General features: G+C 33.8%; 9 protein-coding genes and 1 pseudogene across 9 annotated transcripts in view; 3 read left to right on the top strand and 7 right to left on the bottom strand.

The window, feature by feature from the left end:
* The window catches only part of LOC114745445 (protein AATF), an 11,080-nt gene extending 10,577 nt beyond the window's left edge, over positions 1-503 (bottom strand). Inside the window, exon 1 of the mRNA XM_028933601.1 lies at positions 495-503. Coding sequence (XP_028789434.1) covers positions 495-503 — 9 coding nt within the window. The remainder of the gene's footprint in view (positions 1-494) is intronic.
* Positions 504-9,047: 8,544 nt separating this feature from the next.
* On the top strand, positions 9,048-11,641 carry LOC114745444 (homeobox-leucine zipper protein HAT3). Its single transcript, XM_028933600.1, has 4 exons — positions 9,048-9,426; positions 9,767-10,119; positions 10,245-10,324; positions 10,960-11,641. The coding sequence occupies exons 1-4, from the start codon at positions 9,282-9,284 to the stop codon at positions 11,303-11,305; spliced, it is 924 nt and encodes a 307-aa protein (XP_028789433.1). The 5' UTR covers positions 9,048-9,281; the 3' UTR covers positions 11,306-11,641.
* Positions 11,642-15,220: 3,579 nt separating this feature from the next.
* On the bottom strand, positions 15,221-20,685 carry LOC114745443 (cationic amino acid transporter 9, chloroplastic-like). Its single transcript, XM_028933599.1, has 8 exons — positions 20,373-20,685; positions 18,072-18,478; positions 17,801-17,977; positions 17,436-17,660; positions 17,180-17,356; positions 16,659-16,880; positions 15,930-16,019; positions 15,221-15,821 (listed from the first exon to the last, which is right to left on the bottom strand). The coding sequence occupies exons 1-8, from the start codon at positions 20,623-20,625 to the stop codon at positions 15,678-15,680; spliced, it is 1,695 nt and encodes a 564-aa protein (XP_028789432.1). The 5' UTR covers positions 20,626-20,685; the 3' UTR covers positions 15,221-15,677.
* Positions 20,686-24,126: 3,441 nt separating this feature from the next.
* On the bottom strand, positions 24,127-31,782 carry LOC114745442 (cucumisin-like). Its single transcript, XM_028933598.1, has 11 exons — positions 31,699-31,782; positions 30,011-30,099; positions 29,544-29,639; positions 29,075-29,329; positions 27,901-28,414; positions 26,542-26,645; positions 26,394-26,455; positions 26,248-26,288; positions 25,911-26,030; positions 25,575-25,788; positions 24,127-24,656 (listed from the first exon to the last, which is right to left on the bottom strand). Exons 1-11 carry the CDS (start codon positions 31,780-31,782, stop codon positions 24,127-24,129), a joined length of 2,109 nt encoding a protein of 702 aa, XP_028789431.1.
* A 1,942-nt stretch (positions 31,783-33,724) lies between these two features.
* LOC114745441 (cucumisin-like) lies at positions 33,725-38,106 on the bottom strand. The gene is made up of 9 exons (XM_028933596.1): positions 38,012-38,106; positions 37,785-37,879; positions 37,321-37,555; positions 36,681-37,194; positions 36,113-36,216; positions 35,812-36,022; positions 35,487-35,609; positions 35,151-35,364; positions 33,725-34,254 (listed from the first exon to the last, which is right to left on the bottom strand). Exons 1-9 carry the CDS (start codon positions 38,104-38,106, stop codon positions 33,725-33,727), a joined length of 2,121 nt encoding a protein of 706 aa, XP_028789429.1.
* Positions 38,107-49,828: 11,722 nt separating this feature from the next.
* LOC114745440 (probable disease resistance protein At1g61300) lies at positions 49,829-52,231 on the top strand. Its single transcript, XM_028933595.1, has one exon. It carries the CDS (start codon positions 49,829-49,831, stop codon positions 52,229-52,231), a length of 2,403 nt encoding a protein of 800 aa, XP_028789428.1.
* A 4,928-nt stretch (positions 52,232-57,159) lies between these two features.
* LOC114745437 (U4/U6.U5 small nuclear ribonucleoprotein 27 kDa protein) lies at positions 57,160-59,434 on the top strand. The gene is made up of 2 exons (XM_028933593.1): positions 57,160-57,904; positions 59,207-59,434. Exon 1 carries the CDS (start codon positions 57,233-57,235, stop codon positions 57,884-57,886), a length of 654 nt encoding a protein of 217 aa, XP_028789426.1. The 5' UTR covers positions 57,160-57,232; the 3' UTR covers positions 57,887-57,904; positions 59,207-59,434.
* Positions 59,435-60,936: 1,502 nt separating this feature from the next.
* On the bottom strand, positions 60,937-62,575 carry LOC114745439 (ribulose bisphosphate carboxylase small chain clone 512). The gene is made up of 3 exons (XM_028933594.1): positions 62,312-62,575; positions 62,077-62,208; positions 60,937-61,674 (listed from the first exon to the last, which is right to left on the bottom strand). Exons 1-3 carry the CDS (start codon positions 62,456-62,458, stop codon positions 61,444-61,446), a joined length of 510 nt encoding a protein of 169 aa, XP_028789427.1. The 5' UTR covers positions 62,459-62,575; the 3' UTR covers positions 60,937-61,443.
* Positions 62,576-63,039: 464 nt separating this feature from the next.
* LOC114745436 (pentatricopeptide repeat-containing protein At5g66520-like) lies at positions 63,040-64,881 on the bottom strand. The gene has a single exon (XM_028933592.1). It carries the CDS (start codon positions 64,850-64,852, stop codon positions 63,332-63,334), a length of 1,521 nt encoding a protein of 506 aa, XP_028789425.1. The 5' UTR covers positions 64,853-64,881; the 3' UTR covers positions 63,040-63,331.
* A 1,608-nt stretch (positions 64,882-66,489) lies between these two features.
* On the bottom strand, positions 66,490-70,184 carry LOC114745435 (VIN3-like protein 2; annotated as a pseudogene).
* Positions 70,185-71,191: the final 1,007 nt, after the last annotated feature.

Here is a 71,191-nt window from a genome sequence, read left to right as displayed (position 1 = left end):
ATTTCAGTGTAAAAATGATAACAAGTCTATTATTCATTGATTGTAAGAATTTTTAGTGATTACTTTCTCCAACCTTGCTTATCGGACTAAATTTTTGAATTGGTCATGCCCCTTCAAATTTTTATAAGACATAATTAAAGTAATCTGAATATTAAATTTTAACCCTAATTAATTATATTTTTTCTATATTTTCTCTCATTTTTTCCTCACTATTTCTCCCCCTTACTTTTTTTTTGGCCAACCTCTCATTGATTTACTTCCTTATAAATATAGGCATATTCAGGGGAAAAAAGACAAATATTTCTTATTTTTAACCAGTATTAATAGATTTTTTGATTAATGTGGATCATAATCCTAAAGTATTTTCTTTGATATGTCTAGCAATTTAAAGTATTTTATGATATGTTCAACACTTTAAAATATTTTTTCAGGCGTGTCTAATACTCTAAATTATATTTTAGTGCATTCAACACCATAAATTTTTTTTCAGATACCTTTAGCATTTTAATTACTTTTTGATACATTCAATACTTTAAATTGGTAAGTGCAAAGTTGCATTTAAAAATACTTCAAGGTATTACATAGCAAAACAAAAAAAATATTCAGAGTGCTAACTATACTAAAGAATATTTTAAGATATTAAATGTACCATTAGCTTCACAAAAATCCCAAAAAAAAAAACTGTTATTTTTTTAAAAAAAACAACTCTTTATATATTACGGATACCCTAATTTTTTAAAGAGGAATCCACGAAAGTACCAAATGATTGTGGAGAGATGAGTGTCTGGGGAGAGAGAGACAAAGTGACACGCACGAGCGCAATCATGGGCCCACGTGTTGCCAAGTGGCGAATCATGACACGATGCTGCACGTGAACTCTTGCATGTTCCCCACGTGACCCCCTCTCTCCCTTGTCCCCGCAATTCTCTCCCCCCCTCCTTTTCTTCCTTATTATTCCTCACTCACTTTCTCATTTTAATTTTTCATCTCCGAATTACTAATATCAATTTTTTTGGTTCCAAAAATAAAAATAAATATAGAAAAAAGAAAAAAAACTGAAGTCACGCCTTGTTTTGGGTATAAAACTATAAATTATCCCAACCATTTATTCTAGCGTTTACGGACAGTTCACTGAAATTCTATAGTTTAGACAAGAATCCCCTCATCAGGTTAAAAAAAAAAAGACAAGAATCCTCTCAAATAACATGAGAATATTTGAGGAACGTGATCGGTAATGGTGGCCCACTTGAAGTACAAGTATTAAAAAAAAGACGTGGGCCCACAATAATTCCAGGAAAGAATGAAGCGCATACACTCTTAAATACTTTGATAAAATATCAACGGGTAGGGCCTAACCCTACTTCTTTTACTTCTTCGTGAGGGAGTGAATTAATATTCAAATTTTTACTAAAATAAGTATTTATATTTAGTGTTTGAGAATTATTTTTAATAAAAAAATACCTATACTTACTAAAAAAAATATATTGATAAAATTATAAAAAGAATTAATATAATATTTGGCCTTTATACTTGTTTGTCATTTTAGTTTTGGTCCATGTTGATGTAGTTTTCAGCCAAAAATTTTGGCTTCTCAAGTTTTTTTATTTAAAATATCAGTTCTTATATTTTAATATAAACCTGTATTATTTTAGAAAAATCGTAAAAAAAAATTTTGGCAATAGAAAAATTGTCAATAAGAAACTGTTACAATATTAATATTAGTTTTGACAAATAATATATGAGCAAATAAAAATAATTTTTGTGAACGGGTATCTATATGCAACTTTTTAGTTTTCAAAGCTTTTTTTGAGACTTATTTTTATTATTTTACCCACTAAGAGACTGGAACTAATAATTTAAAATCATAGAGAATAAAAAAAATGAAAGTAAACTATAAAAACTAAATATTATACTAACTCTTATAAAAAAAAAATCAACATATGGAGGTCTCAGTTAATCATCAACTTCCAGCTTGTGCAAGCATAGCTAACGCTAAAGAAGTATAATGTACTCCTCCGATCCTTATTATAAGATCCCATTTGATTTTTTATTTGGTCCTAATTATAAGACCCCAATCCATTTTGTTTCTTATATTTATGCATTTTTTTTCAAGATAATCCTTCTAATAATGATAGTTTTAGCCAATATACTTAATTAGCAAGGATATTTTAGGAATGACAACACTTATTTATTATAAATAACCAACTTAACTTACTTCCTTAATCTCTTTAAATAAGTCAATTGGGTCTTATAATTAGGACCGGAGGAGTAACTTATAACTCCGTTATTATAAAATTTTGACAATAAAAAAACTATTATCTTTGATCTTATATAGAAGAAAAAAATTTTTTAGAGATGATAACTTGGCTAAAATTTTTAATATAATTTTTTTACTTTAATTAGTTATTTTAATATATTTATTATCTTTAATTGATTTTTTTAATCTACGTAATTCAATTTAAGTCTATAAGCATCTAAATTAATAGGTAATTTTTATTTATATGTTCTTTCGTTTTCCATAAATTTCTTTGGATTCTTCACTAAGTAAGGTTACTATTGGCTGGTCAAAAAAAAAAAAGGTTACTATTGAACTTAAATCCTGTATGATTCATTCCAATTCCAAAGAGACTTTGTCATGAGATGTATTAATTTCTTTGACTTACTTATAGAAAAAGGCAAGAGGAGTAGTGCAAGAAAAGTAAAAGAGAAAGCTGATCCAAGGGCAAGGTCACCATAAACATTAAATTTCAGTTCCCTAATTTTGGTAAAGTGACATGTAAAGCGAAGATAAGAGAAAGCTTGGGGGAAAGATTTTTTTTTTTTTTTTAAATAAACTCAAAAAGCTTGGGTCTGCCCTGCAGCACAAAGTACAAAGTATGACAAAATATATTTATATTCATGATAAACGCGACTGATTCTAAATTTTATGATATATAAAAATAGGAAACTAAATATGATACCTGTGACCCATAAAAAAGTTAATTATTTAGTATTCACTTAGTTAAAAGTTAATTCTAGAACTTCAATTCAATTCAGTTCAATCTTTATAGTTTTCATTTGTTAAAATTTTGTTCTTAAATTTTGACTCAGTGTAACGCATTCGTTATAATCTAACAATTTAAAATATTAGTCATTACATTTTAGAAAATAAGATTATATATTTCTTAAAATTTAAAGATAAAATTTTAAATAGTTTAAACTATAGAAATTGAATAACAATAAATTGAAATTTAAAAACTGAGTTACATTGAATCAAAAATTAATTAGTAAACTATAACTGAGTTAAAATGGTAAACATCAAATAATTAATTTTTTTAAAAAAATCTACCCAAAATTTTATTCCAAGACAAAGCAAGGTGGTCACGAGTTGGACTGAGTTTCCCTAGCCTTATAAACACCATAAGCTATTTTGTTAGGAAAAAAACACCATAAGGTATAAAAATTAAAAAAACAATTTAGTTTATAATAAAAATAAAATTATTTTAATCCAAAATATATTTCTTTGAGGAATGATATTGGGATCAAAGGTGACATTTTTAACATTTTTAAAAAGTACGCCAGAGGTACTCATGAAAAAACACCCAATATTTGAATTTTTTTTTTGCTATTATATATTGTAAAAGTTTTATTTTGTAACATTTATGCCCTGAACCTTTATCCGCCGTCAAGTTTGATCATTAAAAATACTGATTAAACTACATAATTTAACTGTCAAACTTAATGACAAATAATAATCAGGATATTTTTGTTATGAAAATAAATTTTTAGGGCATATAAGGAAAATAAAATTTTGAGTATTAGCTGTTCCTTCGTGAATGCTTTAGAGACATTTAAATACTCTATCCCTAAATAAGTATAATAGATTGGACTTAAAGAACGTGAAAATAATGACTACAGAATCATTTCGTTAGAAGAACAATAAGATCAATGAAAAATAAAAATAAAAAACATTTAAACAATAAGCACATGTATGTATAACATGTTGGGTCATGATTATTAGAAATACGGGCTAACTTGCCACAACCCATAGATACACCCTGATGGTTGGCTAGATACAAACTCGAGATCACCATGATAATTTGGCGGGCCAACTTATTAACCTACCTATTTATTAAATTTTTTTGGTAATAAATGTTAGCTTGCCTATTGTTTTATGCTAAGAGAATCACATAAAGTATATTCACATGAGATTTTTTTTTTGACCAGAGATATTCACATGAGATTTGAGACTACTTAAGCACGACAAACTTATATTAGTGTCACCAACGTAACAAGCGCGTGTTCAAACTAATAGGGAGTTTGTCTAAACCAACGGTATCATGTTTGATCTCTAGAGATGCAATTGTATGTCCCAGAGGTGCTAAAACTTGTTGGGAGAGTTTGTTGTGCACTTAGAGTCCTACATAACTCAATTCGAATCAATCAATTGTTTTGGCAATTGAAAAAAGAAGTGCACTAGAAGCAAATGGTTGTCACTAAAAACAGCTTGGTAAAGTTGAAACTTGAAAAGGAGTATTGTGGTAAATTTATTTCTGTAACTTGTCTAATAATTATCCAAGGACACGATTCAAAAAAAAAAAATCTTTGTAAAAATTGACTTTTTTTTTTGGGAAAAAATATTCTTAAAATGTTTAGCTTGAACAATGTGATTTATCTCATGACTTTTATTTGAGACATATTTGTTAAGAAGGAAGAGAGATATAAGATAAAAAGAAAATTATATTAAGAAATGGTAATAAAAGCGGGCTATTCTATCACAACTTGCATATTAGGTAGTGCGGGCTAGCAAAATGTCAACCCTCGCTCACCACCACCAACCCGTGAATCCAATTCCTATTATCCATATAATGTTGGGTTAGATTAAGCTATGCAATGTTTTGGTTCGATATTCCTATATGCTGACTAGTCAAGTGTAGAAGTTTTTTCTTCCAATTTTGGCCTTGCCTGCCTAGCTCAACCCGAAATGATTAGGCAACCTCAAACCAAGTGTAGGCTATTTCTCTAGATGAGCTGGTGGCATGAAGGAATAAGCAAAGCAAAATTTTTACTATATTGAAAAGCCTAAAAAATAAAAATGCTTTTAATATTCTGCTGATGACCACATAGTTTAATTTCTCCTGATATGTCGTGGGAAATACTGAATAGTGAACCTTTTCCAAATAGGTTGTTATATACAAAAGGCATGGGATTTGAACATCCAACAACTACTTGCTTAATTAAACAATGAGAGCTATTGGCTCTCACACCGGCCTGAATTGATTCTATTGACTTTATTTATATGCTATCTCATTTGGGAGAATTCCAATCAAATGTCCAAAACAAAAAATTACTAAAAGGTTCTAATAACAACTTAAACAACCTGTAATGACAAATTTTAAAGTGAAAGACAACTTTTAAGACTTATTTTGTAATTTTCTTCCTTTCTTAGAATCGTAATGTAATTCTTCCATCTCATTTTTTTTCTTAGGAGCTGTTTGGTACATTGAATGTCAAAAAAAAGGAAAGGGAAGGAAATTAATCCATTTGGTTGCATTATTTTTCTCTCATCTAAAACGAGCTTCTTGCATATCCAAGAGAGAAAGGAAATTAAAGGATGAAGGTTGAAATGCCCCTATCCATCTAGTAATGTGAAACTTCTTTGCTATGGTTTCAATCTCTTCTATTCTCCAACAATTATCTTGCTAATACAGCCACCTGGCTTTAGAGCTCATTCATGTATCCAACTGGCAATGAAAATGTTTGCTTCTGTTCTATTTTTATCGTTGTTTTCTTAACTGGGAAAGCAACAAAATCAAATAACACACGCACCCAAACACATGCATATCTCGTGTACTCATTTGTTTATATGTATAAGTTTTAGTAAAATGAATTTTAACCATTTAAATTAAAAAAATTATTCAAAAGAAGTTATTTCAATTAAATTTAATAATACTTGATTTTGAGCTATTAAAAAAGATAAGGAGGCATGGGTATTTTGGTCATAAAAAATCAATCTCATGATTGATTTTACAGTATAACATCATGGGGACCAGGAATATGTACACAACATTGCACAATCCTGAGCATTAATTAATGTGTCGTACTGAGCATGTTAAAATGATACGCGTTGCTAACCTCCCATGCGTCATATCAAATAACAAGGCCATAGGTTTTATACTTTTATTCTTGTCTCACTTCTTCTCTTTGGAGCTGTTGGGCATGTTGAATCTCAAAAGAGGAGAGAGCAAATAACAGAAAAATTAGTTAAGTTGCATTACCTTCCTTCCTTATGGAAAACGTGCTGCTTGCATCCAAGGGGGGAAAAATTGGAAAGGATAAGGGTTGAGAAGCCCATATCCATTTAATATATGAAACTTCTTGAACTAATATAATATTTAGTACTTACCGTTTGTTTTCATTTTAATTTTAATTTATATAGTTTTAAATTATAAATTTTGATTCCTTAAGTCTTGTTATTAGTATCTATATATTTTAATGAGGATTTGAATCATTTTGCCATTTAAAAAAATCAAAATCCGTGATTTAAAATTATAGAGACAAACAAAACAAAATAAATGCAAACTATGTAAAAATCAAATATTATATTAAACCAAACTTCTTTATTGTGATTTCAATCTTCTACTATGTCTTGTCGTCTCCACTGATTATCTTGCTGTTAAGGCCATCTAACTTTACAGCTCAACTCGTATTTCCAGCTGGCAATGTCTGGCAATGTCGATAGTGTTTACTTCTATTCTATTTTTAGCGCTACCGCTTCAACTTGGAAAGCGGCAAAAACAAACATGCATGCATGCAAACATATCTTGTATCCTCATTATTTATTGATAAGAAAACTATTTTTGACTAATATGTGGTTTTAGTAGACAAGGTGATAATGCCCTAAAGATGGTAAAAGGTCTAAAATTTGAATTTACTTGGATATAGAAAATGTTTTGAAAAAATTGTTTTTATTAAACTTGATAGTACTTGAACTTGAGCTGCAAAAAAGAAAAGAAAGACAATTTACCGACTTGAATGTAAGAAGCAAGAAGCATCCTCGTATTGAACAAATAAGGGCAGACACACACATATTGAGTACTCATATTCTTAATAATCTATATATTTAGTCAAGAAACAAAAATGGAACTCACTATATTTTGTTATATTTTACTAATAGTTATAGTTAAAAAAATATTATTTTCACATTTAGTAATCGTGATAATTATAATAGTTAACAAATCATTTCATTAGTTTTCTTAATATCAAAGTTATTACAGTCATTGACTAGTTATTCTTTTTTATCAAACCAGCCATCTCATCTTACCAAATATAAATTCAACTATCCAATTATTTTCTATTTATTGGGGACTAAATAATTATTATTTCCTCCCTTTTCTTTACGTTCATTTTTATTAAAATACATTAGTCCCCCCAGAGGCACATTCATGCTAAAGCTTTTTTTACTACCTTATCAGATACACTAGTATAACCTGGCTTTATAAAATAGGTTGATGAATGATAATAACTTCCTTACAAAAAAAAAGGTTGATTTTTCAAGCGAACTTGAGAGTGATTTTAGTGATGCTAAGGGTGTGTTTGTACAAGGGAAATGGAGGAGAACGAAGGAAAGAAAAAATTTGAATGAGATTGTTTTAAAAAATTAGAAAAATATGATTATAAACTTTTAATAAAAAATATAATATAAAAGAGTAAGAAAAATTAAATAAAAAAAATTTTAATCCAACTTTTTCAAAATTTTAAAATCAGCTCATTAAAATTTTTCTTCTTCTCCCCTCACCTCTATTTTCTCATACCAAATGAAACTTAAAAGATATTTTGGATGCTCTTCAAATCAATTAAAACAATATTTTCACGTAACTCAAAATTTTTTATATATATTTATTTCATATCCTATAAAATTACCTATAAAAAAAGATTAATCTAAAAGATAAAGGAGAATGGAGTAATGTGATTATTATAGAAATAAAAGTTTAATCTCACGATTCACGAGACATCTCCCCAGGTCTCTCAAACTAGAATCAAAAGTAATGGGGTCCCACTTTGAATGATGGCACGTGAGTCTCTCTCATCATCATGAGGCGATGATCAGGCGCGTCGCAACTAGGCGCGTGAACTCATTAGTCAACAGTCAACGATTGAAAAAGCCGATTTCTCTCAACCGAACATCATAAAAAACAATCAGCCTTCCCTTTAACCGTGCTTCCTCCTTTCGTTCCTGTTTTAAATTGACCGTGTCAGGAAATAAATAAATAAATAAATAAATAAAAGTTGGCCTTCAAAAATATAGTAAACACTACAAATTATAAATTGTTCACGAGAAATTATTCTAAATTAGAGCTCTCTGTATCTAATATAAGACTTTTTTAATTTCCTATAATTTCACATCTTTAATGTTATTTCTCCTAAAAAAGTACTAATTTAAAAGTCTAAGAAAAGTGATTTTTAATTTATACCACAAAATATAAAAGCTAGTGAAATAATTTAAATAGATTAAAAAATTTGTTAAATTAGTTATTTATAATAAATTTATATCGCCTTTTATAGAATATTCTTGTTGATTATATGTATTCCTTAGAATTAATATTTTATAAAATTTTTAATATACGCAACTATTATAAAGACTACTTACTCCGATATTGAGAATTGTGATGATACTTTTCACATTTCAAATCAGAAAAGTGTTCTTAATTTTTCTAAAAATGCTTTATGTACTAAATATGACGGAGAGTGTAGACCTTGTAAAATTCTTTATTGCAAAATATCTACATAATTTATCAAAAAATTTAAAATATTAAGTTAAATCAGAAATATATTTTATATGCTCGCATCTTTTATTTTTACAGTAAAATATTATTTTGTTGTACTCACTAGCCCACAAGCCAACAGGCAATGACAGTGGCCAGTGGGTAAATAATGAACTAAACCATGGTTAAAAACAAAGCCGGAAGCACAGTGAGGTAGGCTTTAAGCCTAGGAATAGCCATTTATGTCATCATTGAGCCAATTTCCCAACTCTGACACAAGTCATCATTATCACTCTCTCTTTCTCTTTCATTCTCTCTCTGCCTCTGCCTTCTGTATATATATCTACATATTGTGCCTGTCCTCCATACTTTTACTGTTCTGCAAAAAGCAAAAGAAAGGCTGTGACACCTCCCCACTGCCCCTCTCTCTCCCTTTACTCCGTTTTGCTTTCACCCCAGAAAATTTTTCGGACTCTTCACTCTGTTTGGTTTCCCGGAAAGTGCCTCTGGTTTTTTTCTCTCGCTTTCTCAGAGAAAATGGCGGAGAAAGACGATGGGTTGGGCTTGGGTTTGAGTCTGAGCTTGGGACTGGGAATGAATCCGTCTCAGAGTCTCATGCAGAAGCCTTCTCGGACTCTTCCGAATCAAAGAGCTTCCTGGAACGATATTTTCCAGCTTCCTGGTAAGATTCTTCTCCTTCTTTCTTGATTTTTCTTTTTGTTCATTCACTTTCTTTGAAACTTCTGGATTGATACATGCAAATCATGCAATAAAAAACCCAGGATTTTCTGCAGTTTTCGATTTCAGATCCATCTTCTGTTGTAGTTTTGTGAATCTTTGGCCCAGAAAAAAATGTTGAAAAGTTCTTTACAATCACAAAGGCAAAACCTTTTTTTTGTTTGTTTGTTTGTTTTCATTTTGATTTCCGAATCGTGAGGGTCCTTTTTAATTACTTGAATGCCATTGGTTTGGAGGACGTGTCTTGGGTCGAGTCCTTATCTCAGATGTGTGACACGTGGCAGATCGGAGCTGCGAGGCGAGAACGTTGCTCCGGGGAGTGGATGTAAATTTGGCGCCGCCGTCAACGGTTGTGGACTGTGACGATGAAAATGGCGTCTCCTCACCGAACAGTACTGTGTCGAGCATCAGCGGAAAGCGGAGCGAGAGAGAGTCTATTGGCGGAGAGCATGAAGCCGAGCGTGCCTCATGTTCTCGAGGAAGCGACGATGATGAAGGCGGCGGCGACGGAGGCGGCAGAGACGGAGACGGAGACGGCGACGGCGACGGAGATACTTCCAGAAAAAAGCTCCGGCTGTCGAAGGAACAATCGATTGTGCTGGAGGAAACGTTCAAGGAGCACAATACCCTCAATCCGGTAAGCGCCAGTGGCACTTCTGTAGATTCATTGACGAGTAAGGGTATAGTTGGGATTTCAGGACGGTGGTAAATTAGTAATTTTAACATCTGTCTTTGCCCCCGTTTGGTTATTATTATCTTCAGAAGCAAAAACAGGAATTGGCAAAACGGCTGAATCTGAGGCCAAGACAAGTGGAAGTGTGGTTTCAGAACAGGAGGGCAAGGTGAGGTCATAACAATTACTTCTCAGGCCCAATACTGACAATTTGCATCTATGAACTTGAATTAATATTTTTTTTTTGAATGAATTAAATTATCGGATTGTTAACTTATCAAGTTTAAATATAAATAACTCTGGGGTTTGACTTGTCCTGTTTTATGTAACATATCCTCTGTAATAAATACTTTAAATGTCATTCATGAATATTGGTAATGCTATTGCCATTCTTCAAACTGTTGAAAAGCAATGAAGAAAACCAAAGCATAACCCCAAAATTAATTATTCTTTTGTAGAATGAATTATGGTTTTGAAACTTCAAAATAGGAGTCAATGACCCAATGATCAAACATGAAAATGGAGTTTATGATAATTAATTTCATGAGAAAACAGAACACAATGAGTACTACCTAGAGAAACCAATTGGCCAATAATAATAATGTGACAATTATTGCTGATGATCTTAATCATTCCTTGGCCTTGATTATCTTATAATATTTGAAGTATGAGTTTGAAAAAAGTGCATCTTTTTCAATGTTAAATCTAAGTCTATTGTTTTGCTATGTTGTTGTTTGGTTGATTGTGATATGTAAGAAAGAGGAATGAATGCTTTGTTTTGTGGTTTTCTTGAATAAATTGAAGGACCAAGTTGAAGCAAACTGAAGTGGATTGTGAGTACTTGAGGAGATGTTGTGAGACTTTGACTGAAGAGAATAGGAGGTTGCAAAAGGAAGTGCAAGAACTGAGGGCATTAAAGCTATCCCCACAGTTCTACATGCACATGAACCCTCCAACCACTCTTACAATGTGCCCTTCTTGTGAGCGCGTCGCGGTCTCATCCACATCCTCCTCCTCATCAGCAGCGGCAGCCGTGTCGTCCAACTCAGCCCCATTGAGCTCTACCATTCAAAGGCCGGTGCCCCTCCTCCCCTGGGCGGCTAACTCGAATCGAAACCGCCCGGGTGACAGCTTAAATCCCCGGCCATGAACCCTTCTCTTGTGTTCAAGCTCATGGCAGCTCCCTAATGTAGAAGACAAGGTCATTTTTAGTTACTAGAGAGGCATGGATCAATGTGTTGAAAGAAAAGGTATGGAAAAAGGATACTAAGGCAGTTAGAATGATTTTGAGTCCTCTATGGTCTTAAGTAATGTAGTTAAGAGAGGAACATGGGAAAATATGTATGGAGCTTATTATTTCTTTCTATGTATACCTTTTCTTTCCCCACCTTCATTTCTTGCTTTTATAATAGTATATGTAGTTGGTTATTGAATGAGACGGTTTGTTAACAATATATCCGAATATTTAATTGTTGATGTAACATAATGATGCCGTGCAATTCATTTAGTTGTATTTGCTAGAATAAGGTTTGTTTTTTTTTTTTGGGTGTTAAAACGTATCTTTTTATTGAAGGTAATCTTGTCTGATGTATTTTTGGGTACTAGATGTGGATACTTTTTTTTTAATGAGATTCAGGTTTTGGTTCATCACGTTATGAGGAATTTGCTATTTATTATCTACCAGAGAATGAATCAAGTTGTGAGGGGTTTGTATTTGTTTTTTGTGTTTTTGTTAAAGTATATGTATCCTTCTATTGGAGATAATTCTATTTGAGATATTATTGGGTACTAAATATAGGCACTTGTCTTTACGGGGGTTTGAATTTTGATTCGTTATGTTGTAAAAGACTAGTTTTTTTTGTTAGATCCAATTTCTGTTGGTGTTTGTATTTATAATTTACTAATGAGAATTTTTTTTTGTTGCCCACTCAGTTTATCGGAGTTTTGCTTTGATTATATCTAGATCCGACCTGTGTTGCGCACTTGGTTATAGTGTGTGAGTCTTCCAATAGGGATTTTTGCATACATTGAGGCTCGAACTCGAGACTTCGTTTAAGCAGTACCAAGCCGCTTACTACTTGAACCAACCCCGTTAGTTACCAATGAGAATTGAGTATAGGAGGAGGTTGCATAGCGATTGGGTATGTGACTTTTTGTTGAGCTCTCTTTCAAGTGAGGGCTTACTTCATGATGGGCCAGGAACAAGTTCTAGTCAACTTTAGTGAGAGTGAAAGGAGTAGAAAAGAAAATGATGTTAGATATGTTTACTAGTGGTTTTGACTTTGATGAAGATGACAAGAGAGAATCCAAATCTGATCAAATTCTCTCACATCAGATTGTGATTCCATTTACTAAAGTGAATAGCATAAAAAGTGGACTTCTTGAAACATCGCTTTAATAAATTATTTCCATTATTGCGCCATTGATGGATTTGGATTTTTCTTTTCTTTTTTCTTTTAGAAAATGATTGTGATGTCATGTAATATAGTTTCTCTGTTTCTTTCTTTCTTTACTCTTCTCTTGTAATTCAGTTTTTGAGTCGTTTGAATTAAATATCGATGATAGACTATCTCCTGTCCTTAATATAAGACTTTGTTTGATTTTATTTTGGTTTTGAATATAAGACTTCAATCCACCTAGTCTCTCATATTTATACATTTTTTTAAAGGCGGTCATTCTAATAATTGTAGTTCTAACCAATATATTTGATTAGTAAGAATATTTAAGGAAAAACAACACTATTTATTACAAATAATTAAGTCAACTTATTTTTTTAATCTTCTCAAATTAGTCAACTGGCTCTTATAATTAGGATTGGAGGTAGTATTTTGATAATTCAATCATTAATTTTTTCAAAACAGATTGTGTTGTGGACTTTTCATCCATGTATTTTATTGCATGCTTAACAAAAATTATGGTGGTATAGATTTAATTTAAATCGACCCGAACTAATGGAGAAGAAAAAAATGAATATAATATTTTTTTTGTATTTATATATTTTAAAAAAATAGAGATTATATTTTTGTGAAAAAATTACATTTATTTTATTTGGTAGATGTCATATCTTAGTTTCACTAAGCTCTCAGAATCCAACTCATTTAAATTTTTATGTATAAGAACATAAAAACATCAAGGAATATTCATATGTGAAATGGCATAGATAACTATTCTCAATTGATTTTGACAATGCTCAAATTTAACTTAGTCAAATAGTTATAAAAAAATAAAGTGCTAAATATTTATGATTTTAAAAGCAAGAAAAGTTATTAATTTGCTTAAATTCATGAATAGAACTGTGTCTACTTTTTGTGATGATTCTCTTTAAACTGTATAGATTACGAATTAAGCAGCACGTGAGCGTGATAATTGGAAAAGAACGATTAGTGGAGAGCCCACTAATCTCATCTCACCCATCAAATTTGGATGCTTGCTTGTGCCTTTTAAAGCTAAAAAGTTCTACGTTTTTTTTTTTGTTTTGTTTTGACCGAAAGCAAGAAAAGTTTCAGTGAATTTAAAAAGTGCCCACAGACTGATGAATTTGATGTTCATGATTGAATTTTAGATTTTTGTTGTTCAAGCTTGATTTTCTAGGAAGAGGGGGGAAATTATCTGCAGACATACTTAGAAATTATTTTTGAGAGCAAAAACATACTTAGAAATTACTTGCTAGCGAAATTTTCACATTGATAATAAGACTCAAAAGGAGACTCAATTTAGCCAATACATAAAGACGCACATATTAAAAGTTTTAAGAATATTGATGAATTTTATAGTTACTTTTAATTAATTCTTAATATTATATGAATATAATAAATAATTATTAAGCATTCATAATTTTTTTAAAGGAAATACTTTTTTAACATCATATTCCTTCCAGTCCTAAAAATAAGACCCTTTTTGTAGTGTAATTTACACTACAAAAAGGGTCTTATATTTAGGACCGGAGGGAGTATTATTGATAAAAAACATCATTTTACATAAAAGTAATGACATTTTTTTTAATAAATAAAATTAATTTTTTTATTTTCTAAATATAAGCTCTTAATTCTCTTTGTCTTTCAAATTTATAGTTGTTTTTCCAAAATATTTCTATTGATTATATATGTTAAGGGATTTCCACCCAAAGCAATTCCAATATATATGATTAAAAAGAATATTTTAAAAAAGATAATATATATTTATTGTAAATAACTTAACTAATTTTTTTAATACCTACAAATTAGTTATCTAGTGCTTATGTAATGTTTACATTAGATCAAGAATTGGCCAAGCTTGGGCATTGTGCAGCACACACATAAGGGGTGTGCATGACCCTCGTCTAATCTGCCTAGCAAGCTCAGAAGAATGAATCCCTCAAGGGTCCAGCCGATAACAACCTTTTCTTCGGCTGGTCCTAAACAAACAACCAATGACATGTACAAGCTGTACAGCCATAAAGTGGAAGACCATGCCCATGGCACATGCACGTTGGTCCATGATTTCTCCACCAGAAGATAGGCTTATATGTTCTCAGGAGCAGCCCTTCTTTAGAGAGAACCACTTTCAGGGATAGTATTCATATGGTAAATTTGGTTTCATGCTGAAGACCATCAAAATCATATGTAACCACCTGCTTCTATTAAAACTACGGTCTTGATAAATTCTAGCGTGAGACCAGATACACACTACGCCCCCGTTTCAAAGACACAGAGGATGGCTAAGAACATTAGACTTGATGGAGACAGCCTTGATTAGAGACATGCTTTTTAGGAATAAAAGACTGTCTGTTGGGGACGTTCCTTTCCCCTCAGATGTTGTCTGTAATGTCCGCCGTTGAATGGAGTCTGGCCATGTAATTTGAGTCACCTGCCTCTTTGGTGCTCATTTTTCTGGTCCTTACCGGCACTCCACCGCTGTATCGCATTTCTCATTGAATAAAGTCCCCTTTTCATCAAAACCATTCTTGTTCATCTTCAACTTCGTATTCGTCTTCTATAAATTTCAACATATTTCTAATTTGAAACGTAAAGTGCATGATAGGGATAGTGTTTCAACTATCAAATTATTAAAATAAAAACAGAGATACTTTAGATTAAGGAAATATTTATTCGTCTTAAATCCAGATATACAGAGTTCATCATTCATCGAATTGATTTTCATCTTATAACAAAAAGGGTGTAAGAATCTTGAACGCCAACCAATCAGGGAAATGAAACCCCCCACATTACAAAGATGAGCCACCCACAAGCTTTTTAAAAGCCACATTCATTCAGAGGGAAGATAATTGTGGCCACTGCCATGTACAATCTAAGCAGTAACTGTACCAAGAAATATTTTTACAGTTCACGTTCCTACCAGAATCAATCATTATTGATTTACAGCACTTATTTTTGACAGAAAACGATATGCTTTTTCTATACAAGAACTGACCACAAGCAACTGTGATGGTATATAAGAGATCAGTGACTCACCAAGTAAACGGTCTTACTGGCCTTGGAATCATATTCAACTGAACTTATCTTTTTTGACCCGATGAAGTGAACTCACCAAGCTTCTTCCTCTGGTATGCGATCATAAATGATAGTCTCTTTACCATTTGGATCAGCATGATATTGGCCATATATTGCATAAACACCAACCATAACAACACTAAGAACGACAAATCTCACCCATGCTTCATGATGTAACTGTAGAAAGGATGTATTTGTCATCGCTTTTGACATATAAATCCATCAACATCAAATTTTTCATAGATATTACTTCATCACAGTTCCAAAGAGAGGTTGCAAACATACCTGTGCAAATAAGAACATGTTGAAGAAGATGCAAATAGCCGGCAGGAAGGGAACCCAAGGGCAAGAAAACCCTGGTGCTTCGTCATAAACCTGTTGTGGCCAAGCAGAATTTATACGATATCAAAACTGCCACAATCATGAAATCATCAAGCAAGAGATTAACAGTGTTCCTGGACTCATGAGACAGCATCAACCCTTTGAAAAGCTGACATATTTAGATCAGATTGCCTTTGTTGAACAAGGCAGGGAAGGAAAACAATAGAACAATTCGAGATGGTTTCCTTCTAAAGGACAAGATCCAATTATAATATCAAAGAATTTAGCTACATCTTTCTATCACCAATTATTCAGAACTAATTATTAGGCGCATGAAAGCGAGGGTCCAGCTAATAAAGTTATTTATCTATATAAAGTAGTTCTAGTGGATGTTGGTCTTTAGCTCTAATTTATGCAAAATTATATCAACAAATTCAGTAGTTTTTAGAATGACATAATACACTGCATGAGAATCTGGCTAAACCTAGACAGAAATAAGTTTTAAGCCAGTTTATTTGCATAAATCAACACCATTCCCAGAAACTGATTATCAGATATATTCTCATCCATATTTCAACTGTAGATTCATCTTATACTCAACCTTATCCTTGATGCAATAGCTTTGATGTATCCCAAGCAAGAGGCAATAATATATTGCAGTGTTCCTTAAGGGGGGAAAAAAATGATAGTTACCTGCCGGAACCAGAGAGCAGCAGAAGCAGCGATTGCAACGACTAGGAGGATAATCAGAAAAATAATTGACACATCATAGCGGTATAAGATCCCAGCACCAAATCCACAAATAGCAACAGCAATTAGGCAAATGACTCCTTCCCTCCAAGATGAGACTTGACTGGCTGTCTTACCTCTCCAGCGAAGAGCTACTACACATGCTGAGACAGCTGAATAGCCAGTCTGAAACAAGAAAAATAACATGTAAACAAGACTATTTACAAACAAAGTCCAGTAGTATCTCTGTATAAAACAAAACTTGGCTGTATTAGAAAGTTCTGAGAACCTTAATCAGAAAATGCAATGAAATGCATTGAAAATCTTGAATTAAAGTACCCAATGTCGCACCATGAAAGAAACACCCCCACTGATCTAGAACCCATCTTCCTTTGATAAGTCATAGACAACATGCGGAGAAGAAACTAAATATATATAGAGATTAGTTGACAGCTTTAATGCCATGAATTGGTATAGGCTCTTACCAATGTACCGACAGAAAGAATGTGTGAGAGCACATGCACGTTGAATAGTCCAGCCAAAACACTAGCAATGGCACCAACCCAGACCTGAGAATGAACAGGAGTGTGGTGCTTGGAGTTTACTTTAGCAAATATTGAAGGCAGTAGACCATCCCTTCCCAGCCCAAGATATAACCGAGACTGCTCATGAGAAACATCCCATTAGCCCATGGTACATGAACTAGGCACATGAAATATCATAAGTTCTCAAGTGTTTAACCTGGACATAAAGACCAACTAGGAGTGTTGTTGTAAGTCCAGCTACAGCACCTATGCTAATCAGAATGGAAACATACTTTAAACCCTTTGATGTAAAAGCTTCAGCCAATGGAGCATCTTCCCCGATAAACTTGTATGGAACCATTCCAGTAATCACTAAACAAACTCCAACGTACAATAAGATACAAACTAACAGGCTTGTGATGATGCCAATTGGCAAATCTCGCTGAAATATTAGAAATAAGAGAAGTAATAGTTAGAAGGTGAATGTATTGATGGGAAGTACCAATGCTATATGTGTATCAGAAAAGAAATACAGTATCCAGCTTTTTAATAAAGCAGTGGAGTGATGTCAACATATCATACCTGTGGTCTTTTAGATTCCTCAGCAGAATTGGCAACTGCATCAAATCCAACATATGCAAAGAATACTACAGTAGCTCCCGTAAATATGCTTTTGACACCATAAGGAGCAAAGGGAGACCAATTGGAAACATCAACCTCAAAAGCTCCAGCAAATATGACAAAGATAACAATGACTACCTGCAACAAATAGCAGAATAGCTATATTTCTGTCTTGGTAAAGAGGTTCTTAATATCAGATAGATTAGTGGTAACTTGTAGGAACGAAAGGAACCTTTGTCACAGTCATAAAAGAATTTACGGCCGATGATTCTCCAACACCCCAACAGAGAATTATAGTCAGAAGTATTAGGAGAATTGGAGCTAAGAGGTTGATTGATAGAACTCCTCCAATGTCTTGACCACGTCCGAACCAAAAGGGAATGTTTTCTTTGAAAACAGGAAAGATCTCAAGAATTGTTATTACATAATTTGCTAAGCTTCTTGCTATGCTGGCTGCCCCAAGATGATAGTCAAGCATTAATTGTGCAAAAACAAGAAAAGCAGTGATTTCATTGAAAGCCGTATATGCATACAGGTATGCCCCTCCAACAACAGCAGGAAAACGAGAAGCTAGTTCAGCATAACAGAGTGCATTGATGACACATGATGCTCCAGCAAGTATAAAACTAATTGTTACTCCTGCATTCAAGAAACAAACCACAAATAAGCCACCAAGTTCAGAATGGCAAGTTGAATGCACAATGAGCATTACACACCCTGACCGTTACTTTAAAACAGAAATAACAGGCAATGGCAGTACTCTACATCTGATTGCAGCATTCGACAATTAAGTTTCAGCTCAATAGAAATCAAAAGAGAGAGAAATGACAAGAAAGTGTACGAAACCTGAATAAACTGTTAGAATTGAGTGTAAATAGTAGGATGAATGGCATAATCCTTCGTACCTATTGAATAGTCTTTCCTTTATTACAGATAATAGATATAATACAACCTGAGCTTATCTATTTAAGCTTAACTGAGTACCCTCTCTTTCTACAGTAACATTGCAAGTTTGTTCCTTCCCAATATTTGCATGTATCTTTTAGATAGCCATATTTCTTATCGAAGAAAATTTGTAGGCATAAAGCTCCATATAATTGGGAATTATAAATTGGGAAAGCATAGAAATTGACAATTGGGAGCAAAAATCAAAAGATTTTGTCTCTGAAGACCTTTTTCAAAACATAGGTTCCGTCCTTAAATCTCAGACAACATCCTGTTTGGTCAAGGTTTTTGGTGAAAGAAGTTGCCTATTATTAAATAAAGTACCCATCCAATTTCTTCAGGTGCTTGGTCATATTATAGGGGAAAAAAACCTAATATAAGTGGAGGTAAAAATAGTTTTTCTGCTGTTGGTTGGAAGTGTAAAATTGGAGTTTTTCTTTGGAATGAGGCAGCAGCAGACCAGAAATCTTATAAGAAAGAAATAATCTTACTCAAAATCATTAACTATCCTTTTAGCCCTAAAAATTTTCTTATCTCGACTTTTTCCAGGTTCATTTCTGTTCTTACTCTAATATGCTGAAATTGATGAATTTCAACATTTATATCTTAAAATTTCATGTTACATGCGTGTCTTTAGATTAAAACGTTATATTCGCACACATATAGTGTTTTTTTTAATATTAAATGAATAAAAAATTATAAACTTTATAAAAATTAAACAAAATGAATATTTAAAATCACCAATTCATTTAAAAGATATTAATTGCAAACTCAGATCTGTACGTTCTATTTTTAGAAAATTTGACCATAAAAAGCAGTATGCATTGAAAAATATTTATCAAACGCAATAATATTGCTAAAAACGCTTGTTAAATGGATTATGCCAAACATAAGCAGAAGTCTAGAGTCATAGTAGCCCCAGATGAAACTGGCCCTGAATCCATATCATCCTCTGTAGATCCACACGACAATATTATTATTAGGAATGCCACAAAAATTAAGAAACATAACAATCGGCTTTAGAGAACAAAATCAAATGAATTGATCTTTTAAGGCATATCCTAGAGAAATACAGAAATATAGCTTCCTAATTGTCGGGTAAATAGTCCATACGATCAACAGAAGATCCATAATGTAAATTAGATTTCATCTCCTAAGTTTGTAAAGCAATTTCCAAGATAACGCCTAAAATTTTGCAGGTTGAAATGAAAATAAATAAATAAAGGGAGAGTAAAAATGAAACACAACAAAAAAGTGATCCTGTGAACTCTAGATATCACAATAAAATGCAAATGCAAAACTTAGAGGCTCTATCTTCATTCAATCCTTTTACTAAGAAAGCAAACAATGATTTTAACTTCTCAATTTTCAAACCTCATATTTCATCCGACCAACCAGACCGAAATCTTCTTGAGCTACGAACTAACCCTGAGCAAAAATTTTCTTTTGCACCATTGAAATTCTATTTCAACAACTCCATTCAGACAAAAAGGATAAAAACTGGCTAAAAATCGCGAATTTCTAAAAAGGAAAAGAAATAGCGGCCGCCAATTCAGCTGGAAATGGGAAGAATAATAGGGGCACGAACCTGGTCCGGTATCTCGAGCGACAGTGCCGGTGATGACGAAGATGCCAGCACCGATGGAGGCGCCAACTCCAATAAGGATGAGGTCAAGCACGCCAAGCCGGCGGGAAAGGCCCTGGCTAGAATTATCACGGGCAGCTTTCTCCGCCGGCGTGGCCAAGCGCTTGGCTCTAAGTGCCGACGACCAGAAGCGACTACAAAACGAAGAAGAAGAAGAGGAAGAAGAAATGACTCCGCCACTCTCATGGATTCCCATGGCTAACAACGGAGATCAGAATAGGAATAGGGATGGCAAGTCAAGATTGTTGAATACGGTCCATTATATGTTGGCTTTGGGGGTAATGCTGCATCTGATTTTCTGACGGGAAATCACAAATTCACAACGTAAATTTCAGATCTTCAGGACTTGCATATTTTGCCGGAAATTCTTAGAAATAGAGGGGACTCACACAAAAATTTAGTATAAAATAAAATAAAAAAATTTTAAAAGGAAAAATTATTGAAAATTTCATTTTGCAATATGTCTTTACTTGTATGTAAATGTCTTTCGTTTTACTCATAATTGAAAATAAGTTGCATATAATTAAAAAAACAAATACAGTTGCCTCAATCTTTAAATAAATTTAAGGTATCTTTTGAGCAATAAACTAATTAATGAGGATTTTTCAACAGTTTTCTCTCGCAAAGACTAAATACTCGATTGAATAGTAATAGGTAATAACAATAGCTATTATAATAATTTTTTTGTTATTGATATTCATTTCCCATACACATTTCACATATATATATTGTTGGATTAAATTTGAATAATTTATAGTTAATATCAAACAATTCATAATTATATTGGAAAGAAGAGTACAAAATTTACCATATAAAATCATAAATTTGAAGCGTTGGAATTTAAATAAATCCATGAACTCAAATAGAAAAATAGAGACAAAATGGAGGCTTGAAAATGTGGAGAGAAACAAAATCCACGTGTTTCCCTAAAGACTAGAAAATTAGAAATTAATCGGCTCTCCAGATGCGAAGGGTGATGAGATGTATTGAGATGCTTTATATGACATGATTCATAGGTGGTATGTATGGGCTAAGCTGCTTGAGCCTAAACCTTTTGATTGGGCCAAACAGGGCAATTTGTCTGGCCCACATAGGTTGGCTGGTAGGCTACTTTTTCTTTTCCGAAAATAGTTATCGCATCCGATATCTTAATACTGCCTCTGAGTCTTTAATATAAAATTTAGTTTGTAATTTGAATTATAAACTATATATTATATTAAGAATCAAAGATAGCAATTATGAATTTTAAATTTATTGAAAAAGTGGGTTGACCTATTATCTGTCCTTGGTGGGTGGGGTTGAGAAAATTCTGGTCTATAAAAAAAAAAAAGGGGCGGCCATATGTATTCGAGAAAATTAGTCCGAGGTTTTAGAGAAGAAAGATAATTACTAAAAAAATTCTAATGATAAGAGAACAGTTGAAACTTATTGTCATTTCTTTCTTTAGAACTTGTTATTATAAACTACTCAGTTGTTCTGGGACCATTTTGTAAAATTTTTTTTGAGATCTTATTGTAATTTTTCCTATATATTTGGACTTTTGATAGGATAGCTTGATTAGTCCAAATTGGGTCATATACATATAGATATATATATATATATATATATGGAACTTAAATGGAAAAATAATTATTCTAATTGTTTTACTAATAAATTGAAAGATTAAAATGAAAAAAACAAAAAAAGCTTGAAAATTGCTTTGTCTCAAATTGGGAATTCTTACAAAAATGTATTGCCATTTATAAGTCAAGTAGTCAAGTAGTATACTCAAAAGTTGTTAAGGCATAGGAAATAAACTTGATTTGAAATATAGTCATTTTTAGGATTTTTTGTCATTTCCCCATAAAAATACTCACATATATTAGATTTGAATGCATAGAAGATATACATGTTAGTACTCAATATCCTGAATGAATATTAAGTTTCAAATTGTGAGACAAAACTGGTAAGAATATATCCAAAACTACTTGCCAAATATAATTCCGTGTGCACATGGATATCTCCATGGATACACTCATATCTGAAAAGTCAAAAACCAAAACAAATGGCACTAAAGTAACCACTATACGTGGGGAGAAAAAAATTCCATCCATTGTCTTATCCATCCTTTCCAAAAACTCTCATTGAATGGCCTTGCTTAATCGAAAATTAAAAAAAAAAACAGCAACAAGAGAGAATTGTATTGGGGTAGGTGGGGATTTGGAGACTATTAAATTGAAGTTAATTGCATTAAAATAAATAAATTTCATTTATGCTTTCTCCAATTCTAAATATAGCATTTTTAATTTAATTATTTTCTTTCTAAAGTTAATTAAAATTAGTCACTCAACAACCTCACAATTTCAAAAATCAAAATACAGCAAAGGGAAAAAAAATATCAATTTTCAATGAAGCTATTGGGAAGAACATAAACATAATCGTGAATGAGTTCACACTCTTGAACGTTACTTCTCACATATATAGCAGAAGAAAATCAATGGTTCTACTTGACACACACATAGATCCTCATTGTCTGAGAGAGAAAAGTCCATTACATAGGATGATCCATGAAACTAGGAATGTTCTTTCAACAAAATTGACGAAATCCACTGCTGTTGTATGCTGTTATTGTACGTTCTAGGATGGAAGGGCTGATCATATGTGTCAAATAGTCCCTTTATTTTGTTGGAGGAAACAGTATAATGAGTGAAAGAACACAGGGAAATAATATTACCTCCAGTCTGAATTATAAAAACTCATTTGTAGATTACAACGAGGTTCTATAATTAGGATTGAAGGTAGTACATGGTAAGTTTGTGGAGAATAAGCAAATTTATAATTTAGACTCCTAACATTTGTATCAAGTTTGAATTTGTGAATAAATTTGAGATTTTGTTTTAAAATAAAAGCTTCAATTTGATCACCTATTGGAAAATATACAAGCAATTAAATTTGAGAATAATTGTGTAAGGACAATAACGTCAATATATAACAGCTTTATTTCAATGTATACATATTTAATGAACAAAATTAATGTCAGATCATCGCATGATATATCAAAACCGAACCATGGTGACACTAACAAGACAATAAACTGGTTTCACTACACGCAGTTAAAAATTAGAGTGCTCTTTTTGTGAAGGATCAATTAAATTAAAAACTTTCTGCTAATTACCTACGTCAAATGATTTAATTATGTCGTTAACCTTGCTATAACAAATAATTTGCACTTTATTATTCAAGAGAAAAATCATAAAAAACTTTCACCACGGAAAACTCATAACAGAAATAATCGCATCACATATTGATATTGTAGTACTCTTCCGGTTTTTAATATAAGACCCATTTAACTAATTTGATTAAATTAAGAAAGTTAGTTAATTATAAGAAACGTGACACATTTTTCCTAAAACACCATAATCATTTTTTTTAATATCCATCTCCCTCTTCTATTTGATTATGGTTGAGGGAGTATCCATAGGGGTAATTTAGAGAAAACTGATAAATATAAGAAATGAGTCTTATATTTAGTATCAAAACTAACTCAACAATTACGTCTTATATTAAAGACCAGAGGAGTATTATATAACAGCTTGTAGTCATATAAAATCACATCAATGTTAGTACGTACGTGCAAATCATCATATCAATGCACTCTAAAACCATAAAGTAAACCAAAAGTACGTGAGGAAGCATCAAATCCTGAAACCTTATCCAATTAGTTATCATCAATATTATATAAGAACACCGCAATAGGGCTTCTCACTTGGTAGGTGCCATCATCCCAGACCAAAGAAGCAGAAGCTATGGAAGTTACAAATCCACTGACACTAACAGTAAACGACAGCTTCTGTCCCGAGGAAGTGAACGACAACCTTGGAGGATTTACTTGTATGTCGATTCCTTCCGGAGCAGTCAGAGTGGCCTCATATGTGGAAGTTGGTGACCCAACGTTTGTGACAGTCCTTTTGAAAAGTCGGGTATCGAATTCAGGAGAAGTAGTGGAGACAGCAAAAGAAGGGTAGTTTAAATCCCACACACTGCCATGAGTGACTCCAAAACAATTGTTACTTTCTCCAGTTACAACTTGAAGCAGTGAGTCATTGTAACCTTGTCCACATAGGAAGTTGATGTAGTCGGTTTCATTAGCATCGTATACTAAACCAGGATTTAGTGCCTTGGTTAGATTTATATGGCCAGACCCATATGCAAACTCAGCATCGTTCTTTAGAGATTTCAATGGTGTAGCTGTGATTTAAAAAAGATAAAGAAAAAAAATTCTGAGTGTAAACGGATCCATGGGAAAACATGTGTTTTGACAGTCCGTTACTTTTTCAAAAAGATCTTGTTTTTTTTTTTTTTTTTTTCCCGTGAATTAAAGATCTTGTCTTTTAGTATTGATCTGATGGCTATCATCGCACCACTTCATCATCTGCTCAGCAGGCCAAATAATATAGGGAAAAATCATTATTTGGTCTTAAGGAAGAAATGTAATTATCAAAAAGTCTCATGACAAGAGAATGGCAAGTTTGTGTAGCAAAATGACAATCACATCGATGCTGCTCATTTGTCATGGTTATATTTTTTTCCTCAGACTTCATAGTGGTTTCCCTAATAATATATGCCAAACTTGATCTATTTGCACCCTCGATATGCCATCTACTTACAGCATATTATGTGACATGACAACAACGATGAACATCTAATTAAAATGAACAAAGAAGTCTTTTATGAATACTCCATCTAATTTTAAATGTAGGATCTAGGTAACTGATTTAATTATAAAAATTAAAAAAATTAGTTAAATTAGTTATTTGTAAGAAAAATATGTTTATTTTTCTAAAATACCCCCTTTAATCATTTGCATTAATTGAAAGTTATCCCCGATTGATTCAAATCCCTTTAATATATGCAATTAACATGGATAATTTAAGAAAATATTGATAATTTGATATACAAAGTTGGATTAGGTCTTAAATTTATTATTGAAACAAGCCCCTAAACTAAATCCTACATTTTGGGATCAGATGGAGTACATTAAATTAGATACTATACAATGGATAACATGGAACCAAAAGAATAGCATAGAAGAAAACTTCTTAGTTGGGCCGAGTCAATTATAAATCAAGCTGGACAAGAGTAATGAATAATCACATACACACACACCTGTGGTCATAATAGCAGACTTGATTGCTGCAGGAGACCAAGAAGGATGGAAGGATTTGATGTTAGCAGCTAACGCAGTAACATGAGGGCATGCCATTGATGTCCCTGGATCGAAAAAATATTCTAGTTGTCTTTTGTCTCCTTTCACTGCAGAAGGAGGTGAATTTGGAGACCATGCAGCCAAAATATCAGATCCTGGTGCTGCTATGTCTGGCTCTATTTTATTATGGTATAATCCAAAATTATTGTTTCAAACCAGCAAGTTAGTCCACATAGTTATTACATGAATCTATATCACTCAAAAAGTACTTAAAGCAAGTAAAGAAGTCAATTTACTTTGAGAATGTCAAGTGTAATCAGGTTGGAACCCCTGGAGGAAAAAGAGGCTACAAAAGGAGCTAAGTATTGTTGAAATGGCTGCTCTTCAACATGGCTGCAGTTATGTTGTTGCAGTTTCTGTCGTTCGTTTCAAAAATTTATGCATATTAGGGTTTGCTAATGGAAAAGAACAAGTCGTCTTTGTCAATCCCTTCAAAAAATACTTTTGTGCTTTATGAGACAAAAAAGGTTCGCATATGTATCTTGCACCACACGAAGTCAATTAAACGTTCGTTAAACTAAAAAACAATAGGTTTGTGAGATGGTGGAAATTCTGTTACTTCATCTAGGGCACGAGGCGTAAGATATCACCATTCACTAGATTAACGATAGATGCTGGCAAGGCAAAAGCAAAGGTAATATCAAGAAGTTCTCCTTTAAAATTTATTGAGACTCCAGTAGAACCAGAGGCAAGTCCAATTTATTGGGGTAAATAATAGCCATCACAAACAACTATTTTTCCCTTCACTAAATTCTGGTCCATTGAGTCTCTTAAGCAAAGCCTGCGCCAAATATACTTTATTTTAAGTAGTTATACAGACAAGGGAGAAGGGGCCTTGTGAGATTCAGATCAATGAGTCTGGAGTACCTAGATATAGAGCTATTATACCCTTCAAGGGTGTTAGGCACATGCCCACGATAGACTACTGCATACTGAATATTATTCAAGTCAAAGGTATTTAATGAATTTCCCTGTAAAAATCACAACAACTGTCACACTCATTGTCAAGTAAACATGAAACTCCTCATCATTTCAAAAAGGGGTATTCACATAATGAAAGGTTAAATGACTTAATATTCCTTTAGTTTTATTTGTAAGACATTTTCTACATGTTTGCTCAAAACAAAAAAGAAAAAATGACAAACAATACTTTTGAAAACACTGAATCACAAATGAAGGAGGTTGAATTTCAAAATACTAAATCCAACCCCTTGTGCTATTTTGAAACTTTTGAATGTTGCAAAATGATGCCATTGTACCTACCCGATCAGTGATTACTCTTGTTTAGCTATTGACTGTATTTAGTTTCATTATCAGCTACTTTTGTTTTTAGAGCTTCGATGACAACTTGTGTTTAGCGATTGGCTATTCTAGTTTTGTTTTGACTACTTTTGTTTCTAAACCTCCGGTGACTATTTATTATTCTAGTTTTATTATTGACTACTCTTGTTTTGCAATAGTAGTAACTAAAGCTCTTAATTCTTTTTTGAATTCTTGGAATAAAAGTTGCCCACAATGATACTAGAAGTAAATAGCCAAATGAGAGTAATCACTAGATTTGTTGAAACAAAAGTAGTTAATAGCAAAACTAGAGCAATCAATAGCTAAACATGAATAGTTGTTGAATCTTTCCAAACAAACATAATTAATAATTAAACAAGGACAGTCACTAGAATTAGCTGCCAGAGGAGTAACTGTCGTCGAAGCTCTCACAGTTGGCCTCCTTAGGTGGCATTTTAAGAAAGAAAGGGGAAAAAAACGAAAGTGAGGTGAGTAGCATCATTTCACAACATTTTGAAAATACTAAATTGGTTCAACTATACTAATTTGGCCTGGTATTTTAAAATTCAGCCTCCTAAATTTGGCATTTAGCATTTTTTTAAAGGTATTTTTTTTCATTTTTCCATTAAAAAAACCCAAAACCAATTAATTTTGTATTAGAATTTAGTCTCATTTCAACTTTATTTCTATTTAATATACACTTTTAAGAAAATAACAACATATATATAAAAACAAATCAATGGGTAAAATTGTGCATTTGTGAAGTGATTTATATTAAGAGCAAAAAAAAAAAAAACCTTTTCTCTCTCTGCTTATAAATAAAACCAGAGGAATATCTTGTATATCGGTGAGAATTAAGTATTTTTAAATTTTCTAAAGTTCAAACGCAGGAATAAGAAATCATGTTGGTATCAGACACGGAAAACAAAGGCGATTTAAATTTACCTCAAGAACAATATCATCCCCAAATTTAATCTTGGTGAGGAACTCTCTATCAATGGTAGTGGCAGCCACACAAAGAGACCAAGGAGCCACATTACGCATGGTCGTAAGTTTGGGGCCACCGTTGCCAGCAGAAGCTGAGGTCAAGATCCCATGTTTCATCGCATGAAAAGCTCCAATCGCAACAACATCATTGAAATAATGATGAGCTAATGTACTTCCAAGTGAGGCAGAGATTATGTCAACCCCATCAGCGATTGCTTCATCGAAAGCTGCAAGAATGTCTGCATCTCGACATCCATCGGACCGACAAACCTTGTACACTGCTATTCTTGCTGATGGCACACCTTCTCTTGCTGTTCCTAAGCCCAGACCATAGAAGCTTGCTGAGCTCACAGCTCCACCAGCAGCTGTTGATGCAGTGTGTGTTCCATGGCCTCTAGAATCTATTGGAGACATTATATCATTTTTACCAAATTTTTTGTCACTTCGGAAATATTTTGCCCCAGTGATCTTACTGCACACAATTTAATTTTGAAACTAAATACTTAATAGATATGTTCCACGAAAATATAACGAAGATGCCTTCTTGTTGAAACATATATGTGGTGAGGCTCGCGTTATATGTGTGCCCACTCATATTATGTAAATATCTTTCTACTTGCAGCAACAAGAATAGGTCGGTAGAATCCACCTGACATATAAGATCCACCCACTTTTTAATATGTCTTTCTCTCTCCTTTTAGCAACACAAAATTGTTAGCATATATAACGTATACCAGACAAGCAGTTAATAAAAATTCCTTTTTGAGCCAACATGAAAATGCATTTGTAGTAATAGAAGAAGCTGCCTTGCTGTTCAGGCATAAGGAGAAATTCTGATTCCATCTCTATGTAAGGAGATAGACATTTGTGGTGGGTGAGACTCAACCTAATGTGCAGGCCCATCCGTCTTACATATCTATCTCACTACTTGTAATAATAAAGAATTAGTGGGCGGAGTCCACCCTATCTATACCTCTTCTTACAACACTATGTTGTAACAACAGATAATTAGGGTTCATAAAATTAAGAGGCACATATATAGAGTATGAATGAAAATTTCCCAATGATCAGCCAACATGAATATGATATGAGAAGAGTTTTCAAATGTAAAGAAATAGATATGGGAAGGTACTTGTTGCAAGTGATATTATAGCAGGATCCCTTCCATTTAGGGGGTGGAGGACCAAATCCAGAGTCATTAAAGCTTGGGTAGTCAGGCCAGATTCCAGAGTCAATTACTCCTATTATTATATCGCTCTCTGTGCTTGATCTTTCCACTTTTTCTGGAAATCCTATGAAGTCCCATGATCTTGTAGCGTGTAGATGCTTCTTTTCATTTGGGAATATAGCAATCACTCCTTCCATTGCTAAAAACTCAGAAAATTGACTATCAGAATCCATTACAGAGAATAAAAATCAAATTACATCCCAGTTTTGATGATGACTCAGTTTGATATTGGACATCACTGGCAATGTTATGAATGCTGGATTAAGTCTCTCTTTTAGTTCTTTAATCAAGCCAACAGATTATGTTTCGAATTAAAGTTTTTGACATATAAATATCTAAATCTAGTTTAATTCACTATGTGATTTTTAGTTACCAGCAAACTTTTTGAACATCTTCTTTCTTGAGCGCCGCAACGAACCCTTTGATAGACCTCTTGTAGCTGTGTACAAGAGCATTTGCTGTTCCATCACTAACACATAACATTTGAAATGTAATGTACAAAAAACCATTTGAAACTTCACTCTTATAAATACGCACACAGATATCCTTCCTTTTGTGGCTGAGGTGAGAATTAGTTGGGGGATAGATTTGGTTGTAAATAGAAAAACTCAATCCATTTTGTCCCTGATATTCATTGCTCGCAAACTAATTTAGTTAATCACTTATAAACTAATGTATAATCTAAAGTTAGTTAGATATTCTTTGGGAGATCAGGTCATGTTTATTATAATTAACTTATTTATCTAATTTATTTAATTTACCTAAATTAGTTAAGTACTTTTTATACTAGGGATCAGAAGGAGTATATTAATTGGTCCATAAATATATTTAAATACATACCTGCCAAGGGCTTGTTGGAGGATCCTCATGTGAAGCATTGACTTGGGGGCATCACGAATTGGAGGACTCCTGACATATACTAGATAACTCTGCATCACCAAATAGATTACTATAAAATTTATAACGACAAGAAAAGTATTCAGATATACTACTAAAAGGAAAAGTGAAACTCATCATATATGTATGTATGTATTGCAAGGATCATCACTTAATTTTTGTTTCTCTCCATGAATAATCTATAGGGAAAATTTTGAAGGAAAAAAACTTGAAGTGTTACTGAATTTACAATGTTATCCTTTTTTGTTAAAAAAAAAAAAGCCTCAGGTCACCCTCTTTGGCCAGCTGGCTGCCAATACCAGAGTTCAGGTGGGTCGCCAATCATAGGAGCTTTGACGATTGGCTGTCGAACCTCCGACAGCCGACAACTATTCTTTTTGAAATTTTGCAACATTTGTAATGTAATTAATAATTTTCATAATGATATTCACAACTTCATTAATATCATTAACCACATGTTTTTCATGTTTTTAAAATGAAATTTTTTCAACATTTATAATATAATTAATAACTGTTATAATAACATTCATAACTCTATTAACGCCATTAATTAACCACATGTTTTTCAAGTTTTTAAACTAAAAATCTTTTTAACATTTGTACATCACATTATTAACAACTTTTATAATAATATTCATAACTCTATTAATGTCGCTAACTACTTTATATGATAGAGTTTTAAATTAATATTATTAATTTAATAAAATAAATGCATATTAAGTACTCCCTCCGTTCCTTATTATAAGAGACAAATAACCGAAATACGTTGATAAAAAAAACAGTTAAAATTAGTTAAGAATAATTAATGTGTAAAAAGTATAATTTTTTTTCTAAAAATACCCTCATTAATAAGCAGAGAGAACATGAAGAGAATAATTAAATTATTAAAAGAAAGAGAAGTGGAGGGAGAGAGAGTGTGAGTTGGAGATAATAAATATGGGTAAAATAGGAAATCAACACAAAAAAGTAGAGACAACTTTTAAGTGTCTCTTATATATAGGAACATACTATAAGCATCAAATGTCTCTTATAATAAGGAACGGAGGGAGTATATCATAGTTTGGCAAGATTCCTATTCTCCTAATTTCCCCTAGTTTAAAAACATATCATGTAAAATGGTTAATAACATTAATAGAGTTGTGAATATTATTATAAAAGTTGTTAATTACATTAAAAATGTTGAAAAAAATATTTTAAAAACCTAAAAACATGTGGTTAATTGAGTTATGAAAATTGTTATATAAGATGTTAATCACATTATGAATATTGAAAAAAGGTTAAAACAAAAGTCACCAGTTGTCAAAGCTCCAACAACCGATCATCAGTCAGCCACCAAAGCTTTGATGCCGACACTAGTTGCTAGCCGGCCAATGAGAGTGACTTGCACGGCTTTAAAAAAATAAATAAAATATTGTAAATTTATCAAAATTTCAAAATTTTGAATTAGTCATTTTGGCTAATTTAGAATTTGTTAAATTCAAGTGATCTTTTCTAGTTTTTGAAATTCAACTATTTTTTTTGGGAATTTTCCCTAATCCATAACTGTCTAGCTAATATGAAAAGCATAAGGATATAGATATAGCAAATGAGTAAGTAAAATCTTAAAAGTGATATATGACAGACATATTTGCCTTTGTGTTTTCCTGAGAATCTGCATCAATTGTGAGAAACATGGCTATGAGGGTAATAAGAAGAATCAACCAACATGGAGACATTGTGCCTGCCATTGAAGAGATCAGATTAAAGCTTGTGGTATAAGGGGAAATATAAATATATATTTATTTATTTACACACACAGATACCGCCAAATATAAACCTGAAGAGGCAATTTTGACTCCTCAATGTATTAAAAAGACGAACAAGAATGCATTTAGTGAAGACAGTACAGGCATGCGACTCTCTATTTTTATCAAAATATTTGTAATAACTCTTTTACAGATGAAATTTGATGCAAACAAAAGGACACTTTCCTTTGATGAAATATTGAAAAGAATATTTATTTTTGTTTTAGATTCCTGAAAACACGACGGAAAGCTTTCCCTCCATTATTACACTTCTCAGCTATTAGTTGATTTTTGAGTAGTCCAAATTTTATATTTTACAAAATTATAAAAAATAAACAAACCTAAGTTGCTAAAGTTTAATATAAACATTTAGAATTGCAGTGCAAAAAATGTAAAAAATTGATCCCATGATTGAAATATGTAGTAGAAATAAAGGACATGGATGAAAAATAGTTTAAAAAATGAAGATAACTAATACTTTTATTTGGGAGAACTTTTTGAAAAAAGCAATTTTTTTAATGTTTATTTTTTCTTAAAGAGAGAAGCCGAATTGTTTACCAATTACCATGGCACACAACAAGTTGTGATGATTTTGAGTTAAAAGACCAACTTACGACCTTTGGTTCTAGTTAGTTGGTCAAATTGTCCAAGAGGACAAGGTTTTGTTATTATTGTAAGTTTTTCTAATATACACCAAAGGAAATATCCATGTTAATTTAACTTAATTATAAAAAAAAATTCAGCAAGAACAACTACCTCTCTCAACCCCAAACAATAATACTACATTCTTTGTTGTAAGATATAAGGTGATTAGATGCTATAAATACAAAAGATACAATTTATTCTTTAAAATACGCTTGTTTATGAAGAGTGAATAGATCGTTAATGCAATGCACTAGTTAATAATTAATGGAGATAAAAATAAAAATAACACTAAAAATTTTAAATAAGCTATTAATGTCTTTCATGCATAGAGTCAGGAGAGTAAAAATAAAAAGAGCATGAGAAAGTAATAAGCCAATAGAGAAGAGCTCGACGAAATTAGACTTTTCTCCATTTATTGTTAGCTAGAAGAAAACTTTCATGTGGCAGCCGTACAATGGAATATACTCATCGTTACTTCAAGAAATACATTTCTTATTATTGTGAATATTGTGATAATAATTTTTTCTTCCAAGTTAATTTTGTAATCTCCATGATCTTTGAATTGAATTTACCTTTCATTAAATACAAATTCAAGATGAACAAACATTTTCATTATCCCGAATGAGTTCACAACCTCGAACGTTACTTCTCACAAATAAATTTGCAGAGAAAGAGAAAATTCATTATGTAGACTCCTAAGATCTGTATCTAGCAGTTTGAATTTGCAGATATATAAAATAAAAGCTTCAATTTGATTTTAACACACACACACACACACACACACACACAAAAGCAATAATTAACTTTAAGAATAATGTGTGAGGCTAAATAATGTCGTCGCATGGTATCAAAACCGAACGATGGTGACAATAATAAGACAAAAAACCGGTTTCACTACACACACACACACACAGAGTTGAAAATTAGTGCGCATTTTATGAAGGATCAATTGAAAACTTTCTGTTAATTACCTTGCTGTAACAGAAATAATTTGCATTTTATTTAGGGGAGAAAGCATAGAAAATTTCATTATAAAGAACTCAGAAGAGAAACGATCACTTCTATCACGGATTAATATTGGAGAATTATATGACATCTTGCAGCCATATACTACATATAAAATCACATCAACGTTCGTGGAAAAAATCACAAGACCGTACCAATGCACATTAAACCATAAAATAAACCAAAAGTACACATCGAAGCATCAAATCCTGAAACCTTCAACTTAATTATCATCAACATAATATAAAAACACTGCAATAGGGCTTCTCACTTGGTAGGTGCCATCATTCCAGACCAAAGAAGCAGAAGCTAAGGAAGTTACAAATCCACTGACACTAACAGTAAACGACAGCTTCTGTCCCAAGGAACTGAACGACAACCTTGGAGGGTTCACTTGTATGTCGATTCCTTCTGGAGCACTCACAGTGGCTTCGTATGTGGAAGTTGGTGACCCAACATTGGTGACAGTCCTTGTGAAAACTCGGGTATCGAATTCAGTAGAAGTAGTGGAGACGGCAAAAGAAGGGTAGTTTAAATCCCACACACTGCCATGGGTGACTCCAGAACAAGTTTTGCTTTCTCCGGTTACAACTTGAAGCAATGTGTCATTGTAACCTTGTCCACATAGGAAGTTGATGTAGTCGGTTTCATTAGCATCGTATACCAAACCAGGATTTAGTGCCTTGGTTGGATTTATATGGCCAGATCCATATGCAAACTCAGCATCATTCTTTAGAGACTCCAATGGTGTAGCTGTGATTTTTTTTCAAAAGAAAATTATGAGTCCAAAGGAATCCGTGGGAAAACATGTGTTTTGACAGTCCCTTATTTTTGTCAAAATTAAAGGATCTTGTCTTTCAGTATTGATGTAACGGCTATAATCACCCCACTTTATCATTTGCTCAAGAAGCCTAATAATGTAGGGAAAATCACTATGTAGTTCTAAAGAAGGAATGTAATGATCAAAAAGTCCCATAACAAGTTAATAACAAGTTTGTATAGAAAAATGACAACAAGATCCTTGCTACTCACTTATGATTAAGAATCTTTGGCGGTGACATTTTTTGCTTGGACCTCATAATGATTTCCTCAAAAACATACGCCAAGGCCTATTTAGCTAAGGCTTTGTCTAGCAGGCTAATCTTGATCTACTTTCACCCTTAATATATATGCCATCTAATAACAGCATATTATGTGACATGACAATAACCATCTAATTAAAAACAAATAAGACTATATTGACTACTTCCTCTAATTCTAAATGTAGGATCTAGATAACTAATAAAAATTAGGATAAAATTAGTTAATTAAATCAGTCATTTGTAAGAAAAAACCTGTTGACTTTCCTAAAATACGCGTTTTACCCATTTGCGTTAATTGGAAGTTATCCCCATTAATGTAAACCCCTTTCATATATACAATTAATAGGAATAGTTTACTGAAAATCTTATAGACAAAGTGGATTAGTTCTTAAATTTATGATTGAAACAAACCCTTCAACTACATCCAAGGAGACGGAGTGCATTAAATTAGATACTATACCATCGATAACATGCAACCAAATGAAAGGCATAGAAGAGATCTTCTTAGGTGGGCCAAGTAAATTATAAATCAATGTGAACAAGAGTAATGAATAATTATCTATATACCTGTGGTCATAATTGCAGACTTGACTGCTGCAGGAGACCAAGAAGGGTGGAAGGATTTGATGTAAGCAGCTACCGCAGTAACATGAGGGCATGCCATTGATGTCCCTGAAGCGATAGAATAATCTACTTGTCTTATGTCTCCTTTTACTCCAGAAGGAGGCGAACTTGGAGACCACGCAGCCAAAATATTTGATCCCGGTGCTGCTATATCCGGCTATATATTTATTGATATTATACAAAATTGTTGTTTCAAACCGCAAAGTGTTAGTCCACATAGTTATCGCATCAATCTTTATCACTCAAAAAGTATATCAAGTAGGAAAGAAGTCAATTTACTTTGAGAATGTCAAGTGTAACTAGGTTGGGACCCCTTGAAGAAAAGGAGGCTACAACAGGAGCTAAAGTATTGTTGGCCTGGCTGCTCTTCAATATGGTTGCAGTTATGTTGTGGCCGATTCTGTGATGTGTTTCAAAGTTTGTAAATATTAGGGCTTGCTAATTGAAAAGAATAAGGGGTGTTTGTCAAGCCGTTCAAAATTACTTCTGCGCTTTATAAAACAAAAATCTTTTCACGTATTTACACGAAATCAATTAAAAGTAATGTTAAACTTAAAAATAATAGGTTCGTGAGATGGTAGAAATCTCATTACCTAATCCCAATCATGTGGCGTAAGATGTCACTATTCACTGGATTGACGATGGATGCTGGCAAGGCAAAAGCAAAACTAATATCAGGAAGTTCTCCTTGAAAATTTATTATGACTCCAGTAGAACCAGATGCAAGTCCAATTTTTTTAGGTCCATAATGGCCATCACAAACAACTATTTTCCCTTTCACTAAATTCTGGTCCATTGAGTCTTCTAAGCAAAGCCTGCACCAAATTTAATGTATACTTTATTTCAAGTAATTATAGATAAAAGAGAAGAGGCCTATTAGACTCACAAAAATGAGTAAGAAGTACCTGGATATAGAGCTATTATAGCCTTTAAGGGTGTTTGGTACATCCCCACCATAGACCAGAGGATACTTAGTGTTATTCAAGTCAAAGGTATTTATTGAACTTCCCTGCAAAAATAGCAACTATCGTCACTGTTGTGTTAAAAAAAGAAAAAGAAAAAGAAAAAGGGCATTCACAGAATGAAAAGTTAAATAAATTAATATTCCTTTAGTCTTCTTTATAAAGTATTACCACTTGCAACATGTTTCATCAAGGCAAAAAGAACCTCAAAACTTTGTTCATTTTGCATTAAAATTTAATAAAATTTCAACTTTATCTATATTTACTGTATATACACTTTTTCAAAAAAAATAATAATATACAAAACAATAAATTAGGAATAAAATTGTGCATTCACGAGGTGATTTATATTAAAGACAAAAAAAAAATCTATCTTTGCTTATAAATAGGACCAGGGGAGTGTCTTGCATATGAAAGGGAATTAAATATTTTAAAATTTTCTAAAGTTAAAACACAGGATAAAAAATCATGTTGATATCATAAATGAAAAACAAAAGTCTTTTAAATTTACCTCAAAAACCGTATCATCCCCAAACTGAATTTTGGTGAGGAACTTTCTATCCATGGTAGTGGCAGCCACAGAAAGAGTCCAAGGAGCCACACTAATGGTGGTCGTAAGTTTGGGACCATCGTTGCCGGCAGAAGTGGAGGTCAAGATCCCATTTTTCATAGCATGAAAAGCTCCAATGGCAATTGAATCACTGAAATAATGTTGAATTGATTGACCTCCAAGTGAGACAGAGATTATGTCGACCCCATCAGAGATTGCTTCATCAAAAGCTGCAAGAATGTCTGCGTCTTGACATCCATCGGACCAACAAACCTTGTACGCTGCTATTCTTGCTGATGGCACACCTCCTCTTGCTGTTCCGAATCCCAGACCATAAAAGCTTGCTGAGCTCACTAACCCACCAGCAGCTGTTGACGCAGTGTGTGTTCCATGGCCTTTAGAATCTATTGGCGATATGATATCATTTTCACCAAATGTTCTGTCACTTCGGAAATATTTTGCTCCAATGATTTTACTGCACACATTTTAAGTTTGATCACAAATAGTTATAATAGATATATACCATATTATGAATATGACGTGAGATGATGTGTGAAATATAAGAGTTTCCCAACGTAAAGAAATAGACATGGAAAAGTACTTGTTGCAAGTGATATTATAGCAGGATCCCTTCCATTTGGAGGGTGGGGGACCAAGTCCAGAGTCATTGAAGCTGGGGGAGTCAGGCCAGATTCCAGAGTCAAGTATTCCTATTATTATATCACTTTCTGTTCTTGATCTTTCCACTTTTTCTGGAAATCCTATGAAGTCCCATGATCTTGTAGTGTGCAGATGTTTCTTTCCATTTGGGAACACGGCAACCACTCCTTCCATTGCTGATGACAACCCAAAGGGAGTTGATTATTAGAATACATTACAGAGAATAAAAATTGAACTACATCCTGGTTATTGAACATTTGCAATATTATATATACTGGATTAAGTCTCTGTTTTAGCTCTTGATCAATCAAGCCAACAGATTATGTTTCAAATAAAAGGGGACAACGTGACAAAGTTTTTGACACAAAAGATCTGGATCTAGTTTATTATGTGGTAATTTATTACCAGCAACTTTCTGAACATCTTCTTCCTTGAGCGTCGCAACGAACCCGTTGATACACCTCTTGTAGCTGTGTACAAGAGCATTTGCTGCTCCATCACTGACCGCACACAACATTTGAAATGTAATGTACCCAAAAAAAAAAAATTTGAATCTTTTCTCTTTACTTCCTCTTGTCGGGAAAATGGGAGTATGTTAATTACTCCATAAATATATTTATATACATATATACCTGCCAAGGGCTTGTTGGAGCATGCTCATGTGAAGCATTGACTTGGGGGCATCACCACTTGAAGGGCTCCTCATATACACTATATAACTCTGCATCAACAAGCAGATTAGTAGAAAATTTATAACGACAAGAAACGTATTCAGATATACTGCTGAAAGAGGCGTATTCGAACCAAATGCATTTGGAATAAACTTGTTTCTTGGTCTCACATAGAAAATTCAGATTCTTTATAATCGCAAATCATTACAGTCAGAAAGGCAAAAAGAGATGGGAAAAGAAACTGATAGATATATATTAGGGGGGTGGGAGTGAAACTTATCATATAAATATACTTGTACAGATCCCTGTACTTCTTTTGTTTCTCTCCTTGAACAATCCATGTAAACGTCTAATTTGCAAAGCACACAGATACAGATCATCTAGCTAATGACGAAGTATAATCTTAAAAGTGATGATAGAGAGATATTTGCCTTTGTGTTTTCCTGAGGATCTGCATCAGTTGTCAGAAGCTTGGCTATGAGGGCAATAATAAGAATCAACCAACATGAAGACATTGTGCCTAACGTTGAAGAGATCTTGGACCAAAACTGGTAGTAAGCATATAGAGTAGTACTGAGGTTGGAAGGACTCGCCAACGTGTGTGTGTGCAGAATTAATATATACGAACGAATATAAACCAGAAGGGGCAATTTTGAGTACTGCAAGTATTGAAAAGGCGTTGAAGATTGCATTTATAATATTAACTTGGTTATGAAACGAAGACAGTACTACACGCATGCGACTATCCATTTTTTTCAAAATATTTGCATTAACTCTTTTACAGATGAAATTTGCTGTTAGCAAAAAGACACTTTCCTGTTTGATATCGATCAGCATTTTGAGAATATTTATATTATGGTTTTAAATTACTAAAACGCAACCGAAAGCTTTCCCTCCATTTCACATATCTCGACCTCTTTGGTTAAATTTTGAGCGGTCTATATTTTATATTTTACAAAATTATTATTATAATATAAATTATTAAAAAAAAAGTAAATCTAAACTGCTGAAACTCCATCTAAACAATTTAAAATTGCAGTAAAATTTTTTTTTTTTAAAGAAAAAGTTGATCCTAGGGTCGAAAAGCGCAGTAGAAAGGAAATGGAGGGGAACTTAAAAATGGAGAGAAGTCAATTCTCTCTAAGATGATAGATGAAAAATAGTCTACGAAATGAAGATAATTAATAATTTTAATTGGGAGAACTTTTTTAAAAAACAATTTTTAATGTTTACTTTTTTTTCCCTTAAAGGAGAAGCCCGAATCATTTGCCATGATACAAGTTATAATGACTTTGATTGAAAAAACGATTTCTGACCTTTAGTTCTAGCTGGTTGGTCAAATTATCAAAAGGACGAGGGATTATTATTATTGAGTTTTTTTTTAAATACACCAAAGGACATATATCCATGTTAATTTAACTTTAAAAAAGGAAAAGTCATCATTATCCTTCTATTGGAAGCAACCATATTCATGTCATTGTTAGATATCCGTTCCTTATTATAAGAGACATTTGATGTTTATGGCATGTTCCTATATATAAGAGACACTTACAAGTTGTCTCTACTTTTTTGTATTGATTTACTATTTTACCCATATTTATTATTTCCAACTCACACTCTCTCTCCCTTCCACTTCTCTTTCTTTTAATAATTTAATTGTTCTCTTTCATGTTCTCTCTCCTTATTAATGAGGGCATTTTTAGAAAAAAAATTATACTTTTTACACATTAATTGTTCTTAACTAATTTTAACTGTTTTTTGATCAACGTACTTCGGTTATTTGTCTCTTATAAAGGAACGGAGGGAGTATTAAATGTGAGTAACTCTCTCCTAGTAGATATTCAAACATTTATTAGTCATGTCATAAAGAACTAGCTCCTTCCATCAAATCCAACCTGTTAGTTTTTAGTTAATTTTATAAAACCTTTTAGAATTTAATTTATAACAAGCCGGCTGAATTAATAACTGAAAATTTGCTGCCATTAATGATGATTAATTAAACATCCAATACCCAATCCAAATCCAAACTAAAAGACCTAAAACATATTATTCTATTAACTTCTGTGAGTAGAAACGGACATCATAACTGAAATAAATTCATCTGGTCTCTAATTGAATTCTCCTTTCATTCAATCAGTGACTGCGCAAACCATATCAGTGAATTACTATCAACAAAGCTAACTGTATACATGTATAAATATAAGAACATAATTTAATAATTTAAAATGAGAAAATTTTCATTGACATATTGTTTCTTCGTCAAGTGCAATGCACATGTATGGATTCTTTAATTAGTAACTACATATAGGCGGTCAAATTAATTAATGTATTTAACTGTTTTCCTAAGAAAAATATATCTATTATGAAAATAAAAGAAAATACTCAGCAAGAGTAAGAAAGAGTTATTATAGAATGGAGAAAAGAATTGGAGAGAGAATAAATGAAAGAGAATACTTTTCATTCACTTTCAAGTGTCAATTACATGTACAGGCCTCTATTAAAAAAACAACCATACAATTAATGATGCGTAATATATGAAATATAGTGGGACATAATGAAGATATAAATTGCATGAACGTAAGTAGGGAAATAAATTACAAGACTCCGGGGTTACACATCCTTTGAGGATTTTGAAGAGACGTGGAGAGATGCATATGGACGTCTACGCAAAATATTTTATTCATATTTAGATTGGATGTTCATGACTAAATATGTGCCTCATAAAGAAACCTTAATAGGAAAAACTTAATGGGATAAAAACATAATAATAAACGAGTACACAATACTTCTCTAAGCTGCCTTGTAAAAAAAAAAACAAGAAGAAGAAACAAAATTGCTTAAAAAGCCCATGGGAAACATACGGCATTTCAGGATTAATAGATTCATTAGTTTTAGTACATAATAATGAGCTTAAAAAGAACACTACACTTCTTGTGGTCCCAAAAAAAAAAAAAACACTACACTTCGAGTACACATGCTATATTTATAAAACATTATAATATTACTCATTTAAATGAAGGTGGATCTCACAGAAAACTCAGTTGGTTAGGCATTAAATTTCTCTTTCATTTAAGTTGAGCAAGACACAATTGAACTGAAATTGAGTGAATTGAAATGAAAATCAAATAATCAAAGATTTATCAAATTTCAAATAAACAAAGATTTATCAAATTAACTAGAGCAAAAATAAAAAAGGACAACTTAGAGTTATTACTCCCTTACCAGCCTCTCAAAACTTGTTTCCACTTAATTAATTAACTCTAATGTCAATTTTGATAATCTAAAGTTCAGCTAGCTATAAATACCTGTTGGACCACTTATACCCCCACTCAAATATAAAATATTATCTCTAGCGCAATTACCCTAGAGGTTAAACCATTTTATCACGTTTATCAACAATTTTATGGGGTAATTAGATATATTTCTATCATAATTACAAATTAGATGGCAATTCAATCCCATAGTACTTAATCTAGGAGCTTAATTGAAATTTCTGTTGTCAAGTTAAATCTTAATCCTCAATTTCGTACTTATTGGTAGCTAGTCATTAAACGGAGAATAAAGGAATAAGATTAAGTAATCAAAATAACATTAAGCATCCTTGGTCAGTGAAAACAAAATTCAATTAACTAACAAGTTTATAGATCGTCTAGGCTGCAAAAGCAAACTAGCCACACATGCTCAAAATCAAATCTATCTCAACAACAACAGGTTCAGCATCAAAAACCATGGAAAAAGAACAAGAAAAGAGAATCACAACAGTATGATAATCCTTTTTCCTTCCAGCAATCCTTGCTGTCGGTTGAATCAAATTTCCACAGTGACTGACTCGACGAGAATTAGAGAAACAAACACAGCACTCACCCCCAGCTCTCCTCCCATCTTTGCCGAAGAAGAAGAACAGGAAAGCTCAAGGCATCCTCCACCTCTGGTCCAGCCTCCGTCGAACAAGAGACAGAAGAAGGCGTCCTCTCCCTCTAAGATCTCTCTAAGACGATGAACCGGTACCCTTTTCTCTCCTCTCTCCTTGAACCAGTTCGGCGTCTCCTTCCGGCAGAAGAAGAAGTGATGAACAGTTCCCAGCTCGATGAACAGTGAAGCTGCCTCCACTTGATGAGCAGTAACTCGACGGAAAACCATCAGCTCCTCTTCCAATCCAAACGCTGTCGTCTTTGTGGCTGCTGCCTGATTGATTTTGAGGTTCCAAAGACTCCCTCAAACGGTGTCGCCGAAGCTGCTGCGCGGACCGGGGGGGGGGGGGGAATAAACTGCAAATAAAAGTAAAGGAAATGGAAAGGAAATATAATAAAGGGAGAATTACAATCAATTTTTACAGAAGAGAAATAATTATCAAAAAGTCCTAATAACAATTTCAACAGTTTATAATGACAAGTCTTATAGTGAGAATGATAATCTCTAGGACTTGTTTTTCAATTATTTTCCTTATTTGGGACCTTATTATAATTCTCCTTATAATAAATTGATGTTAAATTTCCAAGGCTACACTACTTTCTCTAATTAACTCTTAAAAACATCTCAATCTGTTTTTGTCCAAAATATAAGACTCCAGTCTACTTTATTTTCATTATTTATTCATTTTGTCTTCAAGTAATTTCTATAGTGGTTACACATGCTAAGTAGTCACTATCAATGGGTATTTCAAGTACACATTATTAATAAGAATATTTTAAGAAAGATAACATCTATGTATTACAAATAATGAACTTAATTAATTTTTTTAATCTTCCTAAATTAATTAATTATGTTTTATATTAAGTACTGGAGATAGTTTATTGATAGCTGTCCAATATATACTCAAAATGGTCTTAAATCTATCAATTGAAAATGGTGAGCTATTATGCATCCTTTTCTTTTGTATCCGGCAACGATCTTTTTGTTTATATCTATTGATGGATTTTTATACAAGATCCTTTGTTTGCAACTTTATCTTTTTATTTCAATTTTTTTGGGACATACTTTAAATTGAAATCTTTTTATTATTTTAAGGTACTTAAACCTTTTATATAGGGGTCTTACAGACAATTATGTCTTAGTCTCCTCTAGAATTTTGTTCCAACCAACCATCCTCTCATACTGCAGGTACATGTCTTATTTTTATTTATATTGATTGGAGCTTTTTCATATGGAACATGATATTTGAGAGTTCTCATAATTGGTAATTGCTTTTGATGGATATTTTTGCAATATTTTATGAATGCAACATTTCTAATCTACATTTTTAGTTGTGAGTACCTAGTTAAGATAATAATAATGCATTCAATTTATTTTCTTTTCCAGCTAATCTTCCCTTGTGTTGGGAAAATTTATAACAATGACAATCAATTAATTATGCAATATAAATCTTCTAAATTTATTTGTCTCCTTTTAAAAATGTCCTTTTGTTTCATCAAGAGGCAAATAAGAAAACGGGGGATCTTGTTCACCATTTATTCCTAACTTTCTTTGAATACTTATCTACATGGATTGTGTTGGAACAATAAGAACATATACTGTATATTTAAAATTTCAAGATACAAATTATTTGGCTCCTAACCAAAAACCAGTTATAGTTTGGAAAATTTATAATACTTCATTGGCTTGATGCAGTATGTAAGATCATCAATTAACCCAACACTGGAATTAGAATTTTGTTCTCATAAATATTGACATAACTGCACTTACGAAGGCTTTAATAAATAACTCTGTTAAATATGCTTTCACTGAACATGTGGTCATTGAAAAGTTGATGTATAATCCCTAGCAATTTCAAGAGATATCGTCTTGATCACATTATCTGGAGTATGCTTCCCAATGATATAACCACTAGGCCCAATGTTTTTGGGATTCCAATATGGTTTTCCTTCCACCATGTTTTGTGAGGATTTTACAAAGTATACATATTTTAAAAAGGGGTTTACACAAAGCCCTCCTGCTTCCCCTCCATCTTCTACACCGTTAACCCCACCACCAGATCGAAGTCTGCTGCCACCGCCGTCAACGTCACCTCCATCTTCTACCCCGCACTCTCCTCCCTTGATCTGTCATTCTTCAGCTACAGACCTCAGCGCTTTGCCTTCATCATCCACCGATCTCTTCTTCCTCGTCGATGGTGGAGATTATGCTTTGATCTTGTCTCTCCCTCTTCTGTCACTTTCGTCGCTCCCTCCTCCGTAAATTTGGCCTTGTTGATTCTTTAATTGATTTTGTCGGCTTGTAAAAATTTGATGATGCATGATAGCTTGGTTTAAATTTCATCGAGATGATTTTGTTAAGGATGGTTGACTTTGTTGGTTTGTTTTTGCGTTTGAAATAAAAAAAGAACAAAGGGTTGGTAAGAAGACGATAGAAGGGATGCATTTTAGTTTTTTTTTTTTTCCTTTTTTTGGTAAAGTACTATTCAGTGGCCTTGTGGCTCATTGTCAATAATATTCTATGTATTATTCAGCATCTTACTGTGTTTACACATAGCATGCAAAACCCTTCTCAATGCAGTTTTTTGGTCCTTATTTGATTTACCCATAAAACAATTTTTAGGGTAGAGTTCATTCTCTCTTTTTATTATTTTCTCTCTCTCATTTTTCATAAATTTCCCCCTCCCTTCTTTCCGTCTCTTTCCTCTTCTCCTAACCTTCTTTCTTTTAGTCATTCATTTTTCTTGTTATCACCCCTTCAGCGATTTGTTCTTAGTATATCACAATATCGGCCAAATTCTCAGAACATCATGGATGACCATCTTTTAGGCACACGAGCAAGGTTTTTCTTTTTCTTAGCATCCTTCTCTTTCTTTTCTTTTTCTTTCTATATAGAAATTCAACCTGGCCAGCTCTTCTCAACCCGCTTCGGTTCTTGTCTGCTTTCCAGTTTGCAGCTTAAAGCGGCTCATTCCGGCCTAACATATTAAAAGGTATAACATTACAAAACAGATCGTCACTCTTGCAAGCGATGGCTGAATCGATCCGACTGTCCTGTCTAGTCCGGCCTCAACAACATTAGGTTTAAGTTTTGATTTAAAAAAAAAAAAGTCCCCTTAAATCTTCAATAATTTATATATTGATAATATAATTTAATTATGGAAATATGAAGTATGTTCCCCACCATTTTCTTAGAAAACAGCCTATTTAACCATCTTTTCGGGTGATAAAGGACTCAAACCAATTTTCTTTTTTTTTTAATTTAAATTTTGGCTAATCAAGCCAGATTAAATATATGAACTGTTTTTGTCAATTACGTATGTATATGTCCACCTATTTAACCATCTTTTCGGGTGATAAAGGACTCAAACCAATTTTCTTTTTTTTTTTATTTAAATTTTGGCTAATCAAGCCAGATTAAATATATGAACTGTTTTTGTCAATTACGTATGTATATGTCCAATTTGATGTGGAAAGAAAAAGTCATTCAGACTATAAAGACTTTTCACATGTCGACAAACTACAACTACCCCTCATCATTTGCGTACTTGTAATTCATTTGCTGAGTCGAGATGAGAATCGACATCAACTGTTTTTTTTTTTTTTGTCTCTCAAATCTCATAGTCATGTACCAATTATTCAAAAACATGTTCAAATAAATTACCAAATGGTCAATGAGACCATCAAAATTGCATGCAATCAATTGTATTATAAATTTTGAAGTAGACCACTAGGAAAAAAAATCAGGTAACCCATTTAGAAATGAAGTTATCCTCTAATAGTTTTTCAATAAAACTAGAAATTTCTCCGCCATGCGATGTACAGATTAGCATATTTGATTAGATTTAAAATTTTAATAAATTATATTATCTAAGATAGCTGAAGATTTACTTCTAACAGGAGTATATTTTTTAATTTATTTTAATAGAATTTGAATTAGAGATGCGGAATTTAGGAGGAATAGATGAAAATTTGAAATTAATTATTTATTTATCCATTTAAGCCTCCAATTGACGTACTATTTAATTATGATATTCTTCATTTAATTTAATATATTCAAATTCCAATTAAGATATTATGCAAATTCAAAATTAATTATTAATTTCTTCATTTGAGCCTCCATTTGAAATTGCATTTATTTCTAATGTTTTCCATTTAATTCAATCTATTCAGATCTCAATTAAGATGTTATTTAAATCTCATTAATTGTATATATTCAGATTCCATAATCTCATACCTGATCGATTTTCAAACGAATCGGGTATTACAAGTTTTCAAAAATATGATTTATTTCAATAATTGAGAGTATGTGATTAGAAGTAATAGTTGAGCGCAGGATCATTAATTGTGATTTTTCCTTTCTGTAATTAGGACCGGAGTATATTACCAAAATTATTCAAATAACATCAAAATTCCAATAAATAATTCTGATAAGTTAAACAATTATAAACTCTAAGTACATATTTTCAAATTTCATGGCAAAAAAAAAAAGTAACTAACCTTTTTTTTAAAACCATTATCTCTCTCCATCCATATTTTCTCTCTTTCATAAATAAGAGTATTTTAGATAAAAAAAACTTTTAATTTTTTACATATTTATTGTCTTTAACTAATTTTTTAATCTACCTAATGGAGTTGAAGGTTGCTTATAAAATAAAAAAGATGGAGCGAATATAACATTACGAAACAGATAGTCACTCTTGCAAGTCAATGGCCGAATCGATCCGACCGTCGTCCTGTCTAGTCCGGCCTCAACGACGTTGGGTTTAAGTCTTGATTAAAAAAATGTCCCCTTATTTTGTTAGAAAACAGCCGATTGAACCATTTTTTCGGGTGATACAAGGACTCGATCCATTTTTTTTAAAAAATTTTTGGCCAATCAAGCCAGATTAAATATATGAACTGTTTTTGTCAATTATGTATGTATGGGTCCAATCTGATGTGAAACGAAAAGAAAAAGTTATTCAGACTAAAGACTTTTCACATGTCGACAAACTGCAACTACCCCTCATCATTTGTTTACTTACAATTTATTTGCTGAGTCGAGATGAGATTTGACAGCAATTGTTTTTTTGTTTTTATGGTCGCTCAAATTTCATAGTCATATACCAATTATTCAAAAAACACGTTCAAATAAATTACCAAATGGTCTATGAGACCACCAAAATTGCATGCAATCAATTATATTATAAATTTTGAGGTAAACCACTTGGCAAAAAAAAAAAAATCAGGTAACCCATGTAGAAATGAAGTTGTCTTCTAATAGTTTTTCAATAAAATTTCAATAACTGAAAGTTCGTAATTAGAAGTAATGGCTTAGCGGAGGAACATTAATTGTGATTTTCCCTTTCTGTAATTAGGACGGGAGGGAGTATATTACCAAAATTATTCAAATAACATCAAAATTCCAATAAATACAGATAAGTTAAAACAGTATAAACTCTAAGACCATATTTTCAAATTTCATGGAAAAAAAAAGCAAATATTTTCAAATTTATAAGTTATAAAAACCACATTAAAAATTGAATATAAATGTACGGATAATTTTCTCGAGTGAATGCACCTGTCTCCCTCTCATGTAGAAAGGATATGATTGCATCAACTTGGCAATTTAAATTCAACGTAGGCCTATTCTGCCAAATATTAAAAGAGAAAAAACAACAGAGGTTGACCAAGTTTGTGATAAGGTTAGGTTTATAACACAAACACAGTATACTCTTGCTCTGATCCTCTTCCAAACATCCATCGATCTGAGATCTATGAGCCATGGCTCGTTGGCAGCTGGTGGTAAGAAGAACCATTGATTCATTCAGGTCTTTCAGGTTTCTCAGAACAAGAACATTTTCTATCATTTTCTCTAGGCTTGAGGGAGAAGCAGAAAATTTAGCACAGAGATGGGATCAACTTCGTCCCATATACTGCTTAGCGAAGTTAACGATAGAAGCAGCTGGGTTTATGATACCAGATAATGGGCCACGCAGTGGAAGAGTCCGTCGTTGGGTTGAAGCTGTTGATCCCATGGAGCAGGTTATTTACCTTGCTATTGATCTCTTATATTAATTCTTGTGATATCAAATATACTACCTCTGGCTCTAAATATAGGATCTGCACAAAAAATTTACTTCGATTTTAAATATAAAATATCAATCAATTTTATTTCTTAAATTTAGAATTTTGTTTTCAAAATATACCAGTTAATTGCACATAATAAGGAATTTTCTATCAATAACTAATTACAATATACTACCTCCGGTCCTAATTATAAGAGCCAGTTGACTAATTTGAGGAAATTAAGGAAGTAGGTTGAGTTAGTTATTTGTCTTAAATAGGTGTCGTTTTTCCTAAAATATCCTTGTTAATCAAGTGTATTGACTAGAACTCTTATTATTAGAAGGGCTACTTTAGAAAAATATATATAAATATGAGAGACAAAGTGGATTAGGGTCTTATATTTAAGATCAAAATAAAAGTCAAATAGGGTCTTATATTAAGGACCGGAGGTAGTACATGATTAGAAAAGATACATGAAGTAAGCTCGATTGGACTATATTGCTTGGGAGCTCTTACATGTCATACCTCGAAAATCTAGGTGTCGGCGGCTCCATTTAGTACAAAATATCAACCAAGACACGTTTGATTAATATATACACACACATATATATAATTCTATAAACAAAAATCTCAACCATGGATAAACCACATGACCACATTCTGAGTGTCTGTTTAGTATGAGGGAGATGGAGGACAGGAAAAAGGAAATTTTAATGAGTTTGATTTCAACAATTAGAGGAAATGAGATAAAAACTTTTAATAAAATTTTCTTACTCTTTTGTCTTATGTATATTATTTATTAAAATTTTATGATCTCACTCCTTCAATTTCCTAAATCAAACTTATCAATTTTTTTTTCTTTCCTCCATTTTTCTTATACCAAATAGACAGTTAGAAACATAAAACACTCATGATTCTGTAAACTCCCGTGTCATGTAAACAATCAATTGCATGCATAATTTCATATAACTGATTAAAGGTGTCAAGCTTTTCTATATTAGAAATTTTCGTTGACTCTCTCTAGATCGATATGAAAATGGTGGCCTGGGCAATATAGACGTTTGAATCTAGAAGCCTCAAACCTCCGAAGCCTTCCCTTTGAAACAACTAATACTTACACATAAAAATATAAGAAACAATCGAATGAGACTTCAAGTCTAATCCTCAGTCCAAGCAATAAATCCCCACCAAGATAAATGTAGTTTATAAAATAAACACACTAAACGAAAACAAGTGGCAATAATTAGTGGTGGTCATCCCGGCCGCTGATAGATTAATGAAATCATGGTCCAGCCATTTTGCTCAAAATTAAAGTCAACACATTAATTTTTGTTTCAAAATACATGAACATGAAAGATTCAGCCCAAAAAGTTATTTGTCAACCATAAAAAGCTTTAGAAAGTGACTTTTTTATTTAAAATATAATTTATTTTAGAAGTTAATAGTTTTAGTATTGATGTTTTTATATATTAATAAACATATAAATATGATAAAAAAACATAAACATATAATTAAAATATGAAATCAGAAGATCTATGAGACCTCACAAATTGAGTCTTAATTAGCTGGACTCTCAGTAACTAAACTGATTATTCCATATGTACTTAAAAAGACAGGATGTAATAATGAGAAAGGATTTCATGTACCATTAGCTTGATATATAATTAATTATCTTAAACTCAAATTTAAAATACACAAATACCAAATGGAATGGGTTTAAACGTTGATCTCCCCCCCCCCTTTTCCCGTACAGGCTATCATGGACATTTTTATGCGCATAGGAATAATTTACAGTCAGGCGGCAAGCTTTTCCGTTATGGGCTGGCACTCGCGCTATTGGCTGGCAAGAAATGTTCTTACGACATATAAGCTCGTAAGAGCTTTGGGAAACAAAATACAAGGGCTTAGTGCTGCTGCCGATAATGATTTTGAGAGGCCACTTCTGCTTGCGAATGAAATGCCTCTACCTGACACTGTAGGCATGGATTCAAAGCTAAAGAAGTTGATAGATTTCACTGGAGAAGACAATTCGGGTATTGTTGGGTTGTACGGCATGGGCGGGTCAGGGAAAACAACACTCATGAGAAAAGTATATAATAGTGTGATCGCTGATGTAACTACCAGACAAGATAATGCTCTGGTGATCTGGATTGACATGGCTGGAGGCTGTGATATAGAAAAAATTATTGATGATCTCCGCGAAAACTGCAAAATTGATAATGTGAATTGGGAGGGCAAAAGTAGAGATTACAAAGCGAAAGAAGTTTTCAATGAGCTGAAAGGGAAAAAATACATTTTATTTCTGGATGGTGCAGGTGGAGCACTAAATCTGGAAGACATTGGCGTTCCGCCTCCAAATGAAGCCAATCGATCAAAAATTTTTATCGCAACACGCTTTGAAAACGTGTGTGACCAAATGAAGGCTGAAAAGTTCAAAGTGGAATGTTTGGAGGAAAAAGATGCTCTTGATTTGTTGTGCAGAAGTGCAGGTATAAACTCAGAATCTGCTCTGGGCATGGTTGCACGTGAACTTAGTCAAGAATGCGAAGGATTCCCGCCTGCATTGGTAGCAGTTGGACAAGATGTGGCTGGCCTAAAGAAACTACAATCATGGAAGCATAACCTGAAGAAGCTCAAGAATTTCCCTTCCAAAGTGAAAGGCATGGAGAAGGATGTGTTCATTACTCTGAAGTCCAGCTACGATAGCCTTCCCACTACCATAGAAAAGAACTGCTTCTTGTATTTTGCTTTGTTCCCAAAGGGTGAAATCGTTTCTGTCCCTGATCTTATACGTCTGTGGATTGGAGAGGGATTACTTGGGAACCATGATAGCATACAAGATGCCATCAATCATGGCGTAGAAGTGGTTGAAAACCTAATGGTAGCATCTTTGTTGGAAGATTATGGAGATAATAGCGTCAAGATGCACAATGTGATTCGACAAATGGCATTATGGTTGGCTCGTGACCAAGATCAGAGGAGAGACAAAGTTCTGGTGCAAGATGAAGCATTGAGATCATCACAGGAATGTGATGGTGAGAAATGGAAGACTGTAGAGAAGATTTCAGTAAGTGACAACCATGCTCAAGAGGTCCTAACTTGGGATGGTCCTGTCTGCCCTAATGCTGAGACCTTAATAGTATGGTGCAACAAGGTACAGATAAAAGATTTCGAGAAGGTGGGATCCATGAGCAAATTAAAAGTTCTAAGTTTGAGGCACATTCAGGGGATAACCACACTGCCCAAAGAAATAGGTCGACTAATTCACTTGGAATATCTGGACTTGTCATATCTCAATATTCAGGAAAATCTTCCGGTAGAGATGATCAACTTGACGAGATTGAGAGTGTTTCTCCTAGAACACGTTCATTTCAGTCTTGAAGTCATCTCTAAAGAGGTTATATCTTGTCTTAAGAGTTTGATGGTGTTCTCGTTTTGGCGAGAGATAAGGTCCTCAGAAACCACAAATGAGGACCCTTCGTCATCCACCTCGTTCACTTCGCCATATTTACAAGAGAAATCATTTCTGGAGCGCTTAGAGCAGCTACCATTCTTGGAGGACATAAGCCTCACCTTAGAGACTCCCTCAGGCATCAACAAATTACTTAGCTCAGACAAGTTGCGGCATTGCATCAGAAATGTTGGATTAATTCATCAACAAAATGAGGAGACTACTGAAACTATCAACGCACCAGTAACACAATCTCTGTCAAAAATGGAACTTTTGGAGGTGATTCATCTGGTTGCATGGCGACACTGGTTGGAAGAGTCGTCCCTTGTTGATCATCAGATTGATATATTTCGGCAGCTTAGTGAGGTCCAAATTTTGGACAGTTTTTCAGTAACTCATTTGACATGGCTCAGGTTTGCTCCAGTCCTTCGTTCTCTCAAATTAGTTAATTGTCTTTCACTCGAAGAAGTGATTATGGAAATCGAAGAAGATGTGGATAGCGTATTTGGAAATTTAGATTCGATGGTTTTGACAAGGCTGCCAAGACTATGGAGCGTCTGCAAGAAAACGTTGCCTTTTCCTAAACTTATTGTCATGGAGATAACTGGATGCAATAATTTGAACAAGCTTCCTCTTGATCGTAACTCTGCAACAAATACTTTGAAGCATATAAGAGGAGAAACACGATGGTGGGACAATTTAGAGTGGGAGGACTCAATGGCAAAGGAATTTTTTCAGGCTAAATTTACTGATATCAACAATTCTTAAAAGGTAATTAATTGCATTTCTAGCTTATTGGACTTTCCATATTTGATCTCACTGTTGTGTATTTGTTGGTATGGTTTTCTCTCAAGGTTTTCATCTGGAAGACAGCTGGTAACGTATCTCTCAATTTATATGACTTGAGCAGTGCTGCCATGGATGAAAGAATTTATCTCATGATTAAATTTTACTTCTCGTTAAGAAGTATTTTAGGAAGGCACTTTTGATTGTCGTGATAACTAAAACATATGTTCATTGGGAAATAAAATTACATGACATTAAAAATATTAAAAATAAATATTTTTTATAATATAGGAATATATGATTTGTTATTTGATAAAAAATTATATATGAGCAAAAGACGAAAATAGTAAGTAACAGAAGTAAAATTAAAATTATATGTTTCAATTAATGTTTTATTTTGTTTAATTATCTTCAAATGAATTTAGAGCCACACATATGTACATTGCTGGTCAACAAGAGCCGTGTGTGTGTGTGTGCTGCCATAAATATTAGGTTGTGTATTTAATTTTCAAATATTATTATATAAATTGGGTTATATTAATTTTTTTGGCCAGGAAATTTTTTTACGTTACTTTGTTTGGTTACTTGGTGGTAATAATTTCAGTGCGTGTTGAATTTTCCTTTTCGGCTGTCGACATGCGAAACTGATTTAATATTTCTCTCTTTTATTGTCTATGTATGACAGAATGCCTATTGAGAGAAAGAGCTTTCATTTTGATTCCTCAGAGGTAAGATTCTCCTACGTGATAACAATACATAGGATTTAATTCCAAACTGTTTTGTAGTAAGTGAATTAATGAATTAGGAATTAAAAAAACAAGATATGAAAGCAAATCCAATCTGAGTATATGGCTCTATATATATTCATCAGATGTCGAAGAAGCGTGCATCATGCGCATGGCAATGTACTAGTCTTTCTGTGGAGAATGAGGCCGCACCGTGGATATGATGGTTTATTGTTTTGTTCTGTTTCGTTTTCAGCTTCTCATTTGCGTGTTTGATATGTTTGTAAAAGAACAAAGACAATATCCCATGCGTGAGGGTAGAATAAGCACGGTTTATCTTGAATCTGCCGGTTGTATGCATTATGGTATTGTTGTGAAGTTGCTGTGATTTGTACGAGGACGATTCGTGTTGCATCTTAAGCTTTGATATTTCCTTTTCCAGTACTACAACCTTATGTGGTCTAATAAACTGGACCAATTTAAGATAGCATGAGTTATGAATTCTTATAATTATAATCTGCTTGTGTTTTAATATAAGCCAAAGTACACATTTGAGACTAATCTTGAGACTAATCTTTGTCAGGTTGGAAACGTTAATGTTAAAATCTCTCCAAAATTACTTATCATCTTAACCAACAATTTGTTAGTAATTATAATCTACTTGTTAACAATAATTGGGTTTTATCATGAACAATAAATTTTGTTAAATTCCTATAAAAATGTTATGAATTCTTACAGACTTCTTTATAGGGTTAATATTACTTTTAGTTCCTGAAGTTTAATTGAGTTTTGGTTTTGTTTCTTGTAATTTTAAATAGTTGGTTTTTGTCCCTTTAGTTTCATAAGGATTTGATTTGATTTGATTTTAACAAGATTAGTATACACTTTTATAACCAGTTTTGATTTTAATTCTTATACCTAAACTTGGATCAAATCCTTATGAAATTATAAAAATCAAAACCATCTTTTTGAAACCATGCGAATCAAAATTAAAATTCGATTAAATTGTAAGAACTAAAATCTAGAGTTATTTTAAGAATGCTGAGGTCTTGGGTAATGGGTAGGGCATTCTACTTGGGGATATAGCTCCCGCACCTGGCGACTGAGCTATAACTGCTGAAGGTGGCTCCAATGCCAATGAGGGGGAAGAGGATTTTTACTTGAAAAAAATGGATTAAAATAAATGCACTTTGATTTTTAACTTAGGATAATACTTACGTCAACTTTCTTGTATTCAATATACCTAGTTTTGTAATTACTCAGGACTACGTGTTATACTTTTTGAAATATTAACATTAAATAATACTTAATTATAAATTCATATGAAAAAAACACATGGCTATATGTAATTAAAGAACTTAATAAATGTAAAAAACTTGACTTAAGTATTTTTCTCTTTAAAATTATGATAGGAAAACAATGGCATTTCACCGTTTTATAGGATTTACCGATTTAGTTGTCAATATCCCTCTTCTGGAGGATGACAGTATGCAATAGTGACCCGTCCGATTCAATGTCATAGCATCAAATTTTGCCAATTCAAGTGTTTGGTTGGCAGCATACATTAAAGTTTGTTTTTCTTTTCCCCCCAAGAATACAAACCCAGACTAAAGAATGGAAATTCAAAGAGTCTCCAAAATACAAGAAGTAACAAATAATACCAAAAGATGCATCATTGAGACCAACCATAAGCAGCTTTTCAAGATTCGGAGGTCTCATCACCTAATCAGAAGAACATAACCCTCCAATTAACGAAATCTTAGTACTCCAATATTGGCTACCAAATTTGCTTCCTATACAACAATGATTCCTCACAAAGTTGCTTACAGCAAGGATGTTCTATATCAAAGTATCACATTTTTTTCATTCTGGAGACACACATTGATTCTCTATTTACACACTTGACCAAATTAAAATCTGGTTGTCAATTTCTAACAGCACGTCGCATAGCTAATTAATTATGTAATGCATATGGAAAAGCTTCCGACATTGCCGCATGCAGATTCTGCCATCAACAAGGAATCTATCTTGATGTTAACATGGAAAAACCTTCCAGCAACCAACTATTCGCATCTCTCAACAACAAGAGCAATCATCGCGAGAGGTATAAAATAACATATTACCTCTGATTCTAATTATAAGACTTTATTTGTAATCTAATTAGGACCAGATGTATTATATATGATTCTTTTCAGCAGCTCTATCCTTCATGCATATGCCATCTATTGGCTTCCCAAAATTGTCTTGCGGTAGTTTCCCCGCTTGAGTAAAGTTATCTAATACAATCCCGATTGTAGCATGACATGTATGTAATCCTCATTACACAACTTTAATAATGTTATGCTGCCTCGTATCCTCTTTTTTAGTTAACAAGCAGAAACTTCATTGACAAAGGAAACAAAGGTCCAACAGCCCAAACGGAGCATAATTGAAATACATCATTAACCAACATTCCTTTTCTGAACTGCAAAATTGTTTCCGTTTGCAAAACACTGATTGTTCTCTCCAGTGCAAATATTAACCTCCAAAATTTGTTGAAGAACATCCCTCTTTTGTCACAAAAACGTGTTTAGTTCTCTCCAAAAGTACTTTTTACACAAGTCGAGATAAAATTTTTCTTATATACTTATTTTATATATCGTAAAATCATTTTTAAAATCATAGTTTGGTTTTTATACAACACCTTACAAAATAATCTCAACATACTGCTCTGTGTCCAACAAAGAGAGGATATCTGACAGTAAATAAACACACTACCAACTAGGGGTGTGTGGTTGAGTGGTAATGACTCATTCTCTTTTAACTAAGGTTGGGGGTTTGATTCCCGCTTGGGTATATAAAGTGTTAAATCCCCTGACTAGCTATCCCCCCCTCTGAGCTTATCAACTTGATGAGCATCATAAGCTTATCAAATTTAGACAGTCTACATCTGATTTAAACAGTCTAAATTTTCAATTTTCAATTAATTATTTTTAAATAAAAAATTATTTTTTGAAAGAATGATAGTCAAGAGATTATTTTTATTTTAGATTCTATATATATTAAAATAATTATTTTAAACAAATAAAAATAAAAAAGAAATCAAATCTGAACCATCCAAATGAGATATGAACGATCTAAATTTGATAAGCTTAAAATGCTAATCAAAGTAATAAACACCGAAATTGGTTCCCAAACAATATCATACAAAAACCAATTGATTAATTTGAAATAATTAAGAAAGTCTGATAAATTATTTTAATATATTATTTTATCGTCTTCCTTTAAATCAATTTATTGGGCTTATAAACTAATATATAATATGATGATGATATATACACACTCATACATATGTATTTTATAAAGATCATATAATACTTCCTCCGTTTCTTATTATAAAAGACATTTGATACTTATAGCATGTTCCCATATATAAGAGACACTTAAAAGTTGTCTATATTTTTTTGTATTGATTTTCTATTTTATCTCTATTTATTTTGTCTCCAACTTATACTCTCACTCCCTCCCACTTCTCTTTCTTTTAATAATTTAATTGTTCTCTCTTATACTCTCTCTCCTTATTAATGGAGGCACTGTTAGAAAAAACATTATACTTTTTACACATTAATTGTTCTCAACTTTCTGGTAAAAAAAAATTATCCTCAACTAATTTTAACTGTTTTTTTAATCAACGTAATTTGGTTATTTGTCTCTTATAATAAGAAATGGAGGGAGTATATATTACAATTAACTTTTTATTTTTTTTAATTTCTCAAAACTAGTCATCTATTAAGTCTTATATTAAGAATGTGGATGATATAATCCAAAATTACATTAATCAAAATATCGATATACATATATAAATATATATTGCCCACAATCATGGTATCAATATTTATATCTTTAATGAGTCAATTTTTAGACATTTGTAATAGAGCTAAAAAGACCATTTCATGTTTATTTTATTCCAAATAAATACTGTATAATTATTTATTACTACATTAAATTCCCTGCTGTTTCAATTTTTTATGATCCTTTGAACCAAACTGCCTCCTTATAATTACCATAGTTTAGGATACTGCTGGCCTATAAAAGGGCTAAAACGCCCTTTAATTTTTTTCCCCCTTTACTGGTCCATTTTATAAAAAATTACTTGAAAATCCCTAGGGTTTTAGGAGATAATAATTTGGGGTTTTGAGTTTCTCCTGTTCAGGAATTGGGAAAGTGAAGGCCATATAGGGCCGAAAGCTATCCATGAAATCAAACACTGCCTCGCACCATGACCGACCGCGACCGAGCTCGCGAGCGAGACCGAGATCGAGAAAGGAGACGAGACAAGGAAGATCGTGACCGTGAACGAGAACGGGAACGCGAACGCGAGCGAGACCGAGACCGAGACCGAGATCGCGATCGAATACGCAGCAAGAGATCCCGTTCTCGCACACCTGACAGGGGCAGATCCCGCCACACGCGCTCCCGCACGCGTTCTCCTGACCGTTACCGTTCTCACTCCCGTTCACGTTCTCCCGGAGAGCGGTCCCTCCGCCGGCGGCACCATCACCACCGGACACCTTCGCCTGAACCTCACAGGAAGCGTCATCGCAGAGAATCTACTGCTGAAGATAATAGGGATACGAAGAAAGTGGTCTCTGATTTTGTGGATGGAATTGCGAAGGAGCAGCAGCAGAAGCACAAGGATAATGACAGTGGCGGTGATAATGGGGGAGCGGAGGGAGAAAATGGGATGGACGGGGATGAGATGGAGATGATGAAGAAATTAGGGATTCCGATCGGGTTTGATTCGACCAAAGGAAAGCCCGTGCCTGGTGCGGACGTGAGTGGTGTTAGAGCAGTGACCAAGCGGCAGCCTAGGCAGTACATGAACCGGCGAGGAGGTTTTAATCGCCCATTGCCTGCGGAGAGGAATCGGTAGATTAACTCTGTTTTTGAGGTGTGTTGGGTTTCTCTCCTTCCTCCTACTTTCTATTAAATAATGACGTGGATTAGGGATATCTCATATTTGAAGGGTGGTAATTGCTGTTAGGTTTAGGAAATAGTACTACTGAAGCCTCTTCGTAGTGCTTCTTTCTTCAACTTTAGCTAAAGTTTGAATTGCTGCGACTGAAGTAATTCTTAGCTGGCTATTTTTAACGCTGAACTCTCCCTCGTTCAGGGATCTATAAATCAATACTCTCGTTTAATTGATTAGTAATCCTGGCCACCTGACTATCTTCTTTCTGATGTAGCTGATACCCCGTTGGTTGTAAAGCTGCATAAGGTGGCTAAATTTTCAAGTTTCATTATTTAACAATGAAACTTATATCCCAGTAAATGAAAAAGCAAAATAATACCTCTTCGCCTTTTCGAATTTTTTGAGCGAAAGCATCGCAAGCTTTTAGATTTATTGCGTTTCTTGTATCGCAAGCTTCATCATTCTAATCCAGAGTTTTAGTTACTATTGTATTGTTATATATTTATATATATATATATATCATGAAAGGTAGCTCAATTTAATTGTGGAAAAAATATTGCTTCTAAATTCAAGAGGATTTCCCAGAAGTTGACCCCCCCCCTCTCTTTTTTTCCATTTCTTCTTGCAGCATTCTGTTATGATATTATTAGCAGTTTTCTGGTTCAGCAAACGTGGGGTTCATCGATTAATGTAAACTCAAAAGAGCTGTCGAAAGTAATAAATGAAACTATTTTTAACCGTAAGTGCACCGTGCGGTTTCAAATTAGGACTTCTGTATTAGTTGTAAAGTGAAAACAAACAAGGTGTGAAAAACATACATTTAAGTTTCAACGGATCCAACTTCAGAACCCATCAGAAATGCAGCTGCGCTGCAGAAGCGTATATTAGTCATTGCCAAGCTTAATTGTCACAATTGAAGTGTTCATGTCATATTCAATGCTTTCTTGAATGTCTTGGTGATTTGTATTGCTGGAAGGTTGTGGAACTATTGAAAATCTCACAATTTGAATCGTGCCATTTTGATAACTTTTTCTGATATTTTTTTCTAAGCTTTTCAAAGTATCTTCAGGCTAGTCTTAGCCTTAGTAAAAGCATGAATTTCAATGAGGGTTAAGGTTATTATTGCATCTACGGTTTTCATATTGTATGACTAGTGATATTTGGTGGTGACTCTTTATGTTGGTTGCTTGTCTCTTGGCTACAATAGATGAAGAAAACGTTTGTATTATTATCTTTTTACCTGCTGTCTTTTCTAAATCATCTTTATATTTCAATTTGCAGATGGCAAATCCTTCTGGGATGGTTCAATTATGGAGAACCTTTGATGACTGAAACCCTCGTGGGTGCTTGGTAGGAACCAAAAAAGTGTGTAAGAATTTGAGTTGTTCCTGTGGGGCATTTAACATCCTGTCCTACCTTGAGCTTAACGTCCTGTGTAGTTGTTATATGGCATCTGATTTTTTCCCCCATACATTTCCATGCTTGAAAGTGGCACTCAAAATTATTGAATTTTTCAGCGTCTGGGATCAATTGTTTTATATCATAATTATGCGGAGAGATGGGTATGACCAGGAGGTTCTGAAAGTTCATTGGTGCTTATTCACATATAAACCATTTCCTTAGATGTGTAGGTACAATCCTTAGAAATTTAAGGGATTAAATTTTAAATGGAGCTAATTTGTGCTGTTGGTTGATTTCATTTGATATGGAAAGATATCATGATTTGTGCCTATCTTAGAAGAAGCGTAGGCTTGCGTGTATTTGGCTTCTTCCATGTCTATTTTGGTTACATGAGCAAGTTATTGGATCGCGTCTTCTTTTCTCAAATACTATTGGAGCTAGCATTCTTTATATCTTTTTATGTTCGAGATTTATTACTATCAGCGCATTCAGTGGACTTTACCTTGATCTGGAGTTATCGTTTAGAGTTGTAGAAGTGATGATGGCATTGTGTTTGTTGTGGGGTTGAAAGGAACTGTGATGGCAAAGGTGAAAGTAGAAATCCCTTTCTTTTCATCAGACTCTTTACAACGATAAAGTGTTTTGGGGGGGGGGGGGGGGTGCTAATTTCAACCATGTCTATCTATCTTTTATGATTTGGTTAAGACTTGTAAATAGGAATAGAGGGTATGGTAACTATGGTGATCGTTATGACCCGGTTAATGATAATACTGTGAAAGTCATGGTTGTGGCAGTGATGTTGGCTGCGGTGGCGATTAAGTGATGGTAATGGTTGCATTATCAACATTGGTGGTGGTAGCCACAGTGGTGGCCGTCCTCATTATGGCAAGGGCGGATCAGTGATAAGAGAAATATTAAGTGTGTTCTGTGGATAGAATCGATAATAATGACCCTGACTGAATCTTAGCAAATGGTAGTAATTTTTTTCTTGGGTGTAAAATTTCATATCATGATTTTGATTGGATTGTATGACCATAATCGAAATTAAAAAAAAAAAAAATCTTCATATAAACTTATGGAATCCTTTGTGCGTCGCAGTGGAGGGAGAAACGTAACGATATTAATTTATATTATCTTTGACCATTTTCAATGCACCAAATGATGACGTGAATTGTGGGGGGGAAAAAGTCGCATTAATTAATTTATAGTATGCGAAATTTAACAAGCATCGGTGATACAAAAAGAGGGGCAGCCATATTCGACGATGGCTTTGTCAATTACCCTAAATTGGGAAAAGACAGAAAGTGAACTTCATATATAAAAACAATTGTTGGGCGTTTTTAATTAGAGAATTAAATAGATCACAAAAGAAATATTTAGAACGAAGTACTATTTTTCCTTAGTGAAATTTTAATTAATCTCTGCAAGTAATTTTCTTTTAATGTGACCTTTGGATTATTAAATTAATTAAAATATGATTTTCATTTAATGTGTACCCAAAGCTTGATAATTTATGAAAGAAAATTAGCAATGCCATTCAACCAAAACCATGAGAAAACTTTATCACTTGAGGACACATTTAATAAATAAACTTTTTTTTTTTTTTATAATACATGAGAAAAAGTAACCAACTTATATTATAGACCAGGTAGAGTATATTTTATACATTAAGGACCGGAAAGAGTATAAAATTAAAAATATCATCCAGAGTGGCAGATCACACTTCAAGCATTCCATTTGCCTCGCTGTCTCCGTCAAAGACAACTCTCATGAGTTCCTAGGAAAAAGAAGGCTGGAGTTTCAAATACCTAACCCACTAACCCAAGCTTCATTTATGTGAAAGGGGGGGGGTGGTCCAACTTGATGATTACACTAAATTTAAACAACACAAAACTATGGGCTGTTTCACACATCAGCAACATCAAACCACTTCGAAAAGCTAAATCAGATCAGATTTCTAGTCCCCTCCAACAAGTGGAGGCATGGCATGACAAGTTCTTTTTCTTCTTCCAGCAAGACCAGTGAACACCAATTATTTTACTTCAACCAACAGGAAAATGGAAAACGGAAAAAGGAAAATGAAATGAAGGGAAAGATGATCATCAGAATATGGAAGCTCAAGTGGTGGTAGGTCTCTGGATGATGAAGGCCATCGCCTGCATGTGGCGCTTGTTGTCAAATGCCAAACAGCGAATATATGCATTTGGATATGTCTTCTTACATTCGTGGATCTCATTCAGCACTTGAGATGGATCTGTACACCCAAACATTGGTAGTTTCCACAGTGTCCAATACCTTCCGTCATAGTACCCTGGCATCTGGCTGTTCTCTCTCCTAATACATCCCACCTTCCATGTTCCAACACAACACAGACCTTCATGTTACGCAGATGTATATAATACAAGTCTTTCAAAATTGAAGCATCAATATAAATATTCATAAAATAGAATGAATATCTTGTTCTCCAGTCCATTCGTGGGGATTCTGCTCAAATTAGTTAAACCATAAAAGCAGAGATCATACGAATAATGAATGAATATTAGGATCACATAAGTTTCCCTTCCACTTTTACAATCATGTAATCCCTCTTTGAATGTTGGACAAATTATTATATAGATCTCTCAAACAGAGTATATCACACAGGGAAAAATTAAACAGTTGCATGAGCAATCATAATACATCTATTACTTTTAAACTAAAAGAGGATGAGAAGAAATCTGATATATCATACTTGTTCGTTTGAAACATACCTCATCAAATTCAAGGCAAGGTATCCATCCTTTCTTAAGCATGTAGTCAATCTCCTTTGCCACGGATTCATCGGAGAGTGGAGGGAGGTAGGAGAGGGTTTCGAACTTCTTGTTGTTGATGGGATTCCATGTCTGTTTGAACACACACACAGAATCATATAAGAAAGGAGGGGGAAATTACTGATTTCATTTCAGTCTCCTATCAATTACAAGATCATTCACCGGATCACTTCACCTTCATGCAGTAAGCTTTAGAGCCATTGGAGACAGTTTTCTTTTCCCAGCCAATGGAACCAGTACTCAGACAGAGATTTGAGGAATTAGATTTCAGACCAACAAAGCCAGTCCCAGAAATTGGACCTGTAAAAGTTGCAGAAGACATTTTTCCCAAGGGGGTCTTGACAGGGAAGTTGATTGGAAGAGAGAGGGTAGATTCAATTGAAATAAAACTGATTTGGGTTGATTGAAAGAGAGGATGGGATCAGTAGTAGTATAATTCTAATATTACTTGAAGATTTAATCTTGAATGAGGTAGAATCAGTTGGACAAAGCGACAACCGGATTCGGCTAGGGTGATCTGGAATGATAAATGAACTATTTGGAGAGAACGCAGTTTAAGAAAACAATGGGTACTAGGTGGTGGTAGTATTTCAAATTAGATTCATTTACCTAAATCTTAAAAGATACTTCACATCTTTTCTAATAATATTATAGTACAATAAGAAGAAAGCACAAGAATAAAAAGGATATGAAATTATTTCAGTTTTTTATTTTTTATTTTTTTTAAAAAATTTTAATCTCTTTCTAATAATATTATATGCATAGAAATAATTGGAATCTAGAAATATGCGTTTTCAAGTTCTGCTAGCAGAACTAACATTTACGATGAATGTAGGGGCCCACCAATCCCTGGTTTCACCGATGACTTTCCGCCAGCAAGTTGAAAGACAACCTAACCATTTGAATAAAACATAGACAAAGGAGTCCTCCTTTTTATTTTGACTTTGCTGATCCATTTGGCTCAACGTGGACATGCTGATCTCAAACACCGTCTTTACAGTCCAAACAAAGAATGGATTTTTACCGTGCTCAGAAGCCAACCTCATTGCTGAATTCACAAACCACAAGACATGTTAACTCTTTGAAGGATTGAGCCTTTGTCTCCAAGGAGAAAATTTTAAAGTTTGCCCTGGACATGTCTTGCAGGCATGTGAATTTCCAGTCTGAAACTTTTTGCCCAAAAGACATTGATATTTTAAATAAAACTTGCATCCTCTGCAACACAAAAATCCTCAAGTTCCTTTCCCAATAGACTCAAAACACTATAGATATCCCCTAAACAAGAATGAGACTTATCATCAACAACAAATCTGTGGACAATTTGATCAATCTCTATGAAACTCCAAGCAGAGATTGGTAGTACTCCTCGGTCTTTCATCATTTTCCTCATCTCAGAAACACTCTCCCATTTACCCATGCCGGCATACATGTTTGCCAGAAGGACGTATCTCCCACTATGTTGAGGCTCTAATTTAATCAAGAGCTTCCCAACTCTCAGCCCCAACTCAGTATCACCATGTATCAGACACCCATTGAGAATTGACCCCCATATAGCTCCATCAGGTTTCATTGGCATGGTTTTTATCAGTACTTCAGCCTCTTTAGTTCGTCTAGCTCGGGCCAACAGATCAACCATGCATCCGTAGTGCTCAATGGATGGTAATATGCCATAAACTTTATACATACGCCCAAATAATCTCCATGCTTCATCCAACAGAAATTTGTGATTGCAAGCATTAAGAACACCAACGAAAGTCACGGCATTTGGTTTGGGTCCAATCGTTTCCATCTGCGTGAAGAGATCAAGTGCCTGCTGGTTCCTTCCATTAATCCCCAAACCCAAGATCATAACACTCCAAGTAGTAACATCTTTCTCCGACAGATTACTAAATATACATTCTGCTTCTTGAACGCATCCGCATTTTGCAAAGAAATCAATCAATGCAGTACCAATTTCAAGTTCATATTCAAAACCATTTTCAACAATGTAAGAGTGAATCCATTTACCATCTTCAAAGGCACCTACAGCCGCACAGGCAGTAAGAACACTCACTAAAAGAGACTTATTCGGCTTCAGATTTCCGGAATTCTTTATCTCGCGAAAGAGCTCAATTCCCTCATTGAAGAAAGCATTCTTGACGTATCCAGATACCATTGCACTATAGGAAACATCATTTCTTTGAGGAATTGCGTCAAATAAATTCCGAGCTTCATTGACCAAACCATTGTCACAATAACCACTGATAAGGCTGGTCCAGCAAACCACATTTTTATGAGGACTTTCATCAAACAATTTGCGAGCACCTTGAATTGCTCCTTGTTTAGAATACATATTTAACAAAGAGCTAACAACATGAACATCAGAGAAATTCCCCAACTTTACTATCTGAGTATGAACCTGTTCAAGTAAAGACAAAGAAACGCATGATTTGACCACAAAAGTGAAAGTTCGAGCATTAGGACGTGTGCCAAGTCCAGGCATTCGGTTGAAAATAGAGAAAACCTTGTCGAAGTCTGAATTACTCGAGAAACCCATTATCATAGAATTACAATCAAAGACATTGGGCGTCATCATGTGATTGAAAAGCGTCTCCGCATAGGGCAAATCCTTGTGTTCTGATTTAGCACAGAAAGCCAGAATTTTGCTAGCGATATAGGCGAATCGAGCAAGACCGTGGGTAATAGCAGAAGCATGGATTTGCTTCAGCTCTCTCATACCCAGACATTCTTCTAGTAGATGTGGAAACACTGTACTTGCCAATTTTTTGTTCATGAGAGCAGTCTGGAGCTCCCGCGTTTCGGGATTCAAGGCGCCTGCGAAGTACCAGTCAGACACCGTTAGCATTATTCGTCCTTTTTTTTTTTTTTGGGTGAAAAGTTAGCATCATTCGTTCTTGCATGTGTCTATACCGTGCTTATTATTAGGATCTTAGAAGCAATTTTTGATCAACTTATTAATCACTACATTTCAATTTTACTCTTAATTAATTAAGTTTAGTTTTAATAAACTTATCAAACTCTATTTCTCTATCCATATCATTTAACTTAGGCTAAACTTGAAAAAAAAAAAATCCAAAATTTAATGTTTTAATTATCATTCCTTGTTAGATAAGAATTACTACCTCCTATCCTTAATATAAGATCTTATTTGATTTTTATTTTGGTTCTAAATATAAGACCCAATCACTTTGTCTCCATATTTAATTAATTTTTTCCAAAATAACCCTTCTAATAATTATAGTTTTAGTTAATACATTTGATTAGTAAGGATATTTTAGAAAAACAACACCTATTTTGAGCAAATAACTAACTTAACTTATTTTTTTAATCCCTCAAATTAGTCAACTGTTTATAATTAGAATTAGAATCGAAGAAATGCTTGAGAATGCCTGGCTGACTAGAGGAAATATATGCGTGCGCGCGCGCGCGTATCACCGCCTGGCATGATGCGTTGGCCTTTGAGAAGATTGCGCACTGAAACCAGAGTACTAGAGTAAAAGGAAACAGTGCTCCATTTGAATGAAACAACAATCGTCGTGGGGGAAATGCAAAACGCCTTGTCGTTTTTGCGCTCTGGAAGTGAAAACAAGATCCTTCCTTACTACAGTATTCATAGACTAGGAGTGTTTAGATGAAAACCAAACTATAGTTTCAGAAGTGATTACGAAGTAAAAGGAGGTTACCTCTGGAAAAGTGTTGAAACCACGGTTTCAGAGCATAAACAGGCCCTAGAATGAAGATCCAATAAACTCGAAAATGAACGTGTTTACAGGTAAAAGGGATGGAAAAATATCAAATTATTATAGGGCTGATGCTCAAATTATTCTAACATAGACGAACAGGATGTTATTTGGATATTAGTCAACTGGGATGTTGTGCAGTCATCTTGAGAGAAATATTCAAGCATGGAGAAAAGGGATAGAAAGATATCAAATTCATGCTATGGATACTCAAAAAAATGCATCAATCTCCTTTGCAACGTTGTGCAAAATCTTCGTTTCCAGTGGGATTGAAGTCCTTGTAAAGTCATTGGCAGAGCCAAGACCCATTGCCAAATGGGGCACATAATTTTTTCCCCCCAAAAGACTTGGTAGCACTGGATTTCTTAGAAAATTGCATATTGAAGAGGACCCAAAACGTTCCCACTTTGTCAGCCTTCATGAAGCCAACCCTTGTTTCAATACTGACCAGCCGGCCTGACCAAGCGTGAGATGCCGCGTCAGCATGTGCTGAACTAGGCTGTGGGTCAAAAATGCTAACCCAGTGGTGTTTCAGGCTGGGCAGAAGGCAAAGCTAATGCTGCCCAAACCGGCCTACCCTGCTTATAGTCTAGAGATGGAGTTGTTTGATACAAATTATTCAAGTCATCTACCAACATTTCAACATTCATATAAATGCTAGTTAATTCACAAATTGAAACTGTAACCGTTCTCAAAGAGTGAATATATCATCTTTACATCATCATATGAATGACCATGGTAAAATACAGGCAACTGTTCAAAAGAAAAATATTGATGATCTAAAGAATTACTGCAGCACAAGCCAGTTGGGGCTTAATCATCAAGCAAGTAGCAGGACCTACAAAATATGGTCAATGCCAGAGCTTCATGCAGAACCCAGCTGGCACAACAGATGGTCTCTTGTTTGATATGCATTCTGAGAAGGTGTCCACAAGCTGCTCAGCAAGAGAAGGTGGATCATCAAGAAATGTATCAATATATACTTTCACAATCTTTACTTCCTGTGGCGTGGCTCTCAAGCTGTACCAAGTCAAAAATTTCTGTCTGAAGTTCTTTTCTATGTGTCCTTCACACTCAAGCCATCTGATCACTTTCACGTAATACTCAAAATCCCGATCCGAATACCCATTGGCAACAACAAACCTCATCTTGCCTCTGTTCAGCTCTCTTCTTAGATGTGCTTCCATCCTGAGGACCCTCTCTCTTCCCGGAACCATTCTCTTGATCCTTGCCTGAGGACTTGGATCTACCACTTCTTCCTGGCCCGTCCTTAAGTATTTCCAACTTGCAAGGAGTAATAGGCAAGCTTGCTTCCGAGCTACGCACCAGTGGCACACATTCCCTCCCAATCTGAACAGGGGAATTCAACCCATCGTCAGTGCTCAAGTCCTCAGTGATTTGTCCCTCTGGTGAATGGTTGTTTTCAAGCTTTAGCATTTCAGAACCAGGTATGGTTACAGCCAAGCCTCTGCCACGTTGCTTTTCTGACAGAGAATCTGCATCAGCAGGCAGTCCACCTCCAACGGTGTTGGAACATTTAATAACATCATTGGATAAATTTTCAGAAGCAAGCTTGTCAGCATCCTTGCTATAAGCAAGATAATTATCTGCCCGATCATCGGTCTGATCACTAAATGGATTGCTGTTGTTGGTTTCATCTTCCACTGATGAAGGATTGGAATGGCTGCTACAGTTGGTTACTGGGCTCTGACTTCTTTCCGTTGCTGAACAGTTAGGAACTTCATACTCGCCAGGCTCTGTTGAGATTTGTACCTCACACGTACCCATCTCCCTTGTGCCATTATAGGAAACAACTTTGAAACTATATTTTGTAGCTGGAATTAAACTCCTTATATTGAAACTTCGGTCAGGTAGAACCAAAGTACAAGTAGGTTCAACTGGATATTCCACATCAAGAGCCTTGCGATGCCAAAGGGAATAGCCACTGATATTTTCTTCCAAAGGATCTTCAGAACCCAAAATCACAGTCAGGGATGTATCTCTGACATCTTCGAATCTCACCATATTTGTTGCAATCAAATTTGCATCTGAAAAGGTCAAATGCAATCACAGAAAGCCAAATAAATACGAATTTAATTTCAAGAATCCCTATCCAAGGGAAAAGAATTACCTTATAATTGTAACGTGCTTTGCTATACTGTATTCATGTCAATAGAAATAAATACAAGAGTTTCAAATAAAGTACTGTCTGATATAAATCATTGTAGAAAATAAATGAAAATAAGAACTTACAAACAACACATTTAGTATGTTAATAAGCACATCACCATCTTATCAGTAGGTGAATTTTTTCTCACACACATATATTACGGTATGCATGAGGATTATACTCCACTGGCTACAAAGGTTATTCTCCCCCAAGATACTAAGGAAACAGAGTAGACCCCTCCCAACAATGTTTATTAAAAAAAGGTCAACATACCCTCACTTGGGCACACAAAATAAAAAGATGAGTGATAACCTTGAGTTGTTGGATTAGGTGATGGAGGCACAACCCTTTTAGAAAGAAAAGAATCTAATGATTCCAAAGCCAAACCACATAGTTTCTGAACCTCTGGCCCTGACGAAAGTCTGTTCACAATGCCCCTACCAATCTTCACTGGTGAACTAGTTAATGGGCCTAATTCAGGTTCAAGTTTCCTCACCGCCTCGTTAACAATTTCATAAAGTTTTTTATACTTTTCAGTCCCTTGTAAAATTCTTTGGCTCAAGGAAACACGGTAGCATAGTATGTCAACACGTCTAGTATCCTTTGCCACCATCAGTTGCTTTCTCCAGCATCTAAATGCATTTTAAAAACAAAACACAGGTGAGATTGATCTTACACTAGACATTTAGAAACATTTCATCCAGAAAAGTGTAACAGATATTCCGTCTATCTTAAAAACAATCACAATATATTTAATGTATTATTGACTGGTATTCAACAGAGCAAACAATCCTGGATATATGTCCCCAATCCCCCACAAACGCCTCCCCCCCAAAAAACAAAGGAAAAAAAATGAGAAGTTTCGATGGATCCAGACGCCCTCAACTAATGCACAACAAATTTCACTGATAGTAGTAGCATACTGTGAACCACCAAATAACACCACAACTCTATTCGCAATCATACTTAAAAGTTGTTGAACTCAAAAGAAATAAAAAAGGAATAGATGGACAAATGAGTCCAGTACTCGGTCACTAGGCTTTAAAACAGCTATTTCAACCCAAAGCTTAGGCAGTCAGGAGAAGGCCTTGAAGACAGTTTTGACATATGTGCATGCACACGTGCTTATGTAGGTTTGAATGTGCATATTGGATGGTGTATGTACACATAATTTATGAAGTCCATAGAATCTCAAGAGTCTCAAGGGAGATCCTGAAAACAGCTTACCATAAATAAATAAATAAACAAATAAAAATCATCATTCATATCAATTGACTTGCTTAAGAACATTTAATGAAGAACTCCTGCACACAAGGATTAAAAGAGAAACAGAAGAGCAGCAGCAAATTTTTCAAATGGAGAGCATATGTAATCTAAGAAACTGAAAAACATACATGTTAAACATACACTATTACCCGAGCAAATCATTCACTTTCCCACATGAGATGCAGTAGAAGCTTCCATCAAGCTTGGGACGTTTTCCATCTTTGGCAATGCCAGAATTATCATGCTTTAAAGCACACTCAAGATGACATGACAAGCCACAAGAAACACCAAGAAATGGAGGCTCAGAGCCACATATTAACCAAAGGCTAGGATCTTTGTTGTCATCATATTTATGACAAATGCAGCATGAGCATCTTTTACAAAACACATCTGCTTCACTTAAGGCGGCTTTGCAAGCTGTGTTTTTGCAGTACGAAATACTAGTTACATCTCCAACTCCATTGTTGACAGAAACGTCATTTACTGGAACAGGTAATCGAGACGGATTCTCATTTTTCCTTTGCCTTTTAGCAGGTTTCTGACCATGTGAAGTAGAAGAATGTGGTTCAAGGTCTGTTGCAATTTCCTGGCCTCCAGATTTCTTTTCAGAAACATTTTCAGAAGGTTTTCTATAATTTTCACCTTTGTTAATCCAGTATACTTCCTCTCTTTCCCATCTCAGCACAAAGGATTTGTAAGATCTCTTGACGGCTCCACGACTGTAGCATTTCCAATGCATCATTTGCCACTTAGATATTTCGTATACAAGTTCTCTTTTTTCCTCCATACTCAACTTACTGCATTTAGCAGGATCAAGTGTGAAACCTAGAAACAGTAATAGGAAAAACATATATTAGTGCGTTAGCTATCTAACTTTCATGTGGTGCTGTAAGCTGAGATTACTTCTCCACGCTGATTTGCTTCCCCCCCTTTCTAGTTGTATGACCAGGCAACATATGTGGGGAAACAACACTAAAATCAGACCAACCACGAAATTTGTATAAACAATGCTGTGTGCTAGACGGGTCTTGATAAAATAAATAAATAAACTGAAAATCAATTAGGAATCTTGGATCAATCCATTACATGCAGCTACTGTGCCATCATCTTATCCTCACTAAGAATCTGTCAGTCAGGTAAGCATATGAGAAGTTTTGAACTATGCTTAACTGAATACAGTGAAATTAAGAACAAACTACAGTATTGAACATAACCAATTTTCTGGCTCTAGTGAGAAGGATGTCTTAACCACATAAATCTGAGTAGGACTGGGAATACAGGGGAGCTCTAGTAAGGGACCAATAAAGTCAAACAAACAAACAACTGACGTTAACTTCCTTTGACTTTTATATACAACTCCGTTCTCTCCCGAGACACATCACAAAGACCACTAATTTAGACCTTTCCGCCTGACGCACCAACCTATTATCACATAATAAGAGCTTAATTATCTAGTACCCCCTATAATGCACCAATATTTTATTTTGTCGAGTACAGGCACTGCCAGTTATGAATTAACTGGCCAAAAGCAGGAGACAGCATGGGAATCAACACTATAGTATAGTTTAAATGAAAGCTGCAGTCCCAAATTCAACAAAGAGACAGAGTTGGTAGACCTTTATGTGGCCAAAAATAAAAAAAATAAAAGAATTAATATTAGCCAAGATTCAGAAAGCAATCAAAGGAAGACGGGAAAAGTAAAAAGCAAATCAATAACCCATGAAACCATTCATGGCACAATGCCCCAGCAGCAGCAATCAAACTCAAAAACATTAGAGACGAATCAACCGCTGGACAGTTCAATTAGGAAGCACGTTATATCCCTGCAACTTGACTCTCACGGGAATAACAAAACCCAATTCAGTGACTAATTTCAAAA

The sequence above is a fragment of the Neltuma alba genome, unplaced genomic scaffold (genome assembly GCF_004799145.2).
Source record: "Neltuma alba isolate B1F8T4 unplaced genomic scaffold, ASM479914v2 tig00004680_pilon, whole genome shotgun sequence".
Lineage (NCBI taxonomy): Eukaryota > Viridiplantae > Streptophyta > Magnoliopsida > Fabales > Fabaceae > Neltuma > Neltuma alba.
This window is presented reverse-complemented; position numbering and strand designations above follow the sequence as displayed.

Coding starts and splice junctions, on each gene's coding strand:
- LOC114745444 (XM_028933600.1), top strand. CDS start 9,282: ATGGCGGAGAAAGACGATGGGTTGGGCTTGGGTTTGAGTCTGAGCTTG. Junction 10,120..10,244: donor AGCACAATACCCTCAATCCG/GTAAGCGCCAGT, acceptor TATTATCTTCAG/AAGCAAAAACAGGAATTGGC. Junction 10,325..10,959: donor TTTCAGAACAGGAGGGCAAG/GTGAGGTCATAA, acceptor AATAAATTGAAG/GACCAAGTTGAAGCAAACTG.
- LOC114745443 (XM_028933599.1), bottom strand. CDS start 20,625: ATGGGAATCCATGAGAGTGGCGGAGTCATTTCTTCTTCCTCTTCTTCT. Junction 18,479..20,372: donor CGCTCGAGATACCGGACCAG/GTTCGTGCCCCT, acceptor TCTTGAATGCAG/GAGTAACAATTAGTTTTATA. Junction 16,881..17,179: donor TTCTTTCTGTCGGTACATTG/GTAAGAGCCTAT, acceptor TTCTTGTTTCAG/ACTGGCTATTCAGCTGTCTC.
- LOC114745442 (XM_028933598.1), bottom strand. CDS start 31,782: ATGTCTCCATGTTGGTTGATTCTTCTTATTACCCTCATAGCCATGTTT. Junction 28,415..29,074: donor TATAATATCACTTGCAACAA/GTACCTTCCCAT, acceptor AATTGTGTGCAG/TAAGATCACTGGGGCAAAAT. Junction 26,289..26,393: donor AAAAATAGTTGTTTGTGATG/GCTATTATTTAC, acceptor TTGCCTTGCCAG/CATCTATCGTTAATCTAGTG.
- LOC114745441 (XM_028933596.1), bottom strand. CDS start 38,106: ATGCAGAGTTATATAGTGTATATGAGGAGCCCTTCAAGTGGTGATGCC. Junction 37,195..37,320: donor TATAATATCACTTGCAACAA/GTACTTTTCCAT, acceptor AAATGTGTGCAG/TAAAATCATTGGAGCAAAAT. Junction 35,365..35,486: donor TTACACTTGACATTCTCAAA/GTAAATTGACTT, acceptor ATAAATATATAG/CCGGATATAGCAGCACCGGG.
- LOC114745440 (XM_028933595.1), top strand. CDS start 49,829: ATGGGCTGGCACTCGCGCTATTGGCTGGCAAGAAATGTTCTTACGACA.
- LOC114745437 (XM_028933593.1), top strand. CDS start 57,233: ATGACCGACCGCGACCGAGCTCGCGAGCGAGACCGAGATCGAGAAAGG.
- LOC114745439 (XM_028933594.1), bottom strand. CDS start 62,458: ATGTCTTCTGCAACTTTTACAGGTCCAATTTCTGGGACTGGCTTTGTT. Junction 62,209..62,311: donor CTAAAGCTTACTGCATGAAG/GTGAAGTGATCC, acceptor GTGTTCAAACAG/ACATGGAATCCCATCAACAA. Junction 61,675..62,076: donor CTTGCCTTGAATTTGATGAG/GTATGTTTCAAA, acceptor GGAACATGGAAG/GTGGGATGTATTAGGAGAGA.
- LOC114745436 (XM_028933592.1), bottom strand. CDS start 64,852: ATGAGAGAGCTGAAGCAAATCCATGCTTCTGCTATTACCCACGGTCTT.